The 72,089-nt window shown below is 38.8% G+C and overlaps 4 protein-coding genes across 4 annotated transcripts; 3 read left to right on the top strand and 1 right to left on the bottom strand.

Annotated features, from left to right (window-relative positions):
* Positions 1 to 39,041: 39,041 nt before the first annotated feature.
* LOC104218065 (leucine-rich repeat receptor-like tyrosine-protein kinase PXC3) lies at positions 39,042 to 43,003 on the bottom strand. Its single transcript, XM_070172147.1, has 2 exons — positions 40,225 to 43,003; positions 39,042 to 39,665 (listed from the first exon to the last, which is right to left on the bottom strand). Exons 1-2 carry the CDS (start codon positions 42,773 to 42,775, stop codon positions 39,358 to 39,360), a joined length of 2,859 nt encoding a protein of 952 aa, XP_070028248.1. The 5' UTR covers positions 42,776 to 43,003; the 3' UTR covers positions 39,042 to 39,357.
* Positions 43,004 to 43,360: 357 nt separating this feature from the next.
* On the top strand, positions 43,361 to 43,852 carry LOC138889935 (uncharacterized). Its single transcript, XM_070173282.1, has 2 exons — positions 43,361 to 43,480; positions 43,586 to 43,852. The coding sequence occupies exons 1-2, from the start codon at positions 43,361 to 43,363 to the stop codon at positions 43,850 to 43,852; spliced, it is 387 nt and encodes a 128-aa protein (XP_070029383.1).
* A 6,098-nt stretch (positions 43,853 to 49,950) lies between these two features.
* Positions 49,951 to 50,733, top strand: LOC138889934 (uncharacterized). Its single transcript, XM_070173281.1, has one exon. It carries the CDS (start codon positions 49,951 to 49,953, stop codon positions 50,731 to 50,733), a length of 783 nt encoding a protein of 260 aa, XP_070029382.1.
* A 12,897-nt stretch (positions 50,734 to 63,630) lies between these two features.
* Positions 63,631 to 64,389, top strand: LOC138889933 (leucine-rich repeat receptor-like protein kinase PXC2). Its single transcript, XM_070173280.1, has one exon. It carries the CDS (start codon positions 63,631 to 63,633, stop codon positions 64,387 to 64,389), a length of 759 nt encoding a protein of 252 aa, XP_070029381.1.
* The last annotated feature ends 7,700 nt before the right edge of the window (positions 64,390 to 72,089 follow it).

The following is a 72,089-nucleotide window of genomic DNA, read 5'->3' as shown; positions in this document are numbered from 1 at the left end:
TATGCCAGCAGAACGCTAAGTGGAGCCTAGCTGAACTACACTGTGACTGAAAAGGAGATATTAGCTGTGGTGTTTGCTTTTGACAAGTTCAGATCATACCTGATTGTATCTAAGGTAATTGTATACAATGATCATGCAACTCTCAGGTACTTGATTGAGAAGAAGGAGTCTAAGCCGCGCCTAATTCGTTGGGTGCTACTACTGCAAGAATTCGACCTCGAAATTCATGACCGTAAAGGCACAGAAAACCAAGTCGCTGACCATCTATCACGACTTGAGGGAGCTGAAAACTCAGTTGAGGTTGAGGATATTCTGGAAACCTTTCCAGACGAGCAACTGCTCGCTACTAGTCTTGAGGAAGTGCCATAGTATGCAGACTTTGCAAATTACCTGGCCAGCGGTATAGTCCCCTATGACCTTTCCTCTGTATAAAAGAAAAAAGTTTTATCATGACTGCCGCATGTATTATTGGGATGAACCTTACCTGCTTCGAATATGTGTTGGAAATATGATTTGGAGGTGCATCAACAATATTCTGTTTTGCAGGCATGTCATGCATCGGCGTATGGAGGGCATTTTGGAGGAGTCAGGACAGCTGCGAAAGTGCTAGAAGCCGATTTCTTTTGGCCAACAGTGTTCAAAGATGCGCACCAATGGGTGAAGGGCTGTGTGAGCACGTGATTTTTGCTTCACACGACAATCGCTCCAAAAAGAAATAAAAAAATATATAATTGGCCCCGCTGTACAATTTCGGATTTCTGTGCGGCACCTTGTGGATTTATTTGTGATTTTGGCCCATTCTTATTTATTTACTTTATTAAAATAAAATTCAAAAAATATATATGTGTCCTGCGTAATTCAAACCGTAATTCGGTCGTTAAATAGAAAATCGTGAATAGGCATTTTCGTCCGTGATTTTATTTGGTTTGACTTTACCGGTTTTGAAATATTTTAGTATGTGTGCAAATAATTGTATTTGAGTGTGTATTTAATTTTAATTTGATTTTTTGGCTTAGCTTTGTTTTAAAATAAATAAGAAAAGAAAAAAAATAAAATAATAAAAAAATAATAAAGAAAAGACTCCTTCCGGACTTGGGCCAATTTTAACAAAATTGGCCCAAACAAACAGCCCAAGACCCAGGCCTGCCCAGCCCAGGTCACCTGATGCCCAGGACGTCCAAACGACGTCGTTTGAGTCGTGCCTGATCTGGGCCGTTGATCTCAGAGTGATCAACGGCCAAGATCAATCCCCATAACCCATCAACAAACCCGACCCGTTTACACTTAAGACCATCGGATCCAAACCGTAGATCTAGATTGATCTAATGGTTAAGATCGACCCACCCACTAACTATATAAGCCCAAATCCTTACCCTACCCCCCTATCCAATACCCCGGCCTCGTCGTCTTCACCCAAACCCATCCCCTTCAAACCCTAGCCGCCCCTGCACACTTTCACCAGAAACCCGGCGGCCTGAACGCCGGTGACCTTCCCCTTAACACCCTAGAACCCCCTTGCCATCCTGAACATGGATCTGCTAACCATGTAGTTCGAATCATCCCCTAGGTCCTCGAATCTTCATTTGAAGATTCGAGTTAAAACTCGGCTTACACCAACCAACCCCAGCTTCACACCAGACACTCCCCAGACCCCCCTCGTGACCAAACCATACTTGGTTTGGTCCGAATCTAACCAGGGAAACATGAATCCCGGATCTGAGTTTTGGAACTTTGTAGTTCCTCGTCACTAGTTCATACCCGTTCGAGCCAAAGAAATTAAGGTCCAAGGGACCTTAATCGAAGTGTTTCTCATCTGAGAAACACTTCGATTAAAGTCCGTTCAGCCTTAAGAAAGTCTGTCCAAGTCCGGTTCAAGGTTTCCGATTTTTCAAGATTTGAGGTGAGTCTGCCTTCTTCCCTTATTTGTTTGGTCCATGTGAGGGATTAGATGTCTGTTCATGTTTTGTGTCAATTTGTGTTTTGAATTTTTACCAACTTCCGTTTGTCCACCTTGTTTGAACCACTATGTTTGTTTGAACCCCTCATATTCTGATAAGACATATGTATTGGGTTGTATTCCAAATTTGTACTGATTATTTGACTCCTCGAGGGTATTTCTGTTTAGTCAGTATAATTCAAACCATGTGTCCCATACTTTAAATGTCTGATTTTTGGCTTCGATTGTGTATGTTAATGCTAATATAGTCGAGTCGACATATGTCGTCAATTAGTTTCAGCTACCCGAACAAAGTTAAATCAATTTGCTTCTGATGAACATTTGCCTGAAACAATTAAGAACCAAGTCCAGTTACTTATAGCTGTTAATATGATTTCAGAAACCTAAGGCTTGGTCTGTTAATTGAAATCTGAGTTGATGGCATGTGCACTTGTGCACAGCATGTGCATTGTGCACAGCCTGTTTCCTTCATAAAAGGGGCTTTTAAATTTAAAATGTGTTGACAGCATATGCTGTCAGATAGATTCTACTGCCCATACCTTGCTTTAAGTTTAAAAAAAAAAGTATTAAACCTTTTAAAAGCTAAATCTGCCAGGGAATGTTGATGGAGGTTAATACTTAAATAACTAATGGGAATCTGAAATGGAAATGCACATGGGAGGGGCATGGTGATATTCTGAAAACAGGCTGTTAAAAGGTTGAGTTTGATACCATCGGATAATAGAGGTCAGAGAGAGCATAGATAGAGGAGAGTTGAAGTTCTGGAGATACAGACAGAATTAGAGACAGGATTGAGAGATAGAAATACATACACACACACACAAAAGGATAGACATTGAACCTTAAGAGCTGAATAGGAAAAACACAAACAGAGATAGAGAGAGGTTAAGGGATAGAAGCTATACAACCAACAATCAGAAACCTTCTTCCTCCTATTGTTATTGGGTTTTCAGTTGTTTCAATTTGTTCAAGCCAATTTTGATCCTTTGAAATCTCAGTTGTGTCTATTAGTTGAGTGCTTTCATTGGTCTACTACTATCTGGAGTTTCTGATTCTACTCCACTGGGTGTTGCTGTTATTTGGCTATTGCTTTCTATTGGCTATATTTGCATCTCTGCACTCGAGCTGGGTTCTTGCTGTATTGCTTTGTCTGCTGCTATTTCTGCCCTGCTGCTACTGATAGTGCTGTGATTGCTGCTGCATTTTGTTGTCATTATATTCTGCTGACTCCCCCTTTCCTTCAATTGTCAAATATTTCCAGGTACACAACCTCTGAAACTTTGTATTGTTGAAAGTTTGAAGTTGAAATAAAGAAAAGAACAGCTGTTCATGTTATAACATTGGTGTTAAAAATAGGTCGAATGTTAGTGGGATTGTATTTTACTGCAAACTGCAAACACTTTGTATAAAACTAGCATACATTCTGCTGAGATGGACTGTTAGATAGCGCTGTTCAATAGCAATAACAATATGATAGACAGCATGTTTGATTTGGGATACGTTCAGTTCAGTATAATACTGTTTGGTTTAGTTACGACTGTATAACATAGAGTCAGGGCAAACACTTGTATGTATTTCTGCCTAGACCACTGAATCGACAAATCTGTGGTATCAGGTCTGGGATAGATGTATCCCAAACAAACTCTCATGCAGTCATATTAAAAGTCTGGCTATGAATGCCATTTTCGCTTGTCAGTTTATTTGTTCCAATGCCGGTTTGATATCAGGTTTCGGTACAGATTCTTCGTTTCGAAATGATGTAATGATTGTTGAGAAAAACTAATAATCATTTTTGAGTTCAATTAGTAGTAATTTTTCCTAATAATACAGCCGATTTCTTTATCAATTTCAAATAGGTTAGAGTGTTAAGAATAGAACTTGGAGGTCGTTAAAACATAACTCAATATATGTTGTTAGTTTGTTTGCAATCTCACTTAGCGAATTAATAAGCATATTCACTTGTTGAAGACAAAGAATGCCGTAGCTTTCACCTCATGAACAATCAATCAGGTAATCAAACAAGTTTAGGTTCGGCAAACATAATAAGGATTCAGTCCGTATTTGTCTAAACCAGCAAAATTCGGCATCATCCTTCCCTTTAAAGATAAATGTAGTAAAAATGTAGTCCTTGTAGGGTACCCTTCTAAAATAATGAGACGAGCCTCGCCGAATCAAAAGGCAAATTGCGGGGCCCTCAATAATTGGTCATAATAAATACTTAGAATTTGGGACGGGCTGTTTAGTGAATTCCACTCCCCTCCCCGAAGACAATAACGCGTTAGATTCTTTAGGCGCGACTTAATCAAATTACATTCCTAAATTCGGGTGCGCATTTATGTGACCCAATTTCAAATCTCAATGGAGTCGAAATGTGTTAACAATTACGGGTGCATTGATTGTGACGTGGTTCGAGATACGTTTTCACGACGTTGCAATTCTATAAAAATAAATGATAATAATAAAAGCGGTTAAAACTTAATAAAAGCACATAAGTCACAACATGTATTTAAATCAGATATTTAGCCATTATAACAATTTAAGCGACCGTGCTAGAACCACGGGATTCGAGGGTGCTTAACACCTTCCCTCGGGTCAACAGAATTCCTTACTTAGAATTTCTGGTTCGCAGACTTCATTTGGAAAAGTCGAAAATTTCCTCGATTTGGGATTCAAGATAAACCGGTGACTTGGGACACCAAAAGCCAAACCTTTCCCAAGTGGCGACTCTGAATTAAATAAATAATCCCATTTCGAATATTGTCACTTAAATTGGAAAAACTCCACCCGCGCATCTTACCCCTCGGGGCGGGGCGCGCAAAAAGGAGGTGTGACAGCTCTGGCGACTCTGCTGGGGACAAACCCAGGACCACTGGTTCAGGGTTCAAGAATTCGAGCTTAGAATAATTGTTATATCTGGCTTATTATCTGATCTTTATTACATGTTTTGCATAAAAGTGCTAAATGTTGTCTTTTACCGCTTTTGATATTATCTGAACTGTATATAAACTGTGCCGAAACCCTTCTTTTCTTACCTCCGGGGAGAAGCTCGCTGGTCGAGACTCCCTATTCTGTTAGTGTCAATACCTGAAATAAGAAAGAGGTCGGACAAGTTACAAAGCCGGACGATCTCGCGGGTCCCCGGTACGTAGCCCCCTCCTCGACTCGAGTTGTCCGCTCGGGTACACAGTCTAGAACAAATACCAAGGTTTAAACCTAGTATAACGAAACTTCATGCCGGATCCCTAGTAGGAACGCTTATTTGCATCACATTGCATTTGACTTAGGGGACTCAACACAGGGGTTGGGTCCGTCTAGGACAGGCAACCTGAAATGGAAAAGACCATCATGCTGCATTCCTATCTGTGTTGTGCATTTATTTGCTTCGATTCCGCATGTCGACCGGTTCCTAAAAAAAAAAAAAGGAAAATAGCAGCGTAGGGGAGATAATTACTTAATTTTGGAAAATAAAACCGATGTCCAAGAAGTGTCAAAACCTTGCCGAAATTTTCCTAAAAAAAAAAAAAACTGTCTTGTTTATTGAGAGTCATAAAAAAAAAAAAAAATATAAAATTTTCTTTTATCACTTTCAAAGATAAAAAAGGGGGGGTATTTATTTTAAGAGTAAAAAAAAAAAGAAAAAAAAATCGAAAATTCATAATTCAAAAAAAATGAGTTGTTTCTTTCGTAATACCCCTTTTATGAATTCAGACTAATAGTCCAAATTTTCCTTAAAAAAAATATAATAATAATATATAAAAAAATATAAATATATAGTTTCTTTAATCTTTATCTCTTTTCAAAAAAAAATGCAAAAAAAATACGCATTCCTGATTTCTAGGTTTATTCGATTTTTTTCCTATGTTACGATACCCCGAACTACGCCGGTTTGATTCTCACCGGATGTGAGATACGTAGGCAACCCTCGTCGGGTTCAACCCCCATTTTGCTAAAATAGCCAAAATCAAAAAAATATATGTTTCAAATTTTTAAAGAGTCATAAATAAGTCAGGTGATGCTGTTTTGACATGAATAGCCGAATGTTCCCGAAAGGGACGCCGGAATGCTGACTTTGCATAAATAGCCACTTTTAGGTTTTGGCTTAGCATTTTTAGACCCACACAGCCTTAAAATCTTCGTCCCCGAAGTGCTTAAAGGCCGTGTTCAAAGCTTGGTCCCCTCTGTAAAATATTTTGAGTCAGTCATTTTTGTTAAAATCACCTTAATAAATGTGCAGGATGAGCACGATGCAAAATGAACATTTTTCAATAATGACCAAAATCCCTATCAAGTTACGGCTATGGTGGAATGATCTAGGTGTTGAAGGGCAAAATGAGGTTAAGAAAAATCTGAAAGGTCTTGTGGGTCTGTTGGAAATCCAGCCTCGGGGAGATATCATAAGAGCTTTGGTTACCTATTGGGACCCGGCGCACAATGTTTTCCATTTCCCTGATTTTGAGCTCACCCCAACTTTGGAAGAAATGGCCGGATACATCGGGAATACTGAACTTCCGTTGAGGGAAAAATACTTGGTCGCCCCAAGAGTCGTCACGGTACATCGGTTCCTGGATTCATTGAAAATACCTAGAACAGTCCACAACCCGGATCTAGCAGCCGGATTCTGTACTCCATGCTTCATATATGATAGATACGGTCACGAGGGGGGATTCAATAATCCAATCAACAAACTGTGCAGCAAAGGAGTTCGTCAGAAGTGGGACGAGCACAGACGGGTGGCGTTCATGATAACGTTTCTGGGTCTTCTGGTATTTCCCAGGAAAGATGGAAACATTGATTTGAAGATATCGGGGGTCGTCAGCACTTTACTCACGCAAAGTGACAGTACTCTCGCGCCTATGGTGGTATCCGACATCTTTCGAGCTCTCACAGCTTGTAAAGCTGGGGGAAATTTCTTCGAAGGTTGTAACTTGCTCCTGCAGATATGGATGACCGAGCACCTTTGCCATCATTCCGAGATTTTGAGCCATGGTTCCCCGGAAAAGACCCGCATAGAAGAATCTTACGCGAGAGCCAAAGAGATCAGTTTGCCCGAAGGAGTCCTGGCTTGGACCTCGTTCTTTCAAGCTCTTACTGCCAGCCAAATACAATGGAAGTTGGGATGGTTGCCCGTTGATGAGGTCTTATATATGTCAGCGGCTAAAACTCATTTCTTGCTGATGGGGCTTAAGAGCATTCAACCTTACGCACCCGGCCGAGTTTTAAGACAGTTCGGAAAATGCCAGACAGTACCTCATGAGGAAGATCTAAGCACTCAAGCAATTGAGATAAGTCCTAACGGGCAGTTCCCAGAAGCAAAGATTCGCCAAATCTGGAATGAGGGTCAATATTTGAAATCAGATACTTGCGTGCGGGATCAAGCCAAAGGAGAAACGGCGCCAGGTTACCTTGCATGGTACAGAAGGGAACTCGAGCATGAAAGGCCAGCTAAGAGACCCCACATCCGGAATTTTACCGAATCATCACAAAAGCAGTGGGATTGGTTAGCAAAAGAAAGAGGCTATTGCACCGAAATCAGCAGGTTAAAGCAACAAGTGGAAAAATTGAAATATGAACACAACGTGCAAGTTGCTACCGATCTGGGAGAGCGGAACAGGTTGATTCAAAAAAATGAAATGCTCAGAGCCCAGATCAAACAGATAAGGTTGGATACAGATAGACAACCAAGGCGTCGATCGGACGAGCAGCTGATAAAAGGGCTAAAAGGTGAAATCAGGGAATGGCGAGATGGTTTGGAGAAATCTGAAAACATCATAGCAGAGCTCAAAGCACAGTGGGATACAAGAACGGATAAGCATCGCAGGTACCTGAATCGATTGGAAAGCGACCATGAGAAGACTGTTGCTAAGATAAAGAGAGAGATGGCTGCACTTGAGATCAAAGCAGCTAATCAGGCCAAGGATTTCCAAATTGAGAGCAGATACTGGTATGACTCAATAGCCCAGATGAAGTTGGAAGTACGACGACTGAAGCATCAGCATGTACAAGATGCTCAAGTTTTCAAGATATGCAGCGATCAGACAAAACGCCTGCTCGTAGAGAAGAAGCAAACCAGAGATAGGATCAAGGCCATTGCCCATGCCATCACCAGACGATGCCTACGATGTGAGAACATGTCCAGCGCTACCGTCCTCTCGGCAGTAATGGGTTATGTCAAGCAGACTATGCACGAGCTAGAGCAACTTGAGAGGGATCTCACGCCTAGGACCGCGGCGAGGCCGAACGACGCCCCGCGGAAACCAATTTTTAAAACCATAATGCATTCATAGGTCAAATCTGTATCTTAGCATCTTCTGCCTGTTTTTTCATCAGGGTGATTTTTAGTCTATTTTTGAGTCTAGGTTTATTTTCAAAGTTTGCTTTTTCTTTTGCAAAATGTAGTTTGTAATAGACTGCTTCAATAATAAAGAGTTTGCTTCTTTCACGCTCATTTGTGTTTTCGAACTACGTAATGATCTGATTCACGTAGGCATCGTGATACGTAGGCAATCCTCATCGGATCCGGTCGCATTTCTTTTACTACAAAAATAAAAAATATATATATATATAATAAATAAAATAAAAGGGAAAACAAAAGAGAGAAGGAAAGAAAAAAGAGGGAAAAACTAATAAAGAGAAAAAATGCCGGAATGACGCATGCTCTCGTAGCGGACATATAGCAATCCACTTAACTGTATAGGTGCATCATGCCCAACGTGAGATTAACTATCCGTTATTTGCTGCAAATTAACCGTGCATTTGTCATTGAGCATTTCCAGGGTTTTTGAAAAGACGGTTGGTTTGGTGAAAGTCTGGCCTCGCACTCATACTTCACGAGGTCAAGAAGAGGTGTTCAACTACCTGTTGCTAGGACCAGAAGCAGTACTCACACTTACTTCACCAGGTCAAAAGGAAGTGTGGAAATGTCTTCGGAAATTCCATTGCAAACAGTCCCCGTCTCTGAGGAGAGCTCAATCTCAGCCGTCCTCACGCCTGAATCCGCAACTGCGGAAGAAAATAGAATCCTACGGCTCCGCATGTTGGAAATGCTGGATGACTGGAACAATGGGAAAGAGCCGCCAAGTGTCGTCCCCGGATTCCCTGAATTATTCTCCAGGTCAGGTGGGACTTCTAATGTCCCCATAAATTACCCTGCTACCCCATTCGGGTACCCAGCCAACTCCGCTTTCTCCGCAGGATCACCTTCTGAGCCTCATCCCCGAATGTCGGCCACTGATGCAAGCATGAACATCTTTACTGCATCGCCTTGCCCAGCTACGGCACAGCCTGCCACATACAAGCCAAGCTTTGACTCATCCTCTTTTACATTCCAAGCACCATCGTTCTCAATGGAACCAACCAGGTTCGCTACCAACAATAATCCTCTACCGCCTCAGTGCGAACTCGCACCGGGACAGGATCAGAACCCCAGGATTGCAGAACAAAATGAGATTGCTAAGAGAATGAGAAGCCTTGAACAAAGTTTGAAGAATATGCAAGGTTTGAGCGGGCAAAAGAGCGTCTCTTACGCCGACCTGTGCATGTTCCCTCACGTGCACCTGCCGACGGGTTTTAAGACCCCCAAGTTCGAGAAATACGATGGGCACGGTGACCCCATTGCACATCTTAAAAAATACTGCAACCAATTGCGGGGAGCCGGCGGAAAGGAAGAACTGCTAATGGCGTATTTTGGGGAAAGCTTAGTAGGGATAGCTTCGGAATGGTATATGGATCAGGAAATGTCCCGATGGCATATATGGGATGATCTCGCCAGAGATTTTGTAAAGCAATTCCAGTATAACATCGACATTGCGCCAGACCGAAACTCTCTGTCGAATTTGAAGAAGAAGCCTTCGGAAAGTTTTAGAGAGTATGCTATTAAGTGGCGTGAACAGGCGTCGAGAGTGAAGCCTCCCATGGATGAAGTGGAAATGGTCACTACCTTTCTCCAGGCTCAAGAGTCTGACTATTTCCAAAACATGATGTCGGCCATGGGTAAGCCATTCGCGGAAGCAATCAAGATAGGAGAAATGGTAGAGAATGGGCTGAAAACGGGTCGGATTCTGAGTCAAGCAGCCCTAAGGGCAACCTCTCAGGCCATCCAAAGCGGGTCTGGAGGGACGACAAGGGGGAAGAAGAAGGAAGAAACGGCTATGGCAGCCTCTGAAGCAAGGGAGTATCGTCATCACAGGCCCCATTTTCCGGAAAGGGCCTCACAACACTACTACCCCCACTCAAATGCGGCATATGCTCATCAACCTTATATGGTCATGAATGCCCAACCTTATAACCATTCACCACAACAAGCCAACCGAGGCCCAGCTCCACCTCCCAGAAATCAGCCTCCTTACCGCAACCACTATAACCCACAACCCCCGCAAAATAACTACCGCCCCCAAGAGCCACCTCGACGGCGGACTTTCACGCCCATCGGTGAGCCATACTCGACTTTGTTCCCAAAGTTGGTTCAGTTGGGTTTCCTACAACCCATCCCTCAAACAAGGCAAAACCCGACATCTCCTTCTTACAAAGCCGGAGTCAGATGCGCCTATCATTCAGGGGCCGAGGGGCATGATACAAACGACTGCTGGTCATTGAAAAGAGTGGTCGAAAATTTGATAGAGCAGGGGAAAATAGTGCTAAGGGACGAAGAGATCCCAAATGTAACTAACAATCCATTGCCCGCTCACAATAATGGGCCGCTGATCGGCATGATTTGTGAAGACAAAGAGTTCGACCCTGCTTTGAAAGCCATAATTGCCATTGTCGACACAGCGAAGAGGCCCGAAACAGACCAGAAATCAGAAAGGGGGGAGGAGGCCAAGGCTGCAGAAAGCAAGCCCGAAAAGAAGGTGGAGAAGAAAGTGGTACCGGCAAAGGGTGGAGTTCTTTACATACCGCGAGGTCAAGCCAAGAAGACGCAGAACTTCGGGATCAAAAAGACAAAACCTATGTATGTGCCAAAAGGGGCCTATGTGGTCCGGGGGACGATTCAACCACCTCGGCTGAATGAGCCAGTGGTTATCGGACGCGTGCCACAAAAGCCAATGACCAACCCGTCCACAGTACCGTGGAATTATCAAAAGACTTTGGTAACATACAAAGGTAAGGAGGTCATGGAAGAACTTCCAGAAAATACTTTCGTTGGAGGGTACTCAAATACCCAAGAACTGAACAACGCCACACAAAGGCGCTTCCCTCCAAAGGAGCCTGTGAGTGTTGAAGAAGCGGAAGTGTTCTTCAAGCAGATGAAGATGCCGGATTATGAGGTGATAGACCAGCTGCGCAAGCACCCTGAGCAAGTGTCCATGCTGTCACTATTAATGAAGTCAACCGAGCATCAAAAGATCCTGCTGAAAACCCTGAATGAAGCATACGTACCGGTCGAAACCTCGGTGGAGCAACTAGAGCGGATGACAGAAAGATTCTTCGCCGTCAACCAAATCTCCTTCAGCAAGAACGATCTACCCCCGGAAGGAGCAGCACACAACAAGGCATTGCATTTAACAGTCAAATGTGAGGACTACTATGTCAAGCGGGTGATGCTGGATGGGGGATCAGGTGTTGACATCTGCCCGCTCTCCACGCTGCAAAGAATGGAAATTGAGACCGGAAGAATCCGACCCAACAACGTCTGCGTGAGAGCTTTCGATGGTATCAAGAGAGACACCATGGGAGAAATAGACCTGTTGCTGGTCATAGGGCCAGTCGAATCTCGAGTCACTTTCCAAGTGATCGACATGGACACATCTTACAATTTCCTCCTTGGCAGGCCTTGGATCCATGCGGCAGGAGCCGTGCCTTCTACTCTTCACCAGATGGTGAAGTTCGAGTATGAAGACCAAGAGATCGTGGTCCATGGAGAAGATGAACATGCCATTTATCGGGACCCATCTATCCCGTATCTTGAACCAAGAGAAGGGAGTGAGCATACGGTCTATCAAGCTTTCGAGGTGGTATTGGCAGAGCAGCACGAAGAGGGAGTACCTTGCCCCCAGCCTTTCTTGTCTAACGCTTCGGTTATGGTGGCCAAAGAGATGATCCGACACGGATTTAGGCCAGGGAAGGGGCTTGGACGAAATCTTCAGGGAACGACGGAACCCATTACTTTACCAGTCATCAAGAAACCTTTTGGACTAGGTTTCAAACCTACTCCAGCAGACGAAAAATGGGCAAAGAAAAGGAGAAATGAGGGCTGGAAGTTGCCTCAACCACTGCCGGATTTACATGCGACTTTTGTCAGGCCAGGGTACACTGAAGAAGAAGAAGACGAGGTCTTCACAGTTGAGGAAATCGAGGAAATATGTGGGGCAATGAGGGAAATGCTCTACGAGGTCCACATGGTTCAACCAGGCGAAGGCACGAGCACTGCTGAGATGATATACATGGGGCCAAACGCCAAGCTCCAAAACTGGGAGATCACGCCATTCCCAACTAGACGGAAGTCCGGGTAGACCTGTCCTGCCACCTTTCTTGTATCACAAGTTATCTCCGGGACATAACTTGAACGTTTTCTTCTTTTCATTTGTTGTTCCGAATTCCTAGTTGTAAACGTTGTTGTCTTCCAATTTTCCAAAGAAAATGAAAAAAAATCTTCCTTTCTTTCTTTCGTTCTGATTTTATTACTTTTCCTCTTATCTTCCTTTTCAGTCCTAATAATGCGGCTTTAAATATGACATGCTTGCGGACTTCACGCCCGGATCACAATGAGCTATTTAACTGCGAATTAATGAATCCAGAACCAGAATATGATGCGGAAGAGGCTTTTAGGGAGATAAACCGAGAGTTGGAATATTTCGAGAATAAACCTAAGCCAAATCTGAATGACACTGAACCGGTAAATTTAGGAACCCCGGAAGAAATCCGGGAGACCAAGATAAGCATTCACACGGACAAGAAAACGCGAGAGGCGATAATTCAACTTCTTCTTGAATTTAAAGACGTGTTTGCTTGGTCATATGATGACATGCCGGGACTAGGTGTCGATCTAGTGGTTCACAAATTGCCGATTCATCCTGATTGTCCTCCGGTTCAACAAAAGCAACGAAAGTTCAAAACCGAGGTCAGTGACAAAATTAAAGAGGAGATCACCAAGCAACTGAAAACAGGAGTGATCCGGGTAGTCCAATATACAACATGGTTGGCGAATGTGGTTCCAGTACCGAAAAAGGACGGGAAAACTCGAGTATGTGTAGATTACCGAGATCTGAACAGAGCAAGTCCTAAAGATAATTTCCCGCTGCCCAACATCCACATCCTCGTTGATAATTGCGCCAAGCACGAGATACAGTCTTTTCGTAGATTGTTACGCTGGGTATCATCAGGTATTGATGGATGAAGAGGATGCCGAGAAAACTGCCTTCACCACGCCTTGGGGCACCTACTGTTATCGGGTCATGCCATTTGGTTTAAAGAATGCTGGGGCTACTTACATGAGGGCCATGACCGCCATTTTCCATGACATGATGCATCAGGAAATAGAGGTGTACGTGGACGATGTTATAGTCAAGTCCAGGACGCAGGATAACCACATCCAAGACTTGAGGAAATTCTTCGAGAGGCTAAGGAAGTATGACTTGAAGCTAAATCCAGCCAAATGCGCTTTCGGAGTTCCGTCAGGTAAACTTTTGGGTTTCATCGTAAGCAGGAGAGGTATCGAGCTAGATCCGACTAAGATAAAATCTATCAAAGATCTACCTCCCCCAAGAACGAAGAAAGACGTGATGAGTCTTTTGGGCAGGCTGAACTACATCAGTCGGTTTATTGCCCAGCTGACAAGCACGTGTGAGCCCATATTCAAGTTGTTAAGAAAAGATGCGGCGATTAAGTGGACAACGGAGTGTCAAGAAGCCTTTGATAAAGTCAAAGAGTACCTTTCGAATCCCCCAGTCTTGGTCCCTCCCGAACCAGGGAGGCCACTTTTCTTGTATCTGACAGTCTTGGAGAACTCCTTTGGCTGCGTCCTGGGGCAACACGATGTGACCGGGAAAAGGGAACAGGCGATCTACTACCTGAGCAAGAAATTCACCAGCTACGAGGCCAAATACACTCTGTTGGAGAAGACATGCTGCGCTCTCACATGGGTTGCTCAAAAGCTGAGGCATTATCTCCAAGCCCACACTACATTCCTCATAAGCAGGTTGGATCCCTTGAAATATATATTTCAGAAACCAATGCCTACTGGGAGACTGGCTAAATGGCAAATCTTGCTTACGGAATTCGACATAGTTTATGTCACTCGCACGGCAATGAAAGCCCAGGCGTTAGCAGATCATTTGGCCGAAAACCCGGTCGATGAGGAATACCAGCCATTGGATACCTATTTTCCAGATGAAGAGGTAAACACCGTAGAAGTGATCTCAGAGGAAGCTCATGTTTGGAAGATGTTCTTTGACGGAGCCGTGAATGCCAAGGGTATAGGGATTGGGGCAATTTTGATCTCACCTACCGGTCAGCATTATCCCGCCACAGCTAGACTTCGTTTCTTCTGCACAAATAATACAGCTGAATATGAAGCCTGCATTATGGGCATACATATGGCAATCGATCAGGATGTCAAAGACTTATTGATTATGGGAGATTCTGACCTGATCATCCGGCAAGTTCAAGGCGAATGGGAAACTCGGGATGTCAAACTTATCCCATACCGACAACATGTGGAGGACCTCAGCAAGCGCTTTACCTCAATAGAATTCAGGTATATCCCGAGGTGTCACAATGAACTGGCAGATGCACTTGCTACTCTGGCTTCTATGCTACCCTACCCGGGCGACGCCCACGTCGATCCTTTGGAAATCCAAATCAAGGAAAGACACGGTTACTGCAGTGTAATCGAGGCGGGATCAAATACGCAGCCTTGGTACCATGACATCAAGAAATTCTTGAAGACACAAGAATACCCCGAGCATGCAACTGGAGATCAAAAGAGGACCATTAGGCGACATGCAAGCGGTTTCTTTTTGAGCAGTGAATTGTTATATAAGAGGACTCCGGACCTCAATCTCTTAAGATGTGTCGATATCGAGGAAGCGAGAAAGATCATGCACGAAGTACACGCAGGTGTGTGTGGACCTCACATGAACGGGTATGTCTTAGCGAAGAAGATCCTTAGAGCAGGTTATTACTGGATGACCATGGAAAAGGATTGCTTTAGCTTTGTCCGGAAGTGTCATCAGTGTCAGGTGCACGGTAATTTGATTCATGCACCTCCCACGGAACTGCATCCCATGTCCGCACCTTGGCCATTTGTCGCTTGGGGCATGGACGTCATTGGACCAATTGAACCAAAGGCTTCGAATGGACATAGGTTTATACTGGTTGCCATCGATTACTTCACAAAGTGGGTAGAGGCTGTCACTCTCAAGTCGGTCACCAAGAAAGCTGTAGTGGATTTTGTACACTCAAATCTTATCTGTCGCTTCGGTATTCCTGCAACTATCATTACAGATAATGCAGCAAACTTGAACAGTCACTTGATGGGAGATGTGTGCGAGCAATTCAAGATAACACACAGGAATTCCACTCCTTATCGGCCAAAAGCCAATGGTGCTGTAGAAGCTGCAAATAAAAACATCAAGAAGATTTTGAGGAAAACAATACAAAGTTCCCGACAGTGGCATGAGCAGTTACCTTTTGCGTTATTGGGGTATCGCACTACGGTGCGCACATCGGTGGGAGCGACTCCTTATCTTTTGGTTTATGGAACCGAGGCCGTAATACCGGCAGAGGTAGAGATTCCTTCACTTCGAATCATTGTCGAAGCAGAAATCGAGGACAGCGAGTGGGTTAAGACTCGACTGGAGCAAAAAAACAACAAAACATTGATTGAGGCCTGAACTACGTTTGACTTGATTCCGAAAGGATACGTAGGCAGCCTCTCCCTGAGGTTCAGTCACACCAACAACAAAATCCCATTCACCCTGAAATTGAAAACCGGGGCATGTCAGACACTTGAGAAGTTTAGTATCAGCTACCTCTCTTTCACCAGGTACAAGCCTTCAAATCAATTACCAAAGATGGTGGGAAACCAATAAGCATCACAAAAGGAAACCAGCACACCCTGAGTTGAGAGAAATAAAATGAGAGAGTCTCGGCGGTGAAAACCTTCGGGCACCACGAGGCGACGGGAGAAGAGAAACCAAAATGAGAGAGCTTGTTTAGTAAAAACTCGCAAAGAGTGCTATCAAGCGACGACAGGAAGAGAAATGAGAGAGGTCAGCCAGCGAAAACCCGCAAAGGGCGCTGTTGGCCGAAAAGAATGACGCCACCCCAAGAAAGTCTCGGCAGAGTGCCACCAGTTTGGAATCACAGATCCGTTCTGGTTCAGGAAAACGCAAGCTCTTAGAAGATCAGACGTCCAGTCCAAAAGGCATGTCATGTCATTTAAAGCCAGCGTTATCTTCCTCAGATAAGTCTTTCTCGTCCCGAAAAGGGTATTCCTTTTCTGATTTGTTTTCCCTTGCTTTGTTTCTTTTCGAATCCCTTTTTGCATTTTAACCCAGAGTTCAGGACGAACCGGAAAGAGTAGGTGGCATGGTTTGTTTGCACGGAATCCCGTCTCATGAAGGAAAGCACCTCATCTCGTTGATATGATTACCCAAGCATGATGGATCATGACGTTTGATGGTGTGCCGGAGTAAAGGAAAAAGAGAGAAATCTTGAAATCTTCCCCAGCAAGTCCACCTTCGGACAAATCCCCACAGAGTCTCCCCCGTACAAATCCCAACAGAGTCTTGTACAATCTCCCACAAAATCTCCTCAATATAAAAAAAAAAGAAAAAAAAAGAAAATGGAATCTCCTCAGCACATCCCAGCAAGTCCTTTTGTAAATATTCCCCGCAAAGCTTCCCTTTTGTACAAATCCCCACAAAATACCTCCAATAAAATCCCCGTTGAGAACCTCCAAGCAAAACGGGACACAAAAAAAAGAGCCTTACGAGGCAAATCATCACAGAATCTGGAAATACAAGCCTGAGCGGTCTAAAGGGTTTCGGCATATGAATCAAATCAATGGCGGGACTTCACAACAGAAATGAAGACGCAACAAAGCAACCGGGAACGATCGAGGTCACCAAACCGACCGTCATTTCCGAACTAACAATTGTCCTTTGCTGAAAAGTTGAAACAGGTATGATCCAAGACAACCGTGCAAGGAGCAGGTGTCGCCCAAAGAAGAAGGTACATGGGTACAAGAAATATTTTGGCAATAAGGAATTCACTCGAAAGGTAAGTTTCCACGAAACTCCCTTGTATCTTCTACTAAAACAAGAAAATTCAAAAGGTCAAAAAAAAAAAAAAGAGAGGTCGTTTAGTATTCTCGAACTTTGCCCCTAGCCAATCAGCATTAGGGTTTTAAACCCTAAACTGAATTTTCCTTTAGTCAGCATTAGGGTTTTAAACCCTAAACTGAACTTTTTCCTTTTAGCCAGCATTAGAGTTTTAAACTCTAAACTGAGCTTTTCCATGCAATCAGCATTAGGGTTTTAAACCCTAAACTGAATTTTCCTTTAGTCAGCATTAGGGTTTTAAACCCTAAACTGAACTTTTCCTTTTAGCCAGCATCAGAGTTTTAAACTCTAAACTGAGCTTTTCCATGCAATCAGCATTAGGGTTTTAAACCCTAAACTGAATTTTCCTTTAGTCAGCATTAGGGTTTTAAACCCTAAACTGAACTTTTCCTTTTAGCCAGCATCAGAGTTTTAAACTCTAAACTGAGCTTTTCCATGCAATCAGCATTAGGGTTTTAAACCCTAAACTGAATTTTCCTTTAGTCAGCATTAGGGTTTTAAACCCTAAACTGAACTTTTTCCTTTCAGCCAGCATTAGAGTTCTAAACTCTAAACTGAGCTTTTCCAGCCAATCAGCATTAGGGTTTTAAAACCCTAAACTGAATTTTCCTTTAGTCAGCATTAGGGTTTTAAACCCTAAACTGAACTTTTTCCTTTTAGCCAGCATTAGAGTTTTAAACTCTAAACTGAGCTTTTCCATGCAATCAGCATTAGGGTTTTAAACCCTAAACTGAATTTTCCTTTAGTCAGCATTAGGGTTTTAAACCCTAAACTGAACTTTTTCCTTTTAGCCAGCATTAGAGTTTTAAACTCTAAACTGAGCTTTTCCATGCAATCAGCATTAGGGTTTTAAACCCTAAACTGAATTTTCCTTTAGTCAGCATTAGAGTTTTAAACCCTAAACTGAACTTTTTCCTTTTAGCCAGCATTAGAGTTTTAAACTCTAAACTGAGCTTTTTCCATGCAATCAGCATTAGGGTTTTAAACCCTAAACTGAATTTTCCTTTAGTCAGCATTAGGGTTTTAAACCCTAAACTGAACTTTTTCCTTTTAGCCAGCATCAGAGTTTTAAACTCTAAACTGAGCTTTTCCATGCAATCAGCATTAGGGTTTTAAACCCTAAACTGAATTTTCCTTTAGTCAGCATTAGGGTTTTAAACCCTAAACTGAACTTTTTCCTTTCAGCCAGCATTAGAGTTCTAAACTCTAAACTGAGCTTTTCCAGCCAATCAGCATTAGGGTTTTAAACCCTAAAACTGAATTTTCCTTTTAGTCAGCATTAGGGTTTTAAACCCTAAACTGAACTTTTTTCCTTTTAGGCAGCATTAGGGTTTTAAACCCTAAACTGAATTCTTCCTTTGTTTGGCGTAAGGGTTTTAAACCCTACACTGAACCTTTCCCCAGCTAGTCGATATTAGGGCTCCAACCCTGAACTGAGCACGCATATCCTCTTTCATCAATTTTATGAACTTCCTGGTGAATAAGTAACGAAATTTTCCTAGTGAAACTGGGGCAGAAAATTTCGTTTGTTTGTTTCTTTTCTCCCGCAGGTCTGACCTCGAGCCACATGGATCGAAATGACCCACGAGATAAATCCCAGTTCGGAATCAAAGAAGAAAAAGACAAAAAAGAGATATCCCGAGATATCAGAGTAAAGGGAAAGCAAATCGACTCCAACATTTGACTAAGGTCCTGACCTCTGCCGGTCACATTTTATTCGGTATCCCGGAGATTAAAAAACAAGTCGCCGCAACTCGCAAGCATCAAGATTCAGATCAGAGTCTACAAGCAGAATCAGCTAAGACCCAAGATCAAGTCGTAAAAGAATCATAGATAGGAATCTTGTAACTAGCAGTTGACATGCATAAAAGTAGTTAGTTCAGTTTCCAATTTTCGCTTGGTTGTAATAAGGCGGTCAGTGACGTAGCAGTGACAACAGCAGCAGCAGTAGCGGCAAGCATTGCAGTCCCATGGTAGCCCCAGCTACCAAAACTTCTCGAACTACATTGACCTGATTCCTGTTTAGCCCAGGATATGTAGGAAATCTTTGAAGCAAGATTCGGTCAGATCTTTCAAAAAATGCTTCATACGGAGTGGTCTATAGGCAAAAATCGCTCATACACGCTCACTTGATCTTTGCACGAAAACCCTTCGTGTTTCCGAACAAAGAGGGGCAGCTGTGAGCACGTGATTTTTGCTTCACACGACAATCGCTCCAAAAAGAAATAAAAAAATATATAATTGGCCCCGCTGTACAATTTCGGATTTCTGTGCGGCACCTTGTGGATTTATTTGTGATTTTGGCCCATTCTTATTTATTTACTTTATTAAAATAAAATTCAAAAAATATATATGTGTCCTGCGTAATTCAAACCGTAATTCGGTCGTTAAATAGAAAATCGTGAATAGGCATTTTCGTCCGTGATTTTATTTGGTTTGACTTTACCGGTTTTGAAATATTTTAGTATGTGTGCAAATAATTGTATTTGAGTGTGTATTTAATTTTAATTTGATTTTTTGGCTTAGCTTTGTTTTAAAATAAATAAGAAAAGAAAAAAAATAAAATAAAAAAAAAATAAAGAAAAGACCCCTTCCGGACTTGGGCCAATTTTAACAAAATTGGCCCAAACAAACAGCCCAAGACCCAGGCCTGCCCAGCCCAGGTCACCTGATGCCCAGGACGTCCAAACGACGTCGTTTGAGTCGTGCCTGATCTGGGCCGTTGATCTCAGAGTGATCAACGGCCAAGATCAATCCCCATAACCCATCAACAAACCCGACCCGTTTACACTTAAGACCATCGGATCCAAACCGTAGATCTAGATTGATCTAACGGTTAAGATCGACCCACCCACTAACTATATAAGCCCAAATCCTTACCCTACCCCCCTATCCAATACCCCGGCCTCGTCGTCTTCACCCAAACCCATCCCCTTCAAACCCTAGCCGCCCCTGCACACTTTCACCAGAAACCCGGCGGCCTGAACGCCGGTGACCTTCCCCTTAACACCCTAGAACCCCCTTGCCATCCTGAACATGGATCTGCTAACCATGTAGTTCGAATCATCCCCTAGGTCCTCGAATCTTCATTTGAAGATTCGAGTTAAAACTCGGCTTACACCAACCAACCCCAGCTTCACACCAGACACTCCCCAGACCCCCCTCGTGACCAAACCATACTTGGTTTGGTCCGAATCTAACCAGGGAAACATGAATCCCGGATCTGAGTTTTGGAACTTTGTAGTTCCTCGTCACTAGTTCATACCCGTTCGAGCCAAAGAAATTAAGGTCCAAGGGACCTTAATCGAAGTGTTTCTCATCTGAGAAACACTTCGATTAAAGTCCGTTCAGCCTTAAGAAAGTCTGTCCAAGTCCGGTTCAAGGTTTCCGATTTTTCAAGATTTGAGGTGAGTCTGCCTTCTTCCCTTATTTGTTTGGTCCATGTGAGGGATTAGATGTCTGTTCATGTTTTGTGTCAATTTGTGTTTTGAATTTTTACCAACTTCCGTTTGTCCACCTTGTTTGAACCACTATGTTTGTTTGAACCCCTCATATTCTGATAAGACATATGTATTGGGTTGTATTCCAAATTTGTACTGATTATTTGACTCCTCGAGGGTATTTCTGTTTAGTCAGTATAATTCAAACCATGTGTCCCATACTTTAAATGTCTGATTTTTGGCTTCGATTGTGTATGTTAATGCTAATATAGTCGAGTCGACATATGTCGTCAATTAGTTTCAGCTACCCGAACAAAGTTAAATCAATTTGCTTCTGATGAACATTTGCCTGAAACAATTAAGAACCAAGTCCAGTTACTTATAGCTGTTAATATGATTTCAGAAACCTAAGGCTTGGTCTGTTAATTGAAATCTGAGTTGATGGCATGTGCACTTGTGCACAGCATGTGCATTGTGCACAGCCTGTTTCCTTCATAAAAGGGGCTTTTAAATTTAAAATGTGTTGACAGCATATGCTGTCAGATAGATTCTACTGCCCATACCTTGCTTTAAGTAAAAAAAAAGTATTAAACCTTTTAAAAGCTAAATCTGCCAGGGAATGTTGATGGAGGTTAATACTTAAATAACTAATGGGAATCTGAAATGGAAATGCACATGGGAGGGGCATGGTGATATTCTGAAAACAGGCTGTTAAAAGGTTGAGTTTGATACCATCGGATAATAGAGGTCAGAGAGAGCATAGATAGAGGAGAGTTGAAGTTCTGGAGATACAGACAGAATTAGAGACAGGATTGAGAGATAGAAATACATACACACACACACAAAAGGATAGACATTGAACCTTAAGAGCTGAATAGGAAAAACACAAACAGAGATAGAGAGAGGTTAAGGGATAGAAGCTATACAACCAACAATCAGAAACCTTCTTCCTCCTATTGTTATTGGGTTTTCAGTTGTTTCAATTTGTTCAAGCCAATTTTGATCCTTTGAAATCTCAGTTGTGTCTATTAGTTGAGTGCTTTCATTGGTCTACTACTATCTGGAGTTTCTGATTCTACTCCACTGGGTGTTGCTGTTATTTGGCTATTGCTTTCTATTGGCTATATTTGCATCTCTGCACTCGAGCTGGGTTCTTGCTGTATTGCTTTGTCTGCTGCTATTTCTGCCCTGCTGCTACTGATAGTGCTGTGATTGCTGCTGCATTTTGTTGTCATTATATTCTGCTGACTCCCCCTTTCCTTCAATTGTCAAATATTTCCAGGTACACAACCTCTGAAACTTTGTATTGTTGAAAGTTTGAAGTTGAAATAAAGAAAAGAACAGCTGTTCATGTTATAACATTGGTGTTAAAAATAGGTCGAATGTTAGTGGGATTGTATTTTACTGCAAACTGCAAACACTTTGTATAAAACTAGCATACATTCTGCTGAGATGGACTGTTAGATAGCGCTGTTCAATAGCAATAACAATATGATAGACAGCATGTTTGATTTGGGATACGTTCAGTTCAGTATAATACTGTTTGGTTTAGTTACGATTGTATAACATAGAGTCAGGGCAAACACTTGTATGTATTTCTGCCTAGACCACTGAATCGACAAATCTGTGGTATCAGGTCTGGGATAGATGTATCCCAAACAAACTCTCATGCAGTCATATTAAAAGTCTGGCTATGAATGCCATTTTCGCTTGTCAGTTTATTTGTTCCAATGCCGGTTTGATATCAGGTTTCGGTACAGATTCTTCGTTTCGAAATGATGTAATGATTGTTGAGAAAAACTAATAATCATTTTTGAGTTCAATTAGTAGTAATTTTTCCTAATAATACAGCCGATTTCTTTATCAATTTCAAATAGGTTAGAGTGTTAAGAATAGAACTTGGAGGTCGTTAAAACATAACTCAATATATGTTGTTAGTTTGTTTGCAATCTCACTTAGCGAATTAATAAGCATATTCACTTGTTGAAGACAAAGAATGCCGTAGCTTTCACCTCATGAACAATCAATCAGGTAATCAAACAAGTTTAGGTTCGGCAAACATAATAAGGATTCAGTCCGTATTTGTCTAAACCAGCAAAATTCGGCATCATCCTTCCCTTTAAAGATAAATGTAGTAAAAATGTAGTCCTTGTAGGGTACCCTTCTAAAATAATGAGACGAGCCTCGCCGAATCAAAAGGCAAATTGCGGGGCCCTCAATAATTGGTCATAATAAATACTTAGAATTTGGGACGGGCTGTTTAGTGAATTCCACTCCCCTCCCCGAAGACAATAACGCGTTAGATTCTTTAGGCGCGACTTAATCAAATTACATTCCTAAATTCGGGTGCGCATTTATGTGACCCAATTTCAAATCTCAATGGAGTCGAAATGTGTTAACAATTACGGGTGCATTGATTGTGACGTGGTTCGAGATACGTTTTCACGACGTTGCAATTCTATAAAAATAAATGATAATAATAAAAGCGGTTAAAACTTAATAAAAGCACATAAGTCACAACATGTATTTAAATCAGATATTTAGCCATTATAACAATTTAAGCGACCGTGCTAGAACCACGGGATTCGAGGGTGCTTAACACCTTCCCTCGGGTCAACAGAATTCCTTACTTAGAATTTCTGGTTCGCAGACTTCATTTGGAAAAGTCGAAAATTTCCTCGATTTGGGATTCAAGATAAACCGGTGACTTGGGACACCAAAAGCCAAACCTTTCCCAAGTGGCGACTCTGAATTAAATAAATAATCCCATTTCGAATATTGTCACTTAAATTGGAAAAACTCCACCCGCGCATCTTACCCCTCGGGGCGGGGCGCGCAAAAAGGAGGTGTGACAGGCTGCAATGAATGTCAGCGAACCGGGAACATTTCTCGTCGCCATGAGATGCCCATGAACCCGATTCAAGAGGTGGAAGTGTTTGATGTTTGGGAGATTGACTTCATGGGACCCTTTGTCAGCTCCTTTGGCAATAAGTACATACTTGTTGCTGTAGATTATGTGTCCAAATGGGTAGAAGCTGCAGCATTTCCCACTAATGATGCAAGAGTAGTGGTGGGGTTTTTAAAGAAGAACATATTCACCCGTTTTGGGACACCGAGAGCTATTATCAGTGACGGAGGCACCTACTTCTATAATCGAGCCTTCGAGAAGTTGCTAGCGAAGTATGATGTGCGTCAGAAGGTAGCAACACCGTATCATCCGCAAACAAGTGGACAGGTGGAAGTGTCTAATTGAGAGATAAAGAGTGTATTGACCAAGACAGTGAATGCCACAAGAACTGATTGGGCGAAAAAGCTAGATGATGCACTTTGGGCTTGTAGAACTACTTTTAAAACACCAATTGGTATGTCACCATATAAGTTGGTGTTCGAGAAGGCCTACCACTTGCCAATGGAACTTGAACATAAATCTTGGTGGGCACTGAAACAGCTGCACCTAGACATTGAGGCTGCGAGCACAACTAAAACCACTGAATTGCATGAGTTTGACGAGTTCCGACATCTTGATTTTGAGAGCACAAGGTTGTACAAGGAAAGAATGAAGAGGTTACACGACCAGAACATTGTTGAGCGACATTTCAAACCCGGGAACATGGTACTGCTCTATAATTCGAAATTAAGGCTATTCTCGGGTAAGCTTAAGTCATGATGGTCTGGGCCGTTTCGAGTGGTTGAAGTATTCCCTTCAGGGGCTGTAGAGATTACCTCAGAGAAAGACTCTCACACATTTAGAGTCAAAAGGCAAAGATTGAAGCTATACATAGGCATGAAAGAACCAAAGGAAGTGTTAGAGATCCACCTGACGGAACCTCAGAGGTCGAGCGAGCCTTAAATACGCTTGTCTGTGTTGTACCGCGATGTTAAATTAGGCGCTGCATGAGAGGCAACCCAATGATAGTAGTAATTATTAATTGTGAGTTTTTAGGACGTGCTAACCAATGCAGGTGACAATAAGCGGGTGATAAGGCCATCGAAAGTGGTCAGAATAGGTGAAAACAATTTCGCCCAGGAGCGCGCCCGTGCTACAGGTCACGCTTGTGGCCGCGCATATGGGCAAACATTCTACCTGGGCTCAAAAATATTAGCGTGCCCGCACTAGTGAACGCACTACTGGCCGCGCTACTAGCACGATCGCGCTGGTGGCCGCGCATATTGCATTGTGTTCTGCCTGGGCTAGCACGGTCGTGCTCGTACCGCACTAGCCCCGCCCACATCTGTGCGTTTTGTGTTGTTTTTTTGTTTTTGTTTTTTTTTCATGTTAATTTTTGTATATAGCCTAAACTACCCCCCTTTCTAATAACCCCCCCCCTCTTTAATCCCAAATCCCACCCATTCCACCACATTGAACAAAAATTCCCCAACCCTAACCCCTTCTTCTTCACACACTCCCTTCTTCTTCAACTCAATTCCATCTTGTTCAACTTTCACTAAGTCTCAAGCACACTCCCCTCTCTTCATCTTTGCTTCTCCTAACAATCTCCCACTGCAGGTATAACTCCTAGGTACCATTTTTTTTTGTTTTTTTCTTTTCTTTTCTGATTTTTATTTTTTTTGTATCTGTGTAGTTGTTGTTCGTGCCTCTATTTAGTCAAAATCTATAGCATAAGTTGTAGTGTTTGTAAGTGGTAGGATTGGTGGGGTGTTGCTTCACGTGGTTTGTGATTTTGGAGGATATTGTGGTGGGTTGAGGTTGTAACATGTGTGAAATGGGGTATGAGGGTAGAATGCCCACAAGGTGTTTGTGTAAATGCCTTTGTGAACGTAATTATGTAGTTGTGACCACTTATGTGTGTGAAGTCTGAGTAACCGCAGTACGTCATAACTTTGTGTTGGGCTGTGCTAATGTGCTCTCGTTTTTTAGGTACTATGGCTCCATCTCAGAAACGTTGTGCCACAGGTGCCTCTTCTAGCAGCCAAGCCGGATCGTCCAGGGCACGCGGGGCAACCCCTGCCCGCCCCTTTGATAGTAATAGATTTGTCTCTGCCAAGGCTCAGGACCGCTTTGGGGATAAGGCCTCTAAAAAGCCGATTCTGGAGAGGGGAATTGACATAGGATCAGTCCAGCTATACTGCCATGTGTACACTGAGCTGGTGAGGCGGGGGTTGAAAACTTTCATTGACGATCCAGGTGAGGGCAATGTCATGGTTGTTAGGGAATTCTACGCCAATGTGAGGGAGCATGACAATGGCGTGGTCACGGTATGCCGAAAGGCGGTAAATGCCTCTGTTGAGGATATACGGACGGCGTACCAGCTGCCCCCTCCTGTGGATCATTATGATGACTATTATGAGGGGTATGGCCGAGCACACACACAGTTGGAGCGGTTCTTTAAAATGGTCTGTGTACCTGGGAAAGAGGTGATCTGGATGAAGTATGGTGAGAAATTTCACTCCCCGGCACTAACCTTTGAAGGGAAGTGTTGGTTGTATATTATCAACAATCGTTTGATCCCATCCCTCAACATTATGGAAGCGAATGGCCCCCGAGCGGCCTTGATTTGGTGCTTCATAAATGGTCATAACTTCGACGTGGCCAAAGTGATTCATGAGGAGATGTTCATTAGTTGTCCAGTCAAAAGGTATGGATTCTTTTTCCCTTCTTTGGTCACTAAACTTTGCAGGCAAGCTCGGGTGCCAGAAAATCGGGCGGTGGATGGGCTGGTGCCAAAAGACTGCAAGTTCCAGGCGGATAAGCTAACCACAGGTAAGGAGCCAGCGGCCGCAGGTGGGGAGGATAGTAGTGGCTCTGATGATTTGGAGGAGGAGGAGGACGAGTAGGAGGACGTTGGGGCCGAACCACAGGCCCATGAGCAAAGTGCAGCAGCTGCAGCACCATCTGGGACTGCAACATCTTCTGGAGCTGCTCGGGTGTCCCGTTTCACCACTTTAGAGCAGGAGGTGGCTGGGTTGCGTACCTCAGTCACTGATTTGGGTGCCCGCGTTGACGCGGTGTCTGACCGGCAGGTGAAGTCAGAAAAGAAATTCTTAGGCTGGCTGAGAGCTCTAGGTCGTGCTTGCAATATGAACCCAGACACCGTCTCCGATCAGGAGTGATCTTTCAAGGAAGTTCCTTTACCTCACTGTTCTTTAACTTTTTATGCCATGAGGACATGTCTATATTTTAAGTGTGGGGTGGGGGATACTTCAATATATATATATATATATATATATATATGTATATGTAGCAAGTTGACTGGTTGATGTTTCTTTGTTTCTCTTTGATTGTTTTGGTGTTTTGAGTAATAGTTTCATTAGGTAATTTTAAAGTAGGTAAGTGACTTGTCCAGACGACATATCTCTTTTGGCGGGGTTCTTGAGGGACTAAGTCGAGAAAAAAAATAAACAAAAAAAAGGGAATATGGAGACTCTTCCTGATGATGGATCCAGAGGGAAGTAAGTCTAGAGAAAAGACCAAAAAGATTTTTTTAAGTAGTGTAGTAACTCCCCTTTGGTTTTTCTTTGGGCCACGGTTCTTTTCCAAGGGTTTAGCTTGAACCGGGTGTAGGTAATTTTTGTTTAAACGGATCTTTTTGTTTAGTTAGGATTTATGGGCTACGAGCTGAATTCGAAAAAGAAACCCCTAGCGTTGATACACCTGAACACAATAGACACTAGAGTGTAACGCTTAATCTTAGTAGTTGATTCTTGGTAAAGTGCCTTAAATTGTATGTTTGTCACTAACTTGAATACTCAGAAGAGAGTGTTTTGATAAGCCAATCTGGAGTGAGTCATATGCCATGTATGTGTGAGTTATACTGTATTCCATGATTCATATTTGATGTCTAGAACTTGCCATGTGTATTTGCAAAGCGAAATAGTAGTTTCATTCAGTCTTAGAAGTGATATAAGCATTTCTTTGTTGAGCCAGACATATAAAGTAAACTCACCTAACTGTAACACATCGTAGTCAACCCCGTTGAGCCTATAAGCCTGTTTGTTTGGCAATCACATTGCGAACCTTACCCAATTGTTTGAATGGACATCTGTTTGAACCCCTTTACCTCCCATAAGCACTTGAATGGTATTGAAATTATGCAAAAGCAAAAGTGTGGGGTAGTGGTTGGTTTTTGAGTGGAACCATTGAAATAGAGAAAAGGTGCGGTGTTTGGAAAAGTAAAAGAATAAGCACCACGAAAAAAATGAGTAAATATAGTAATCGATAAGTGGTGGTTGTTACAATTGCACCTAATGGATTGGGATGTTGTAAATAAAAAGTGGTGGAGTATTTTGTTGACATAAGTATGGTTTTGAAGATTAATGTAATTATATTAAAAGTGCCTAGGGAGGTTAGTCACTATATCCAAATATATCTTACCCATCCCTTAGCCTACATTACAACCAAGTGAAGTCCTATTGATCTTAGACTGAGCGGGCTCGATTAGTAGAGTAGTACACTACGGGCAAGCCTATGGTGCATCTTTGTGGCATGTGAATGTCCTTTTTTGAGAGTGAGCGAATTTTATTTATCTAAGTTCCTAATTGTTCTTGAAGTTAATATTTGTGGAACTACTCTCTTGTGTGATGTGAGGGCATGTGATTCATAAAGGAAAGGCAAGTCTTGACTTCTGTGTAGAGTAATATAAGTAAGTATGACTAATGCACGACACGTGAGAGTCTACTTTTGAGGTGAAGATTGTTCACTACTAGGCATAACTTATGTGATTTGTTCTTGGTGTAATGCGTTAGAGAATAATGCTTAGTGAAAGAACCTATATAGAGTGTGGTGGATTGCTCGAGGACTAGCAATGATTTAAGTGTGGGGTGTTGATAATAGGCTAGATTTATATAATATGGCGATTGTTTATGCCCCAACTTGATTATATATCTAAATGATGATAAATTGGCTCTGATTGTGAATTTCACACGTTGCAGGAGTGAGTAGCACGTATGAGGATTTAAAGCTGTGATGGGAGTTAAATTGAAGCAAGAAAAGCCCCTAAGAGCTGAGTATGTGGGAAGACGAGAAAAAGAAAAGACGAAATAAAGACCTGGACTAGCGCGACCGCGCTAGCCTAGATGGTCGAGGCAGAATGATAGGGCATATGCGCGGTCACTAGCGCGTCCATTAGCGCGACTGCACTAGCCCAGTTCCAGAAAAGTAAATTTCAGGGGTAAACTTGGAAGTTCGGGGGTAAATCCACTTAACCTATAGAAGATCCAGCTCGCCCAAGGATTCACTATCAAGGTTTTCATAGCTTAGTTCAAGGCAAGGAGAGGCAAGAGGCAAGGAGGATAATTTAACATCGAGTTTTTCCTTTCTTCCTTTTATTTTTACGATTTGTGATAAATTTGAATATTGTTATGATGAACACTAGTATGAGTAGCTAAATATTTTAGTTTAAGGTTTTGATGGAACCTATTGAAGGATGAACTTTTTGTTATGTTAATATATTTTGCCTAGTTTAATCTCTATTTGTTCAACTATGTGCTTGTTGTAGTTAATTGATAGGATCCCCAATTAGCTATGCCTATTTAGTGTGCATAACTCGGGAGAGAGTGCATATTTAGGTAATTGTTGAACAACACCACTCCCAAAGTATATAAGGGATCAATAACTGAGGGTTTAAAGGCGGGATTAGGGATAACGAAGCCTTGGGTGCAATCTAAAGTGAGTTGTAATAAACAAAGCCGGCTAGCGTATCTCGGGAGAGTGGGTCTAGTAAATTATTGTGATTACTCGGGAGAGATTTAGAGTAATAAAAGTGCTCATGATTGATAGAGATGATTAGGCAATTCTATGTGAAACACAACCGGAAAAGATTCCATCAATTGGGGAAATCATAACCTTAGAATCTTCTATAATTGGTTACAACTTAATCATATTTAGTTTTCAATTGCTTATTTACATTCATTATTAGTTAGTAGAAACATCTTCAATTGTTATTCACAACATTTGGGAAGTTAATTCCGTGGAATTTAGTAAGTCTAACGAGAGTAATTGATAGGTTAATTCCTCGTGTGTTCGACTCTAGGCTAAATATTCAGATTATATTTGCAACGTCCGCGTGTCCTTTTTATAAGGCATAGTTGGGCGTGATCAGTTTCAGATCAATTTAAAATCCTTCAAGGATTTTCATTATACGCATATCAAATATATTGTCAGACCAAAACCTGAAATGGCTGCATCTACCACAAGAGAACATATCTCCATATAATCAATGCAGGATATTTACAAATCTTCTTGTGCCACAAGTCATCTTTATGTCTATCGACTTGATTTTTTTATTTAACCTTTTGCACAAGAACACATTTATATCTCAACTGGCTTTATACTTTCAGGTTTTAGGACTATCCGTCCAACTTCATATTTTTCATGTGAAGTCAATTTTCATTGCGTACTTTTTATTTGGACAATCATTTATTTCCAAATTTCATGACAAATTTGAGCTCAAGATCCTCGTCAATATTAATAAAATTGACCTCTGCGTTATATCAACAATATTGTCGACGATCATTTTAAATCGGTTCCATCATCAATCAATAAAGACATAACTTATCGAGATCTCAATAGTTTCCGGTACCTGAGCCTCTCCTATGAGGTCTTATAAAGTGTTATGTCGTAGTTCTCTTATTGAGCACTTGCCTCCTTAGTATGACCATCTTTATCATTTGCTCCTCTCCTTCTTCAAGGAGTTTTATCTTTGGACCTGATTAGTCTATTACACTTCATGCGTTTCATAGACTATGTCCATCATGGACTTTATTCTATTTGGAGCATTAGCAGCTGAAATATAACATTTAGCTTTTGGGTCAGCAAATGCGTCTGACAATATTTTGCAAATGAATTATCACTTGAACTTCAAGTTCACATTTTCTTGTACGAGGATCTAGGTACACTCATAATAATTCATTCCATGTATTACTTTTTCAGCTGCCCATTTTCTCTCCCTAATTTTGGGATCATCAATATATATCCCCAACCTTCTTTGGGGACCTATCTTTGTGCATTGTAGTGGAAAAATTAAATCGTATAGCACATCCATATCTCTTGATGGAAATTATTTGGTTCCTGACCTTGAACCAATTGTGATAGGGGGAATTTATCATAACTTGTTGGCTAGATGTGTACAAGTGCTGTTGTATATTAAATAATATACCTCATACCAAATTTTGATTTGGGAGTTTTATTCTCATAACGAATGGTTTAACTATAATTGGAGGCATGCAATCTCTGCTAAACCAACTTGGATTTAAGTTAGCATTATCAAGATAAATTTATATTGTAGACTCTGCTCTAATAATTTGAGCAATCAATCTTGCAAAATCCAAACTGCAAGTTGATAAAAAACACACATGTGACCATACAATAGATGCATCTATTAAAATCATATAATAGTAAACGGTCCACATGGCAAGTGACTGGTCTCATATATATATCACCTTCTATTCGTTCCAGAAATCAAGGGATTCAATCCCAACCTTAACGGGTATATCATGAGAATAAACAGCACAAGAGAATTCTTGAAGAACTTTCTATTTCTTCAATATATGCCAATGTGAATTCTCAATCTATTTTTCGCATCATAATTGAACCGGGGTGACCGACCGATCATGCCAACTGATACTTATTTCAGTAAACATATAATTTACCATGACATGTGATTCTATCATCATGCTTATACATGTGTAGTACAAATAGAAGAAAAGTCGGGTAACCTTTCATATTTACCCGGTATGATTATAGTAATATGAAGATATTCAATCTTCCTTTCATTTATTGTCTCAAATGCCAACCACTTTGGCTATTATATTTGAAACTCAAAAAGTTTCTTTTGAGACTTACTACAATATCATTGTCATGAACAATTTTATTTATCCGAGTAGTAACAAACTAGCTTTTTCGGAGCTCTTAATTAATTTTGTACTACAAGATCTTTTACCACACCATCCATATGGTGAATGTCTTCTTCACAGAGAATATTATATCATAATAATTGTCATGGTCAAAATCATTTCTTGCTTTAGTTTGCCTTTAACAACTTTTTATAAAGCATAACAATATATTTTTGGCGTACCTCATATACACAATCAATGACATATTCATATAACCATAATAATGTTCATTCTTTTTATTTCACTCAAACCTCCAGTAGAGGTGAGTTGTGTGGCATTGTTCCAATCATGCATAAGTATGTTATTTTGCATAATCTTTATCACATTAAGTATATATTTTCACATTCAATTTCAGGAATGAGTCTGCAGTTACAATGCTTATCACAAGTCACATTTTCAAGTAATGGACTATAATCATGTGAACGTGCCTCATATTTACAGGCTATATTGATACACATTTCCTTTACCATTGAAGGATTATTTTGAGAACCCTTATTGTTCTCCTTTTTACAATTATCATAATAATGACTATTATTATTTTGATCTTTCGCACGCCCACATTCATTGGTCAATCACTTGTCTTCATTTAGACGTATTATGCACCGCTATCACATTCACTTCAAGAATGGAGTAAATCAAGTGGGACAAGCTTCATGCTTTTTCATGAAAAATACATTATTTTTCTTTTGTCATCACTATATTTTTAATATGGTGCATTGGGACTCAAGCCAATGTCTTACCCCTATAAAGGCATGTTAGGCCATAATGAGTTAGGACTCAAACCCAACTCTTACAATCATGGAGTATCAGGACTCAAAATTCGATGTCTTACCCTCATAGTGCGAGGTGCGTTGGGGCTTAAAACCCACCGTCTTATACTTAACATTTGGCATAATAGGCCATAGTGCATCACCCTTGAGCCTTTAATCATGGGGTTATATAACACTGCAGCGATGGTCACAACAAATATGAATAGCAGCGTAAGTTACTTGCGTTTTATCTACAACAGTCATTTTTTTCTTTTTTTGAAAATCAGATTGTCTAATTTTAATGCCCCGCGTCACTGTATATTTTCCAACAATTTCTAAAAAGTGACTGCCTACAGACACGTACAATACATAGGCAATTCAAAAGATTGGATAGGGTTTTTCTTGATTCAATCAGCTCATTTTCCTGCACAAATAATATTATATTTTGTGTAATATGAACAATACCAAATCTTAAATTCCAAATATTAAAATGAGAATTATAGGAAGAACGAAAAAAATACACTCCCCGGACAATTGAAGCAAATTTATTAAACACATGGACGTATCCGCAACAAATTAATTCCAGTTTCGAATCTGCCAATTCAAACATGCATCTCTTCTATCTTCTTTAATAGAAATTCCAGTTGGATGTCCATAACTTCACATTTTCATTTTTGTGGCCTGATATATGAAGACCATGCAACAATTTCGTTGCAGCGCATCAACTCATGAAATTAAGCTGAAGAAGACCGAAACTCTTTACTTGGAGATGATAGAAATTTGGCTAGAGTTTCGTGCTGATAACGTATTAAGAAACTTAGCTCAATTTAATGATATGAAACACGCAAATAGACAAGAATATAGAAAGCAAGAGAAGAGAGATTCTTATTTCTTTCATGTATTCAAGTGTGTACAATGCGATGCCCAAACCCTCTATTTATAGGATGTCATTGAGGTATACAAAGGGATATCGTAAACATGGTATTAACTATTGAGATCATGGGGAAGATCATGGAGGATGTTATAGAGTTATGGGAGTTACAACCATAACGGTGAAGAATAGTGGGATGTTAATGGAGAAGAGTAGTGGAGAGTAATTTCTTTAGGAGTTATAGACATCCGCTATAAAATATAATATTTCATAATATTGTCCTAACTTTTTATTTTTATTTTCTACTACGATGGTATCCAAATCAGTATATGCACATAGTTATAAAAAGAATGAGATATATGCTATAGAAAATTGAAGATTTATTTCTTATTTATGGATGAAATTGTGAACTAACTAGGTATGTTCCATTGAGCTTACATTGTCTATCCTTATTAATTTGGATTAGTTTGGTTGAAAAATTTGAAGAACATCATTGTTGAATTTTGTTAAGCTTGAAAAAAAAAAAAGCTTTTTTGAGAAAGACAAAGTGAGTCTATTGATTTTTGAATGTTTGAGTTGAATCTATTAACCAATAAAATTTATTGGGATTGGTATTAGAAAATTTGATATCAAATTTGGACAAAAAGTTATAACGGCGTGTCAGGACCTTGTGATCAAATTCTAGTGATATGAGAGGATTTGTGGCCAGATTCAAAATGAATCGTAATTCTTAGCGATGCGTAAGGAATTGTGACAAGGGAAGTTCTTTCCATCAACTTAAAATCTATTAGGAGTTGTGGCCAAATTCTGGCTATCCATCAGATTTGGCTATCCACAAGTTTTGCCCATCAATTTGAAATGTGTTAATACCCTAAAATCTTTCTAAACTATTATATTTTTGTCAGTTTCCTACTTAAACTATTTGATGTTCCAAAAGCCTCTTGAACTATATTGTTCTTTATATTAAAAGAAAACCTCATTGTATGCTTAGAGGTGCGTCTAGTACACGCTCCTACTTATCTAAAAAATGTGCCATGTATAGCACTACACGTGGCTATTTAACTCAGCTTAAAATCCTCCTAAACTATCACTTTTTTGTCAGTTACCTACTTAAACTATATAGTGCACCCAAAATCCCCTAAATTATACCCCCCCCCCAATATTTTCCTAAATATTAAAATACCATGTTGGACTTTTAAAGGTGTGTCTGTCTAACTATATTAACTTATGGTTTGTACAAATTTTTATATAGTTTACTCATGATGCATTACTGATAGAATATAAGGGTCCACCACACTCTATAGAGAACCAGGTTCTCTATCAGTTCCACTAGAACACACGCACACAACAATAAGTAAATGACAAGAGAAAGTTTACGTGGAAAACTCTCAGCTCAACGGGATTAAAAACCACGACCTATACTTGTAGGATTTCAACTTTACTACTAAGCAACGTTTAGATTACAACCTATGCAACTTAGGGATTGACCTCTTAATCCCTTACTAACTTGTAATACTCTATTACAAGTTACTTTGTAATAACTCTATTACAAAGACTTTACAACTCGACTAACTCTAGCCAAGACTCAAACACACAGGTTTAAGATTTACAAAGGGATTTCCTAAACACTGCTTCTATGTAAGCTAAGTAGGAGTTACACTTGAAGAACTATTACAAAGTTACAACTCAACTAAGGATATACAATAACTTGATATGGGAACTGGTCCGTAGTTGTTTTGTTCTTTGTTCTTGAAACACTTGAGACTTGCTTTCTAGATGATCACGTGAGAGATCTTGAGTGAAATCTCTAAATGTTCAAGTGAGTTATTTTACCTTCCTTGATTGTATTAATACATGTGTGACATCACATATAATGATGTAAGCAAGGTAGGTAAAAAGCTTTCCACAGAAAGTTGACTGCTACACTGTTCCAGTACTATAGCGTGTGCAGGCAACAACTTTCAAGCTGGAGAGTTGACTTCGTATAGTCACCTCGGAAATTGGTAGGGACCTGTTCCCCCAGCTATTCCTTCGACTTTGAAGAATTGAGCCATATCCCAACCTGGAACCTTGTGATCTTAAGGTCTTGTGAATGTATAACAGGTTCCTTATCTGGTTATGGATAGTAAGTTTGTGATCATGCCCAACTATGGCTTATAAAAAGAATAAAGCGGTCGCTACAAATATATTCCGGTTAATAAGTCCGGAGTCGAATCTCACAGGGAATTAACCTATCAATCACAGCTATTGGACTCACAAAAATTCACGTATTCAATTTTCAGAGATATTTGATAAAATAATGTAGTATTCTGACTTCTTGGCCTTTGGATGAGATGTGTATTCCTGACTTTCTGGCACGAAGAATTCCAGAATGTAGGCATCTTGTTCCTTACTCCTTGACTCCTCAAGTGGCTTGGATGACTCTATTTTCATATCATCATCCAAACACAATGTGAAAAAAATACTTGGAGTATGGACCAATGCGCTCAACTACATGAACATTGGGACTGTCTATATTCTTAACATTAATAACAATAGAGTCAACTAAATATGTATCCTCAATATCCTTGATTGACTCTAGTATATCTTCTACACGGCATCCTCAAAATCTAGTTCGATTGATTGTTGGTGTTTTACTCTGGTCTTCTCCACTAGCACTTCAATTGATGTATCTAATTCACACTCTTCTTGGATACTATTCACAATATTGGCTTGTTGAGCATTAAAATCTTCAACCAGTTAACTCACTTGAACTTTCACGTTGTGAATAGTTTCCTCTTGACTTTCTATCTGCAGTTGTAATTTACTATGTTGTTCCAAAAGATACTTTAACATATCTTCGATCTTCTTTAGGTCAGCTTCCTTGGGTTCTTTGTTCCTGTTATCCTCACAAGAAAAAGTAGACCCATCAAAGTAAGGGGTTGGGGGAAGGTAAGAAATTTAAGCACAACCGTAAAAGTGACCATCTTGACCACCACACATATCACACACATTCCACACATAAGATTGAGTTGGTGCACAAAACTCGCTCTCGGAAATATTTTGATAATTTTGCCCTGAGTGATTTCCTTCACAATATGCATAAGGAGGATTAAAAGTATAATTACCAACATCAAAATTCTCATAATTCCATGATGCCATGTTTCTCAAATAAACAAATAAAACTAACTAAATAAATAAATACTAAAAAATAAAATAAAAGTTCAAACTTGAAAGCTAGCAATATGTACACCTACACTGTTAGTTCTCCGGCAACGACGCAAAAATTTAATCACGCTCAATTATGCCTTATAAAAAGGACAAAGCGGTCGCTGCAAATATATTCCGGTTAATAAGTCCGGAATCGAATCCCACAGGGAATTAACCTATCAATCACAGCTATTGGACTCACAGAAATTCACGTATTCATTCTTCAGAGATATTCGATTAACAATTTGGGTGTTTATTAACTAAATATTTATGTAATAAAATGCAGTAATTAAGAACTAACTATCAACGGTTTGTAAACAAGAATTGGGAGGATCTAAGGTTCTGATTTTCCCTATTGTCGGAATCCTTTCCGCTATGTTTGCTCTAAATTCGCCTAAGTCTTGTCTCTCGATCATGAGCACTCTGACTGTCGTAACTCTCTCCCAAGTAATTACAACAATATACTAGACATATTCTCCCGAATTACGCTAGCTAGCTTTTAAGTACAGCTCACTTAGATCGCACCCAAGGTTTCGTTATCCCTAATCCCACCTTTAAACCCTTCGTATTGATCCCTCAAATACGTTAGGAGTGATGATATTCAACAACTACCTAAATATGAACTCTCTCCCGAGTAATCCACACTAAATAGGAACAGTTAATTGAGGGCCCTTCAATCAACAACAATAAGCATGTAGTTGAACAAATAGAGATAATACTATGGCAAATTTATATTAACACAACGAGAAAATCATCCTTCAACATATTCAATCAAAATCCTAGATTAGGAATTTAGCTACTCATACTCATAGTAACAATTTTCCAAATAATTTGCATAATTAAATTACAAAGCAAAGATGAAGGAATGAAGAATTCGATGCCAATCTCCTCCGGAAATTGCTCCAAACATTTTCTCCCTTCCGAAATAGTCTCCATAGGTCTAAGATATGTCAAAAATCATCAAAATAGCGTTTTTATATGTATTTATATCAAGTAGGGTCGGGCCCAGACTAAACACCCTTTCCTACAAGAAATAGGACTTGGCTCTATAAAAAACGTACAGCTGCGCCGCACCATGCGGTGCGTTAGTGGACTTTGTCTGAAGCCTCCACTTTTCTTGTCAGGCAGCCATTTACACTGCTGCGACGTGCCTTGCGGCGCCCCATGCGGCGCGGCAGTGCAATTTTCTTAGAGTGAATTTATTTCGTCCTCTTTTAACATCCAGACTTGATGCACGACCTCCGAACACGATCTCGGCTTAATATATTGGGCTTTTACTCAGACCTCAAAGCTCCAGATTGATCGATTTAGCTCCAAATTAACTTTTGAGCTCAGGGTCACTTCCTGCAAGGCATAAAACACGTATTAAGTGTAATTCACTATCATTTGAGCTCAAACACACGTAAAAATGCAGTAATTGGAATATAATACTACGACTAAAACACAGGTTTCTAGCCTAACATCAGTTTGTTAGATCATTAAAACATAAAATAAAGTACTTATGACCTATAGAACAAAGTACTTGTAACCTATCAATTTCTCAATTTTTGATGATGACAAACTCATAGTTGAAAATCTTATATAAAGCCATATAGAACCAGGCAGCGAACCAGAAAGACCTTAAGTCCTTAAGTTTCCCCATGAATCTCTGCATTCCCCCTTCTCTGCATTCCCCCTTAATTAGTGCACATTAAGGAACCTCAAAGAGAGTTCCCCTGAATCTGTATTTCCCCCCACATCATCTTTATTTGATTATGCAAATTATTTAATTCAATTATGCAATGCAATATCTTCCCTCTTTTGGCATCATAAAATCCAAGTTTAGTTTTTACAAGGTGTTGAGTTTAATAAAAAGATTTAAATTAATATTCTTTCAATAATATACGTAAGACATGAAAGAAGACTAAAACAAGAGAGGGAGAAATTTTTCCAGAAGAAACTCATATGGAGAACCGGAAAAAAATGAAGAAGAAGGTGAAAAAAAAAGGTAGAATGGTGAATAAATGAGAAGGAAGATGGATATAACTGAAATACGGAGGATATTTATTAAAAAAATAAATTTGAAAAAGAGTTAGGCTAATTAGCCACTATATTCTGTCAGGTGGCCATTTTGATAATTTTTTTCATGTGCCATGCGCTCGCAAGCGAGTATTTACACACGTTATGTCAGGTCATCAACAAGGGGGTTTTAATATGAAGGGCAATATAGTTCAAAAGGGTTTTGGGGACACCGAATAACTTAAGTAGGAAACTGACAAAAAAGTTCGTTAGGATTTTGCTACCTAATATTTATCGCGAATGTATTTTTGTTCAACCTTTTAAAATGAAGTCAAAATTTAAATGGTTGCATTGAAATATCCTTATTGTACAAATTTCCCCAACTTTTGTTGAGCCAAATGCTAAAATGTGGTTCGAAATTTTTACATAATACAACAGCATTTAAAAATTGTGGACGGTAAATATATACATTTTGTATATTATTGTATACATATATTTTATTCGCTTCTGATATATAATATTTTGTATATTTGGTTAGGGTTTAATTATTTTTAGGGAGTCGGCCAAATGTGTTTAAACCTAAATTATTGTCGTTTTTCCGCACTATATTTGGGTTTAAGTGCTAATTGCGGATATATAACAAGTCTTTGTTTCATTTGGACTTTGTGGCCAGTCAAACACCTCCATATATAAAGACGCGGAACGCAACTGGGTAAAAGAGGTGATCTTTTATATGAAAGAAGTTAAATCGGATCCATTCCCAAAAGACCTTTTATACATATTACACATGAACAAGAAAAATGGACTATGTTACAATGAGAACTAAGATCATATTCAAAGTTATGTAGCTACTATCATATACCTACATGTATATTAATATATATAAACTGGCAAAACTGGCATATTATGCATAGTTCACAACCCATTCACTGCTCGTGGCTCCTCCCCAAAACAGAAAGAAAAGCAAGTTAATAGAAAAACCATCTTCGCGCTCATTACTTTTGTTTAATTTGACACCCGATTACCTTGCATTGAGAAGCATCCGAAGCACGCTCTTCATTTTAGGCCGGCCTTCTGGTGAGATACTAACACAAGCTAGAGCCACTTTGAGGACAGCTAACATCTGGCTCCTAACGTTGAGCGACGTCTTACAAATGCTAGAATCAAGAATGTGATCCCACTTGTTGTGCTGCTCAGAGTCGCTCAACACCGACTTGGCTAACTCAGTTCCCTGACTAACTGCAGGCCTTCCTGTCAACAATTCCAGCAGGACAACTCCAAAGCTATATACATTTCCCGCCATTGCGACTCTCATTGTGTATGCATATTCTGTTACAGAAAAGGAAATGCATGCATCACTAAATATATGCTTAACTTTGAGGCTTCTCATGTTATAGATGTAAAGCTGGGAAAAGACATTTTATTATACCCCTCACTCTCTAATTTACACTGACAGGCTGTTTCATTTCAGATATCGAAAGATAGTTCAACACCGTTTCGAGAATCCAATGAACTAATCATACTTAAGGTTTGAAATAATGTTTTCTCTATTACTTACTTTTTAACTATTCCTTTCGCATTTATTTTCACCTACTACTTATATAATCCACGGTCAACTAATATCTTATGCTTATGCACAATCAAATGGTATCACATAAAATCGTATAGTAGGCGGATATAATGCAGTCTTTGGTCTGAAAACAACAATAACTGTATGAAAATTTCACACGAAACACATTTTTTTAAGCATGGCATGGCTGTTATGACAAAGAATGTATCATATTTTCTTCCGGAACATGTCACATGCAAGAACGTCAGATCATGGAAAATGAGGAATATAAATCAATGTTGAAGGATCTTTAACTTTAACCAAGTAATAGTTCATTACCTGGAGGAATATAACCGACAGAACCAGCAACAGCAGAAAAGCTTCCTGTGCTCTTTGAAGGATCGATCACCTTGTAGAGTTCAATGTCTCCTATCTGAGCCTCATTCTGGGACTTCAAGAGAACGCTCTTGCTGGAAAGATCGAGGAGTAGGATTGGACCGGAGTTGCATCCATGTAGAAAAGCTAAACCCTGAGCCACTCCAATAGCGATGCTGTAACGACTTGCCCAATCCAACGAGTATCCCAAGCTACCACGAAGAACATCATATAAGGTGCCAATAGGGGCAAACTCATAGAAGAGATAAGCACTATCGGCAACCAAAAGATAGCCTAGTGGAATCATGATATTTGAATTATTCAGCTTTCCGAGATTCTTGAGCTCTTCCCCGAATAGTTCATGGCCTCCCAACTGAAATATTTTGTCACTCCAATTAAGCTTCTTGACAAAATAGGTTGTCCCCGACGGCATAACAGCTTTATAGTAGGTCGAGAATCTTGTCTTGAACACAACATTTAAGGGATCAGACACTGCTACCATGGCTTTCGTGAAGTCTATATTAGACTTGTGAATGCTGTTTGCAGTCAAAACCTTTCCCTGGATGACAGGGGATTGAGAACCTTCCTCTCCCGAGTGAAAATGATCATCATTAATCCTGTAATATCTTCTAGATATTGAAATAGCAATCAAGGTGAAAAGGGCAATTACCGCTACGCCTGCTATTGGGACAACAACTGCAATAACTATAGATTTTCTCTTTTTTGCAGCTTCAGGTGGAGTGATCGGGAAAGGATTGATCAGATCCCTATTTCCACTTGTCTCAACAATGACAAAGCTTCCAAACTCCGGACGAACTCCAGAGAGTTGATTGTTTGAAAGCACCAACCTAGTCAGGCCTCCCATTTTAGTCAGAAAGTCGGGAATCTGACCTGAGAACCTGTTGTAAGAGAGATCCAAAACTTCCAATGAAGTCAATCTAGATAGAGTAATTGGTATAGGTCCTTCAAAGAGATTGTGACTGAGATTCAAAGCAATCTGCAAACTTAGCGGCATTGCTGGAATCACCCCACCAAGTTGGTTCCCTCCAAGTTGGAGTTCTAACAACAAATTTAAGTTACTAATGTTAGGCGGAATTTGACCACTTAGCTTATTCCCCTGCAAATTCAAGTTTGTGAGGTTTTTCAAACTGGCTATTGAACTTGGTATGGAGCCATTCAATGAATTCCAGCTCATATTGAGCTTCTGCAATCTATTCAACTGCGAAATTTTACTCGGAATATCCCCAACTAGGTTATTGGACTGAAGACTCAGTACCTGAAGATTAGAAATATCACCCAACTCTACTGGAATAACACCACTCAGCTTATTCTGGGCTAAGTTCAAAAGCGCCAAGTTTTGGCACTTCCCCAATTCAGAAGGAATTGGTCCACTTAGCTGGTTGTTGTCCAGCTCCAAGTAGGTCAAACTCTGAAGGATTCCAAAAGAAACAGATGTAATCGACCCATTCAAAGCATTTTGGCCCAATCTCAACCTGATTGAATTTATCGACAAGTTCGTAGGAACAGGTCCCTCCAACTTATTGGAAGTCAGATCAAGAAACTGCAAGTTCATTGGGGATAACAGGTCCTGAGGTATTATACCAGTTAAACTGTTAAAGCTGAGGTCTAAATTCCTCAGGTTCTTGGTTAAGCCAAGGGGTATATTTCCAATAAAATGATTCTGATTCGCAGCAAAACGTGTCAATGTTTTGATATTCCCAATGGATTGTGGGATTGTTCCACTCAAATTATTGGCTGATAAAATCAAAACTTGCAATTTGGAAAGTTCTCCTAATCTATCAGGAATGACGCCAGATAGAGAGTTAAGAGAAAGGTCAATCAAAGTTAAGTTGCCAAAGTTCACAATTTGAGTGGGGAATTCACCTTGGAAAACATTTGCAGAAAGTTGAAGCTCCTCCAAAAGATTAAATTTTCCAAGACTGGTAGGAACTGAACCAGAAAAATTGTTGAAGCTAAGGTTCAAACTCTTGAGTGAGTTCAATCCATCCAACTGCAAGTCAACTTTCCCATTCAAGTTATTATGAGAAAAGTCCAAAGACTCCAACTTTCCAAAACCAGTGAAATTAGGCAAAGAACCCTCCAATTTATTCCTACTAAAGTTCAATAATTTTAAGCCAGTAACCCCCCCACAACCAATAATAAACCCACTTGGGATTGAGCTCAAATGGTTCTGAGAAATATCAAGAGACTCCAATGTATTAATTTGACAAATAACAGGCAAGACCTCAGAGCTAGAAATTGAAAACAATGAAAATGAAACTTTGGTAATGGAAGAATCATTAGAAGTGCAAGAAATTCCTTTCCAAGAACATGGATTTGAACTTTTATTAATCCTATCCCATATAAAAGAAGTAGCAGTATCATTCTGAAGCATATCATAGACCTTTCTCATGGCATTAATTTGGTCAGTGGGCAATTGGGAAAACACTAGCTGAAGAGGAAAAGACAAGAATATAACTATATAAGCTATATGGGGGGCATACCTTAAGTTCATTTTGGCTTTGTAAAGAAGATGATTTGGAAGCTGAAAACTTCAAGAAAATAAGAAAGGGTATCAAGAAAATCTATGTACGAGTTAAGCTTGCATAGTGTTTCAGTTTCAGATGGTTTTGGGAATTGAAAGAAATGAGGGGAAAGAAAAGGATCAAGTGTTGTAGTATTTCATATGGAAAAAGAGAGAGAATGGGGAAAGGGAAATTTGTTGGGCATTTGTTGTGTGGGGAGGGGGCGTTGACTGGACTTTACTGTTTTTGTATTGGAAAAGGAACAACAACAAACGTAGACTCGGTGGACCGGACTAGTGAAGGAAGTTTGTCAAATTGCCCCTCTATTATTGTTTATTGGTTGTTTGTGTCATCCGTTATACTTTTCGGCCATTTTCATCCATGCTGTTAATGAAGTTTGAAAAAATACCCTTAACCCTAACGTTTTAAAACTGTGACAGCTGACCACATCAATTTTATCCAAGTCGGCTGCCATGTCAGCGGTCCCACAATATTAAAACCCCACAACACCCATTTTATTCTTGTCTCCCACGAATTAGGGCTCAGACGACCACAATCTTTTTCCCGAGTCTTTAATGCCGCAAGGAAGATGTTTTTTCCAAATTAGGTGTCGTTGTGGCATCTATGCAAATCACTTCACTTCAACGACTCCATTAAATCCTGGAAGGCGATTTTTTAAATGTCTGAAGTTTAAGGTTAGTGATTGTGTAACAAAAGCTCTAAATTATTATTTGTTTGCTCTAAATTATATTCTAATAATAACGATCTTAGTTTCTTCTCTCTTTTTTTGTCTTCGACAGAATCATTCTTGTGGTTATTTTAAATGGGAAGATGAAATCTCGTTGAACAGTGTTTTGGTTACAACTAAAGATATAACATCATCTTGGGAAGCAATTAAAAATGATAGGGATAAATTGAAAGAAGAATTAATTGCCATGGAGGCTCTATACAAAGCTGAAGCTATAAAAGTAATGAAATTGGAAGAGAAGGTTTTGAAGACGAGGATGATACTTAAGATCTCATGGGCACTTTTTGTTGGATTCGTTGCGACGTCGATGATGAAGTGAATGTTGGTGAATCTTGTTCATGATGCTAATGAATATGTTTTGTTGTCAATTTTATTCTTGTTTGAAATTGGAAGAGAAGGTGTTATGTATGTTGTTTTGAATCGTTTACATTAAAGCTTGTAATCTTAGTTAATATAATTCCAATATATTAGTTGTCAATTAGTTAATGTAATTCCAATATATGAGCTTGTAATCATTTACATTAGAGCTTATATTAGTTAATGTAATCTTAGAAGGTGTCAGTTCTTTTATGATGAACCTGCTATATTATTAGTTGATGTTATGGGTTGATGAACATAGTAGTTATGTAAAAAAAATTATGGAAAGTTTCACAACACCATTTTGATCCGAAATTTGGACAATTTCATAATACCATTTGGGTCCAAAATATGGACGGTTTCACAACACCAGTTAGTTCAAAATCTGGATAGTTTCACAACACCAATTATGTCAAAATCTGGATAGTTTCACAAAATAATTTTTAAACAAAATCTGGATAGTTTCACAAATTATATGTGTTTAAGGGGTTGGACAACATCTATAACTCATAAACGAACACTTAAACCATTTATTATCCTAATAGTTGGATAATGAATAACAATGAAAGGGACATTTAAATTCATAAACTCCCATTTCATTCATCACAAGGGGATGCCACATTATCACCCCAAAACTTACACAAATAAGTGACAATATGACATCAAGTTTTCCCAACTAAACATTCAAACTACATTAAACCACAACAAGGGGATGTCACATTATCACCCCAAAAACTTACACAACTAGGTGATAACATGACATCCGAGTGAACAGGTCACTAACTAAACAGCCACACAAGTTTAACAAGTTTACTTGGTTAATAGTAATTACATCACAACCAAAAATATACAACCATAGTAGAGTTTAGTAGATCCACATTCTAGAACATCAGATTTCTTTAAGTCTGGTTCTTCCCATTACCCTTCTTTACTTTCAACTTGGCCAATCTTTGCTTGCTAAGTTGGTTACCAATAATAGCATTTTTTCCCTTCCATTGCGGCTTCTTTGGTGAGAATGGTAGGTTTGATAGCTCACTCACACTAGTGGCATCACCAAAAAATTCGATTGCCCTTGTTCCAATTGTTGTACTTTGTAGTTGCCTCAATTGTAGCCTAGTCTTTGCCTCAGAGATACTTCTTGGCCTTATAGCTATTTCAGGCTTAGGGTCAGGGTCAAAGTCTGGGTAGTGGAAGTCTGGAAAGGCACTGCAGCTTGGTTCTTTCCTCTGTACTGAAGGGGTTGGCATGAACAACAAGTTTCTAGATTGACTTGTTTGAGTAAGCTGGCTTGGATGAGGGGCTGACAGAGGAATTTCCTCATCAGTGGCTTCTTATGGAACTGGTGAAAGAGAGGGAGATCTGGGTTGTTCATCATCATCTTCATCAAGTAAAGTTCTCTTCCTCTTTGTCTGTTTTCCCTTCTTCTTTCCTCTAATGGGCTGCTTTCCTTTAGAATGTTGTTAGTAAGACAGAAAGTTTTGATTAGATATTGAAACAAAAAGAATGATAGAAAAAGTTATGGTATTAATTACCTTTACACACCCTCTAGCATTGTGTGTAGGTTCACCATAATTGTTACATGTCATTACCCTCACTTTCCTTGACTGAGATCATTGTCCTTTACTATTAATTTCCTTATTTTTTCTCTCTCGTTCTCTTAACCTTTGATTTCCCAGTCATCTTTACCAAAGGAGGTGGAGCCATGTATTGTGAAGGGTCAATTTTTCAGAACTTTTCTCCTCTTACTGGTGGTAACTTATGTAAATAAGTTTGGAGATAAGTCTCTTTGGCAAGGTACCAATGAATCTGACTTAGAAAGTCTACTTTCTTGTGCAATAATGCACAGATTGCATGAGGACATGGAATGCCACAAAGATCCCATGACATGCAGGTACATTTCTTTAACCTCAGATTCACAATGTGTCTGTCACTACTTTCAGTCACCTCATATCCATTGTCTGCACTGCCATTAACATGACACTTCAATGCAATCCTCGTGAATTGGTTGTACAATTCTATGCTTTTAGGATTGTACTCATTTCCCCATGTCATCACCTCAGCTTCACGTTCATTAATCATATTCATCACCTTGATTCTAATATCATCAAGCATCTTAATGATTGGCTTGCGCTTTGCTTGCAAGATCAATTCGTTAAATGACTCAGTCAAGTTGTTGTCTACAGACTGATTCTTGCAAACAGTATCAAAGAATGCCCTACTCCGATATTTTGGTGGATACTTCAACAAATCCTCAACAGCTTCCTTTCCATCATCATCTACTTGACTCATATTCTTTATCTAATCTTTGAAGTCCTCTTCATAAGTACTCCATGCAGCCTACCAAAGAAATTTTTTGAACTTACCAGAACCTCATCTCTTACACCAATTTGCTTCTATATATCTTACACAAAATCTGAAGTGTGACTCTGGAAGAATAGTTTGGATTGAGTCAATCAACCCCTACAAATATCAGTAAATATCATCAGATAACAGTACAAAGAAACTAACAAAACAACTGAAAATAATAGTACAAATAAACAGTATATACCTTCTGCATATCTGATATAAATGTGATCGCTTCGCCCATTTTGAGGTCTAGTGAAGTCTGTAGGTAACCTAAGAACCACTTCCAAGTAAGTTTTGTTTTTTTGTCAACAATAGCCCAAGCTAATGGATAAATATGATTGGCAGAATCTTGACCAATAGCCACCAACAGTTGACCTTTAGCCTTCCCTTTAAAAAATGTTCCATCCAATCCAATGAAAGGTCTCAAACCACTCTTAAACCCAGACTTCATTGCTTGAAAATAAATATACATCCTTAAAAACCTCATTTTGCCTTATTCAAGAGCATCTTTTGATAAGTTAATTATCACATCACTCCCAAAATTGCTAAGTTTTAATTTATTGACATAGACAATAAGCTTATTATATTAATCTAAACTACCTTTAAGTTTCTCCAAAATCATTTTCTTTGCCCTTTTCCACTTAGATTCACTAACATTTACATTAAATGCAGCTTTCAAGCTTGCCCTCATCTCTCCAACCTTAACTTTGGGGTTATCTTGCAAGCCTTTTTTTAAAGTAAGCAGCTATTGTATTTGCATCAACTCTTTGATTTTCAAATACAGGTTCATATGTGTGCTCAGGCTCTAAAGTCTTGAATTTAACCCCACCCCCTGAAAAATCCTTAGATATATGGAAAACAAAGGGGCAGTCACCAACACAGATGTACCTAAACCTTGTTGAGTCACTTTTAACTTGCTGCAAGTCACATCCATTTGCAAAAGAATACATGTTGACATTTTCCTAGCTTCAGGTATATCTTTAAATGTCATTGACCTATCTAACTCTTTTTAGTTAGTTAAATTATCATTGATGTTCCTCCTCTTTTGTAAAAAAAAGTTGCTCCAATTCATCAGAACTTAATTTAGGAGAATCAGAATTAATCCTCACTATTATTATCACTACAATTAGTAGTAGCTTCAACTTATACCGTGTGAGACTATATTAGGTACATCAATTGCTGGTTCACACTCTTCTACAACAAACAAACTAATAACATTACATTGTTCACTAATAAAGTCTAATAGAGTCCTAATCCCAACATCCCCATCTATTTCATCAACTAAATCAGCATAAGAGAACAAGTCAGAGTCAAAATCTTTATTTCTGTGAGTCAAAACCTTTTTTGATGTGCACATACTTCTTTTTATACATCGGGCATGGCTTACTAGTCCATTCCCCACCATGATGAAAAACTAACTCAACTAGTACCATCTATAAAAGGTTGCATAGTAACCATGAATAAATTTATTACAGCCTACCATAATAAATGCATAAAGAAGTAACAAAGACAAGAAGTACAGAAATAATAAATAAACATATAAGGGAAAGCTTGAATAAACAAAACAGTTTTATAAATAAAAGGAATAAGGAAAAGGTACAGAGGTAGATAAATAAAGAAACAAAATTAAATGAGGTACTATGATAAAGAAACGGGCACAAACATGCATACGAGGGACCACATAATAAAGTATCAAACTTAGAGTCCCACCTCAATAACAACAACAACAACAACAACCCAGTATAATCCTACTTAGTGGGGTCTGGGGAGGGTAGTGTGTACGTAGACCTTACCCCCACCATGGGGTAGAGAGACTGTTTCCAAATAGACCTCTGACATCCTTCCCTCCAAGAACTTCCCACCTTGCTCTTGGGGAGACTCGAACTCACAACCTCTTGGTTGAAAGTGGAGGTTGCTTACCATCAAAGCAAACTCTCTTGTCAGAGTCCCGCCTCAATAAAATAAGGACAAAACATATATGTAAGAGACCCACATGAGCATCATCTTCAAAGTAAATGCAGGTAAAACAGGGTACCAAATAAGAACGAGTCAGCTATTAACAAATAGCTCAAATCCGTTTTCAGTTAAAAAACCCTAATCGACCCTTCTTTAAAAAACAAAAGGGACCACACATACTTGAAACCATAAACAAGAGAAAGTTCTTCTAAAATAAGTACCAAATATCATCAATTCCACCAATATACCCTAACCGACCAATAGAATCAGACAAATAATTAGGGTATAAAGGTGAAAGTCACATGCAAACACAAACAACGAAAAAAAATACAGTCAAAGAAAAACCTTAAACCACGAAGCATAGTCTAAAAACCCTAACTTTAACATAAAAGAAATGCGAACCCTAAGACAAAAATGCTTCATTTATAAACAACAAGCATATGAAACTAGTAGAAAAGTTCAGATTTTGGGGGAAAATCTTACCTTGGACAGTATTAAACACTGAAAAAAGAGGATTTTCTTTTGAATCTTCCACACTCTTCTCTCTCGTTTCTATCAAATGGATGCATACCAAATGACCCTCATTGTTAATTTGGACGTGTCTATCTTATTTATTTAGTGGGAAAATGGGTCACGGATCACGAGTGGGAGACGGGAATGAAATGGGTATTATGGGGTTTTAATTTAGTGGGACCACTGACATGGCAACTGATTTGGATAAAATTGATGTGGTCAGCTGCCACAGTGTCAAAACGTTAGGGTTAGGGGTATTTTTTCAAACTTCATTAACGGCAGGGAGGAGAATGGTCGAAAAGTATAACGGGTGGCACAAGCAACCGATAAGCAATAGTAAAGGAGCAATTTTGACCATTTTCCCTAATTGTAACTATTGGTATATGGGAACAAAGTTTAGCATTAACAAAGTTCGTGCGTTTGATCCAAATAAGACCATATCACTAAATATATTTTTGAATTAGTTTAACTCAATAGTAACCCTAAGGAAAAAGATTTGGACGGAAAATAGGTGCACAAAGATAAAAGTAATTTCTTTTTTCTTTTGTATAGGAAGATAAAAATAATATTATGTGTAGAATAGTATAGTCTCTCTCACTCGACTCATTCCGTAGAAGTAAATAGTACTGGCTTATAAGTTTACGAGAAATTTGTAAAGGAACTAGATAGATGTACTACGATGCACTAATATTGAGCTGGACACTAGCAGGGGCCAATTGTACATTATAGTTAGTTGGTTGGTTAATTTAGTTGGTTAGAAAGTTGTATATATTGTTAGCTGCAATAACTATTTAGAATAAAGCTTCATTCTGTAATTGCATGTTGATTGTATCAATCTAGAATCCACTGATTTCTCATTGCTTTGTTTTTATTTTTCTTCTACTCTTAATCTCTTCGATCATGGCTAAGATCAGCCAAGATAAGATGGTATTAAAGCCAGGCCTATCCCAGTTATTATTACAGATGTTGGCCCCCCATTTATGTGCTCCAATTTGCAGGCCTGGGCATGAGGGGGTGTTGATCTTTCCCAAATTGTTGGGATTTGAGGTTCTTGGTTTTCTTATATGGTCTTGGGCAATCCTCACCTCATAAGCTAGTTTCTGAGGTTAAGTTAGGCCCAAAGTCCATTTATCATGGTATTAGAGCTAACTAGCTATTGAATTGAGGGATTTTTCACAGAATTGACAGTGAAAAATGAGGAGTTCAGAGATAGTGTAGCAAGCAAAACCTAATTTTTTGAATTCAATGGAGATTGAGGACACATTTACTGCAAATATGAGTGATACTTCAAGTGTAGTCACCGATGGTAGCTCAGTGGTGATTGACCACAATTATCCTTTATTCCTTGGTGCCGGCGAAACTCCTGGAACCGTTCAGATTGGAATTCAACTGGTCGGGATTGAGAACTACTTGTTGTGGAGTCGAGCCTTGAAAGTAACTTTGCTAGTGAAGAATAAGCTAGGTTTCATAGATGGATCAGTGCGACGTGAAGATTACAGAGGAGATCTGGTGAAACAGTGGGATCGTTGTAATGCAATGGTGATTTCATGGCTTACCAGCAATGTAAGTGCAAATTTACATAGTAGAATTCTCTGTAGTTCAAATGCATTTCGTGTTTGGAATGATCTTCGGGGGAGATTTGACAAAGTTAACCTGACGAGAATCTATCATTTGCTTCGAGGAATTTGTACACTAACACAAGGTGTTTCACCTACTTCTGTTTACTACTCAAAAATAAAAGGCCTTTGGGATGAAATGGATTCAATTGTTGTTTTTTCTTCTTGTAATTGTGATGAATCTAAGGAGTATGTGGTTCATCTGCGCAATCATAGGTTACTGCAGTTTCTAATGGGACTTAATGACTCATATAGTCAATCACGGAGTCAAATCCTAATGATGATACCAACTCCTAGTGTAAATCAAGCATATGCTATGCTAGTGCAAGATGAGAGTCAGAGAGCTATTCCTGGAATGCTAAATTTGGGAGGAAAAGGCACTGAACCAACAACCTTATTTATAGCAAAATGAGGCATACGAGTGGGATAGAGGAATAGGAAAAATTACAATATGTACTATGACTATTGTAACATGAAAAGACACAATAGGGAAAATTGCTTCCAACTGATGAAATGTGAGGTTTGTTAGATCAAAGGCCATACGAAAGAAAATTGCTATAAGGTGATAAGTTATCCAGCTGATTTCAAAGGGAAAAGGAAGGTCAACTTGGGGGAGATTATGGTCAACAGTCAGCTGGTCACATGAATATACCAGTAGCACCATTCTTCACTAAGGAACAATATAGTCAAATCTTAACCTTATTAAAGAAGGCAAACATGTATGATGCAAGTGTAAATTTGACATGTAAACCTTTATCTTTGCATTAACTAACTTGAAATGGATTGTGGATTCTAGGGCAAATAACCACATGGTTGGTAATAAATCCATGTTGAACACCGGTGTATCAGTTACAAATCCTACAGTTGCAAATTCTAGACAGGTGTAACTTCCAACTGGTGATTCAACAGGTGTCTCTCAGATTGGAAATTTCTCATTGACAGGATGTGAAGTCCTCAAAGAGGTGTTGTGTGTCCAATTTTTAAGTTCAATCGCATGTCTGTATCAAAAGTAACAAGAGATTTGAACTATTACCTCACTTTATTTCCTGGTTTTGTGTGTTTTATGATCTCTTCACTGGGAGAGTGGAGGAGATTGATAGAAAGGAAGATGGGCTGTGTGTTCCGTGTTCACGAAATAAGACAGTTTAGTTTGAAGATATGAAGTTTATGGGAGAAATAAGTAGTATACATGTAGAATTTTGGCATAAGAGAATGGGCCACGTTCCCATATCTGTTCTTAGGAAATTCACTACTTTTGAGAATAGTGATAAATTTTGTATTACCCATTGTGAAGTATGTCCTTTAGCAATACAAACAAGAGTTCCATTTCCAAATAGTATTAGCAAGGGAGATAGTATATTTGCTCTCTTACATATGGATGTATGGGGCCCTTATAAGGTGCCAACACATAATATAATGAGGTATTTTCTGACATTGATTGATGACTATGGGTTTATTTTCGGCATCTTAAACCTGATGTAGTAGTTTTATTGAGGGATTTTACTGTGATGGTGGCTACTCAATTTGGTCAGAAAATTAAGGTATTCAGATCTGACAATGGCTCAGAATTCTTCAACTCTAATTGTAGTGATTTGTTCAAAACTAATGGAATTGTTCATCAAAGCTCTTGCCCTTACACTCCACAAAAATTGAGTGGTTGAGAAAAGGAACATACATATATTAGAGACAGCTAGAGTAATAAGAATTCAGGGACACTTACCTATTAGATCTTGGGGTGAATGCATCATTGGGGTTGTATATATTATTAATAGGTTGCCATCTGTAGTACTGGAAAATAATTCTCTTTATGAGCTTGGCTATAGGAAAGCACCTTCTTTGTTGCACATAAGGGTTATAGGATGTTTTTGTTATGCCACAGATGTCAGAAAGAAGGATAAATTTGCCCCAAAGGCAGTCAAATCTATTTTACTAAGATATGCTGCAAATCAAAAGGGGTATAAGCTGTATGATGTAACTAACATATCTATTTTTGTTAGTAGTGATGTCACATTTCATGAGGACATCTTCCATTTTCAACATATCAGTCCTATTAGTTTGCCTAATAGTTCCATGCATCACATTCATACGCCAACACCTACACAAATTGTCTCTTCCAACCTAGACTACTTGTTATTTCATTCAGGCTAGCAATCACCTGTGTTGAGGGAACCTGAGATAGAGGTAGACAGGTTTATCATTGATCCCATTGAACAACAAGTACAACATCAAGAAGTATTGCCCATTGTAGACTCTCTTTCACCAGCTCAGGATGTACATGTTCCGTCTTTAGCTCCCATTTTTTAGGAGCCACTTGTTGATATTAAGCCCATACATAATACAATCAAGCAATCAGAGAGAGTCAGAAAGCCTCCTATCTTGCTCAAAGACTATGTAACTTAAGGCAAGGGACATACAGTGGTAAAACATGCCTTTATCTTATTTCAACAGTGGTCAACTATGATCATCTGGTCAACCCCACCTGAAATTTGTGGTGCATGCCTCTAGCATCCATGAGCCCAGATCATATTAGAGGATGCCAAAGATAGTAAGTGAATAGAAGCAATAAAATTTGAGATACAAGCATTGGAAGAAAATAAGACCTAGGAGGTTGTATCACTACCTAAGGGGAAGAAGGCCATATGGTGTAAATGGATTTACAAGATCAAGTAAATAGTGAAGTGGAAAGATTTAAAGCAAGGTTAGTGGCCAAGGGTTACAATTAAAAGGAGGAAATTTGTCACGATCCAATTCCCGAATCCGGTCGTGATGGTGCCTCTTGTGAAGACAAGGCCAACCAGACCAAAACAGAACACCTATTTTAAATAGTTACTCATCATAAACAGTAATAACATATAATATAATACTCATAAATTGTGAAATTTAACGAAAACAACAGTAAAAACCATCCCGACACAGCCCAAACCGGGGTGTCACAAGTCATGAGCTACTACAGAATATGCTATAGGTCTACAAAGTACGGAATCCGATACAACAGTCTGAAGAAAACATAAATGATAGAGGATAAGAGAGACAAGGAGCTGCGGACGTCAACAGCTACCTCGTAACTCCAAATCACCGCCTAGCCTGGAAGGAATCAGCGCTCAAGTGCAGACTCTGCTATACCTGAATCTGCACACACGGTGCAAGGAGTAATGTGAGTACTCTGACTCAGTGAGTAATAATTATAAATAATGGCTGAAAATATGAAAACACGTAAAGGCACAAAGCAATTCCATATCAAGCAGTAAAATCACTTAAAACAGTAAATCGGTGAAGAAATCAAATGATATTTTTTTTTAAAACAAGTAAAACAGGTAATTTAACAGGTAAATAACAAGTAGAAATCTGCCCCTCGGGCACAGTATCAATCGCTCAGCATAGTATCAGCCCCTCGGGCTCACTCTTAGTACAGTATCAGCCCCTCGGGCTTAGTATCAATCACTCATAACAGTATCAGCCCCTGGGCTCACTCTCAGAATAGTATCAGCCCCTCGGGCTACCTCACAATCACTCATATCAGCCCCTCGGTCATATCATCAATCACTCAGAACAATGGGTACCCGCGCTCACTATGGGTGTGCAGACTCCGGAGGGGCCCCTTACGGCCCAAGCGCTATATCAAGCCACCTCGTGGCATCATCACTCGGCACTCGGCCTCATATCACTCGAGCCACCTCATGGCATATAAAGTATCTCAGGCCCTCTGCCTCATATCACTCAGCATATTCTCACATATGGCCCTCGGCCTCACTCAGTCCAAAAATCATCACAAGCCCCTTGCCATTAGTAAAACAGTAGTTCTCAGCCCAAAACATGATGTAGAAATATCATTTAAGTTTCAAATCTGAGTAAAAGTGGCTGAGGTTGTAAAACAGTAGATATCAATAGGACTGAGTTCAAATAATAAGTCAAGCAGTGAGGAAACAGTGATAAAAATCCCCGAAGGGTTCAAATAGTTGGCACGAAGTCCAAATCATGATGATAACAAATGAATTTCAGTCAGATATTCGGTAAAATCATCAATCAGGACAGACCAAGTAACAATCCCCAGTAGTAAAAGACCCCACACTCATCATCCAGCGCGTATCTTGCCTCAATATAGCACTACGATGTGCAATCCGGGATTTCAAACTCTCAGGACATCATTTACAACCATTACTCACCTCAAACTGGCTAATTCTCTAGCTCGCGACACCTTTGCCCCTTGAATTGGTCTCCACACGCGTCGAATCTATCCAAAATCAGAACGAATACCTCACAATATGCTAAGGGAACAAAGCCCAAGCGAGAACATTTGAAAAATATCAAAAATCCCGAAATTAGCAAAACCCGAGCCCCAGGCCCACGTCTCGGAATCGGGTAAAATTTACATTTTGAGAATCCTCATACCCTCACGAGTCTTTCCATACCAAAATTATCCAATTCCAATACCATTTGGTCCTTAAAATCATCATTATGTATTTTTGAAAGGTTTCACCATTTTCTTCCCAAATTCCATCCCAAATCACGAATTAAATGATGAATTCAGTGATAGATTCATGTATTCTAGAGAAATATGAGTTAAAATCATTTACCCCGATGAATTTCTTGAAAAACCTTCGAAAAATCGCCAAAATCCGAGCTCTCTAGGTCAAAATATTAAATTAAACCCAAAACCTCATATTTATAGGCTTTGGTATTTTGGCCATAGCTATTTATACATATGTCTAAATTGCAATATGTTTATCTTTCTAGAAACTAGACACGAAGGGCTACAACTTTCGTTTTTGAATCACCTCAAATTTCCTTGTAGATCAAAAGATATGAGCTTCCGAACTTGGTCCAGCGGGAAGGTTCTTCACCGCGGCCGTGCCCACTTTTGTGCGGTCTGCGCGACGCCTACCGCGCCCGCGCCCGCTTTTGTGCGGTCCACACTGCACTCACCGCGGGTGCACTCATTTTTGTGCGGACCGCGTGGGTGAGTTCCGGGGCCTGCAACCCTCCTAGACCTGCTACAGCTATGATTTTCGGCCTAAAACATCCCGGGACCCCCAAAACTCCAAACTAATTGTACCAACACATCCCATGACATCGTTCAAACTTGTTCAACACTTCGGAACGCTTACAACAACATCAAATCACCAATTTAACATAGGATTCAAGCCTAAGAACTCCAAGAACTCTTAAATTATGCTTTCGATCAAAAGGTCTATCAAATCTCGTCCGAATGACCTGAAATTTTGCACACACATCCAAATGACATAACGAAGCTACTGCAACTCTCAGAATTCCATTCCGGCCCCTATATCAAAATCTCGCCTATCAACCGGAATTTGCCAAAATATCAATTACACCAATTCAAGCCTAAATCTTCTCTACAACTCCAAAACCCATTTCGATCGCGCTCCTAAGTCACAAATCACCTCCCAAAGCTAACCAAACTATCGGAACTAACTCCCGAGCCTTCTAACACATAAGTCAATATCCAGTTGACTTTTCCAACTTAAGCCTTCTTAAAAGAGACTAAGTGTCTCATTTCTTACCAAATCCTCTCCGAACTCGAACTAATCAACCCGACCACATAAAACACGGATAACGAAGCGTAAAGAAGATGAAATGTGGGAAACGGAGCGGTAACTCATGAGACGACTAGTCGGGTCGTCACAGAATTGACTACCAAGAAACATTCTCTCCTATTTTCAAAATGGTCACTATTAGAGTAATTGTTCCTTTAGCTGCAGCTGAAGGTTGAATGGACGTCTACAATGACTTCTTGCAAGGTGATTTACATGAGGAGGTATACATGGACCTTTCTCAAGATTTCAGTTCTGAAGCTGGCAAACATCAAGTATGCAGGTTACACAAGTCCCTCTATTGACTTAAACAAGCATCCATGCAATGGAACATTAACTTGATCTCAACATTGATTGATTATGGTTATACACAGAGTCATTTAAACTATTATTTGCTCACCAAAAAATCAGGCAACAAACTAGTGGTGATTCTGGTTTATGTGGATGATCTCTTAATCACTGGACATGATCTTGAGCTCATTAATGTCCCAAAGGTTGTTCTGCAGAACAATTTCAAGATCAAGAATTTAGGTGAGCTCTGATATTTTTTGGGGATAGAATTTACTAGAAGTAATGGAGGTATATTGATGCATCAGCGCAAATATTCTCTGGAATTAATCTTAGACATGGGACTTGTAAGTGCTCGACCACTTGGTACACCGGTGTAGTTGAATCAGAAGCTTACCAGTAGTGAATTTGATGCTCATGTTGGCTCATCCTCTGATCGATCGCTAGAGGATCCTAGTAGCTACCAAAGACTTATAGGCAGACTGTTTTACTTGACCATCACTAAGCCAGACATTGTTTTTGCTATGCAATTTTGAGCCAATTTATGCATGCTCCTAAAGCCTCTCACATGGAAGCAGCCATCAGGGTAGTGAGATATGTCAAACAGGCACCCGACCTTGGTATCCTTATTTCATCTCACAACTCTCCTACACTTCAGGCCTTTTGTGATGTAGACAGGGCCCCAACACCAGAAATTTAGTTATAGGATGCTTGATCAAATTTGGAGACTCTCTCATATCTTGGAGATCCAAGAAGTAGGCAACCATTTCTAGAAGCTCAGATGAAGTTGAATACACGAGTCTTGCAACTACTGTGGTAGAGATTGTTTGGCTCATAGGTCTATACAAAGAATTGTGAGTTTTCTTACATTTGCCTATTCTTATGCACAGTGACAGCAAGCTTGCCATACAGATTTCTGTCAATCTTGTGTTCCACGAGCGGACTAAACATATAGACATTAAGTGTCACTTCATTTGGGAGAAGATTCATTAAGGTCTAGTGGACACCCTTTATGTGCCATCATCAGAGCAACATGCTGACATCTTGACTAAGGGCCTTCATATTGCTCAACAGTGTTATCTACTATCCAAGCTAGGAATGAAGAATATCTTCATCTCTCCTAGCTTGGGGGAGGGGGGGGAGGGGGAGGGGAGGGGGAAAGTGTAAAGGAACTAGATAGATAAACTACAATGTACTAATGTTGAGCTGGACACTAGCTGTACATTGTAGTTAGTTGGTTGGTTAATTTAGTCGGTTTGAAAGTTGTATATATTATTAGCTACAATAGCTTTTTAGAATAGAGCTTCATTGTTAATTAGATCAATCTAGAAGCCATCGATTTCTCCTTGCCCTGTTTTCATTCTTCTTCTACTCTTAATCTCTTCGATCATGAATGAGAATCAACCTACTCAACAAAATTATAGTCACAAGTAGGAGTATTCACTTGCTCCTTAATTTTCTTTCATTTTGATTCAGGTTTTACAAAATTAACTGGAATATGTCATTATTTTAATTTCAGTTTTTTTTCGACTTTTTTCAAATGAAATAGAAAATAAATAATTCAATCTATTGGAAACAAATTCTAAATTCCATTCATAATAGTCTTGCTTTCATTTGCATTGCTATTAGAAAAATCCAATATTTTTCAAAAAAAAAAAGATTAACTAAAATTTTATTATATTTAGCCAAATAAAAAAGTTTAGCCTAAATAATGTAGTTCTATCCGAGTTTTATTATAAATTATATTCGAAAATAATTATCTAAAAAAGTAACATTCTTAAAAAGATAAAAATATATTTTAGTTTTCAAAAAAATCCCACATATACAGAAAAATTCACGTGGCAGGCGAGTGCACCCACATTTTTTGCCACGTCAGCGTCCAGAGGGGTAATGGCTCTCAATATGCCAAGTTGAGGGGAGTAATTAAGATTACCAATAATTTAAAGTTGTAACTAATAATTTGTGTCAAATTTAGGAGGGATTTAAGGTATTTTACCTTTTTGTACAAACAGATTCTCTCGAGTCGTGGGGAAGACGGTGTGGAAATTTCTCATGTTGTCTTTATTTTCTTCTTATTCTTAGGTTGACTGACACAGGAATAGACACAAACACTGCCTTACTTCATCAACTGCGAAAAAGCTTATGCTATTTCCACAAGGTGTAGACCCCACTTTTGACTAATCGGAAACGAGAAAATACTTAATAAAAGATGGAAATTTTGGAAAACGCGTATGTCTGCATTATTATTGAAAATAGTAGGAAGAATTGAACTGGTCAGCCTTTGTCATACGTTAAAACTCACACGAACGAATAATGGTAACGTGGGAAGTAGACATGAGTTAGAAATAAAGGCATATAATGAACCACACGTGTGTGACAGGAACTAGAAATTCATATATACTCACTCTTAGTTGTTCACTTTGAACTTTTCACGTCATTTAAAAAATAATAAATAAAGTGCATAATTTACCATAATATTCATATATATTAGTCTGTCTATAGTTTTAATAGATTTGGAATGAGTAATTAATGCGAAGGGCAAAATAAGAAAAATAAATTATTTTTCTCTTGATATGCGAAAAATGATAAAGTAAAAATGAACGGAGAGAGTAATGGATTAAGAAAATACTAGAATATCGTACCTATCGTTCTTGAGCTGAGTGATCTTGTTTCATATTAGTTGGAAGTGATCATTTTATTCGTCAATCTAATGATCAAACAAATTCTGGTTCATGCAATTTTTGAAGATTCAGCTTATTTTTTTAATGGAAAATTAAGAAAATATAACATTGTTGATCCATCATAGGAGTATTCTTTATTAGAGCAGTTGACAATTAGATCTACCTTTGTCCATTATTCTCATATCTCTGATTGCACAACAACAACGTTTAGCTTGAAGATTGAATTGTTTCTCCAATTTCATCGATCGAACTTTTATTTCATAGAAAAAAATCACTCTTTTCAACATTTGCTCATATGAAGGTGAGATATAGGGTATACAAACACTAAAAGAGCGAATTTTCTCTTAAAGAAATGCTAAATTAACATAAACGAGCTTTACTTCGTCGAAAAACGTTAAAAATATCACGTGCCTTGCACAAACACATTACCTTTAAGAAAATATACCAAGACGAGACGAGTTTCGAAGAAGTTTCAGTTTTGCATCATGACTAATTTATGTACAACTATATTATCACATATAAAAAAACAAATATATCCTCCCATAAATTAAGTAATGGAGAAATATAATTAGCACAAAAATTACAACCTTTAGAAGAGTTAACAAATAAAAGTCTTATTATTTTGACAAGCATCTAATGAAGCTTAATTATCGAATTTCAATTAACTGATTATTCTATTAAAGAAAACATAATGCTCTTATAATAATTGTGAACATATTCTTACCATGTTTGTGGTATACATATTGCTGCATGTACTCATTTCATATATTTGCCTTAAATTTTCTATAGTGGAAGAATCCTCAAAAGCACGACTTAGAACCAGTCAAAGTCTAGTAAGTATTTTGGAATAATTAAGAAAAAACATTTATTAAACACGACTCCCAACCCCGTCAAACACGATATAGGAATAGGAGGACTAATTGCAAGAAATGTCTAGACGTTCTTTTGTTCTTTTCTATGTCATGTCTATTTCCTTCGACAGTGACTCACCCCGCAAAACTAGCTTTAATTTGGACTTGAACCAATTCTAAATTCGTTGATTCAATTATGTAAATCTTTAATTTGTATTTCGTCCATCTATATTTCTTGTGGGATTATACTGGGGCGTTGTTGTTGTTGTTGTCCATCTATATTTTGTTTCATTTTAATACTACAGAATGTTATCATATTTATTGTTAGATTATGTTACGATCCGGATTTTCCATCGTGGGGATCGTGATGACGCCTAACTCTTAAATGCTAGGCAAACCAACAATTACGGTTTTAACACATTAACAATTAACCTAAACATAAATAAATAATAACAAAAACTAAACAGATTTAAAGTGCGGAAGTGTTATATAATTCAAAATACTCCAATACATGTTTACCCCAATGATCTGGTGTCACAATTCACAAATGTCTAAGAAGTTCTATAAATACCGGCTTAAAGAATTACAACTGTTCTCGAAAGGGAAAGAGACAGATAATCCGAAATAGGGAAAAAGGGGGACTCCAGGGTTTGCAGACGCCGACAGATGTACCTTGGGTCTCCCGTGGACCGAAGGCAGCAACCTCAACACTACTCACAAGGTCCGGTACCGAAATCTGCACAGAAAGTGCAGAGTGCAGTATCAGTACAACCGACACCATGTACTGGTAAGTGTCGAGCCTAAATTCGCCGAAGTAGTGACGAGGCTAGGACACGACAACAAAATAACCCGTACAATTAAATCATATACGAGAAACAATAATAACAGGAATTTAACAGATAAAGACGGGAAGGAAAATATGCTGAGGGGAATATCATATCATAACAGTAATAAAGTAAAGAAGTAAGGTAAATATCAAACTTGAACCATCAGAAATGATAACACAGTAACACGTGCGCGACATTAACCTTCGTGATTTTACTCTCGTCCTCACCATAAAATCAACAGAAACGACGCAACATCATCCTTCGTGCATTAACTCTCTCATAATCATGGCACGATATCACCCTTCATGCATTAACACTCACTGAATATGGCACGGTATCACCTTTCGTGCATTTAACACTCTCTCACAATATCGTGCACGACATCATCCTTCGTGCATTACACTCCTCCTCACCCAAACAATAAAAACAATAATATCCCGGCAAGGGAATCAGCTATAACCAATCTCGTTTCAACAGTTAATTTCACAATGTAAGCCTCAACACGAGTCAATACTTAACAATTATCCAATGCCAAGAAAATTATCAAAAGACTTGTTCAACATGGAGAATTATCAGTTTAGGCATGAATAGTACATAGTAAGAATCACAACGGTCACAATTTAAGACTCACTTGCATGCTCAACATCAACGTATAGATACTCGTCACCACACCTATACGTCGTACTCAATATTAACACATAGCAAATAAGATAACAATACCTAATCCCTCAAGTTAAGGTTAGACCAAACACTTACCTCGATTCTACAGCCAAAAATCAAGCCTCAATTACCGCTTTTTCTTTGATTTCCACTTCCAAACCGTCCGAATCTATGCATAACTAACTAATTAACATCAATTGACGCTAAATAAACCAATTCTAGATGCATGAGTATAGATTTCCCAATGTTTTTCCCAAAAAGTCAAAAACTGACCCCGGGCCCACTTGGTCAAAACTCGAAGTTCGAACCAAAACCTGATTACCCATTCACCCATTCACCAAAATATGCAATTGGTTTTGAAATCCAACCTCAATTTGAGGTCTAAATCCCCAAATTTCGGAATTCCTAAATTCTACTCAAGAACACCCAATTTCCCATGAAAAACCATAGATTTTGAGATGAAATCATGTAAAAAGATGAAAAATATTAAAGAAAATGAGTTAGAAATCGTTTACCTATGATTTGGGGAAGAACTCTCCTTTGGAAAATCGCCTATGAGAGCTTAGAGTTTAAAATTTGAGAAATGAGTTCAAAATCCCGTCCAAGTGATGTTTTGATCAGTTGCAGATGTCGCATTTGTGACAAGAGCTTCGTAATTGCGAAGATTGCAAATGCGAGACAGGCTTCGCAAATGCGAACCTGCTGCATGTCTGCTACTCTCGCAATTACGAATAATTTGTCGCAATTGCGAAGGTTGACCCTCCCTGTTGACTTCACAAATGCGAAGGAAGCGAACATGCTAGCCCATCCTTTTGGTCGCATTTGCGATGAAAGGCTCGCAATTGCCAAGCCCGTGAAGCTCGCAATTGCCAAGCCTGATCTCGCAATTGCGAGATGTAATAGCTGAAGCATACTAGCAATATTTCCTAAGTTCCAAAACACCCCGTGGCCTATCCAAAACTCACACGAGCCCTCGGGGCTCCAAACCAAACATGCACACAGTCTAAAAATATCATACGGACTTGCTCATGCGATCAAATCGCCAAAATAACATCTTAAACAACAAAATTAGCACCAAAACTCATGAAATTCTCAAGATAGTTCAAAATTTCTATTTTCTCAACCAAGGGTTCGAATTATATCAAATTTCTTCCATTTTTCACCAAATTTCCCAGATACGACTTAAATACTATATCAAACCTGTATGGGGATCCGGAACCAAAATACGGGCTCGATACCAACGAGATTACACACTATACCATTTCTAAAAATTCTTATATTTTCCAACAAACAATTTTCTTCAAAAATCCATTTCTCGGGCTAGGGACCTCGGAATTCGGTTCCTGGCATACGCCCAAGTCCCATAGTTTACTATGGATCCTACGGGATCGTCAAACACGGGTCCGTTTACCAAAAACGTTGACCAAAGTCTACTTTAATCAATTTTAAAGGTAAATTTCAATATTTTTCTTAAATTTCACATAAAGGCTTTCCGGAAACGCGCCCGGATTGAACACGCAAATCGAGGAGAAAGAAAATGAGGTTTTTTAGGCCTCGAAACCCGAATTCGGATTCTAAAACACAAGATAACCCTTTGGGTCATCACATTATATTTACGCTTAACGTCAATGTTATGCCATCGGGGCTTGGGATAACTAGCTATACCTTCTGAAACTCATGTGTATATATATGATTGCTTTTTGATTTACGTTATGTCCAAAATCAAGATATTGACAATATAAATAAAAAAAGGCGGCAAGTTTAAAATTTTTATTTAGAATTGAGTATAGATTACTTGCATGGCGGATCCAGGCTAGGATTTGAGACTTATGGGTTCCTACCGTAATTTTAGATTAATATGCAATTATAATTGGATTTACAATTAGATATTTACAAATATTTAGTGAATTTCTTAATATAAATACGGGGTCTATGTAAAAGTAATTACTGGGTTCCCGGGAACCCGTATTCTAGGCTCTAGGTCCGCTCCTGCAGTTGCATATGGTTCACAGAATTAGATAAATCATGAATAGGAGCTCCTCCAATGCCGGACGGATATCTGAATATAGAGTACAAATGGCAACTGATGAATGTTGAGTATCATGCCAATGTAGCTTTGTGTAAACAAATTTTACACTATCAGTACAACTTAATCCATGTATTGCTCTATAACCTAAAAAATCTTTTAACTGTCGATACACATGCAGAAGATAAACATACATAAGTCAAGGTCTTTCACGACTGATGTTGATTGATCTTTCTCGTTTTTTTATGGCTTCTTCTGCATGAAAATTGCCTACTAATGTTTGTAACTTCAATTCTTGGAACCATAAAATTAATCAATCCAAGCCACAATGATCATAAACTATGTCTATCTCATTTCTGTTCTATACTTGTCTTTCTTTTTTCATTTGGTGCGTTCCCAATTGCACACTGACCAAATTAATACCATGAGAAAGATTTATGATATGCTTCAGAATGATACTGCTACTTCTTTTGTATGGGATGGGATTAATAAAAGTTCAAACCCATGTTCTTGGAAAGGAATTTCTTGCAATTCTAATGATAATTCTTCCATAACAAACATCTCCTTTTCATTGTTTTCAATTTCTAGCTCTGACTTCTTGCCTGTTATTTGTCAAACTAATACTTTGGAGTCCCTTGATGTTTCCCAGAACAATTTAAGCTCACTCCCAGATGGGTTCATCACTGGTTGTGGGGGGCTTATAGGGTTGAACTTTAGTAGGAACAGATTGGAGGATTCTTTGCCTAATTTCACTGGTTTTGGAAATTTGGAGTCTTTGGACTTTTCTCATAGTAACTTGAATGGGAAAGTTGACTTGCAGTTGGATGGATTGAACTCACTCAAGAGTTTGAACCTTAGCTTCAACAATTTTTCTGGTTCAGTTCCTACCAGTCTTGGAAAATTTAATCTTTTGGAGGAGCTTCAACTTTCTGCAAATGTTTTTCAAGGTGAATTCCCCACTCAAATTGTGAACTTTGGCAACTTAACTTTGATTGACCTTTCTCTTAACTCTCTATCTGGTGTCATTCCTGATAGATTAGGAGAACTTTCCAAATTGCAAGTTTTGATTTTATCAGCCAATAATTTGAGTGGAACAATCCCACAATCCATTGGGAATATCAAAACATTGACGCGTTTTGCTGCGAATCAGAATCGTTTTGTTGGAAATATATGTTGGGAATAAACCCCTTACCAAAATAATATTCACGGTAATAAAGCGGAATAATAATGTAGCACCGAGATACGGTAATTAACAAGAATAAAAGAGTAACAATGACACCAAAATTTTTACGTGGAAAACCCTTCTGAATAAGGGAAAAAACCACGACCCCGAGAGGAGCAACTGATATCACTATAGTAAGGAATTTTACACTTTGTAGGTCGGAGGTAAATACTCCAAAGACCACTACAACACTCAAAAGAAATAACCCTCTTTTGATATTCTCACCTCACTACAATATCGCTCACTCTCTATTTTCCTCACAGACTATTTTCTTATACCTTGTCTGTGAAACCTCACTCTTTCTTTCTCTCTTTGTTGGTGTGAAGAAATGAGAGTTGAAGCTCTCCTTTTATAGCCAAAGCTTCACCCTCTAAAGCCTACAATATTTGACAATTTACACACATTTTTCACAATTCAACAAAGTTGGCTACCAAACCAAAGAAATTCAACAAGGTTGGCTACCAAACCAAACTAATTCAACAAGGTTGGCTACCAACCAAACCAAGTCAACAAGGTTGGCTACCAAACCAAAGAAAACTCTTATTAGGCACATGCCTAATACTTCTTCAATGAGATGGACATCATCAATCTCCCCCTCCAGTCTCATTCATCTAGAGGAGGTAGCACTGTCTTCTAGTTTGAGTGCATGCCGACAAGTTCTTTGCATAGCTCGAACTTGTTCCTTGGTACCACCTTGGTCAGCATATCTGCGGGATTCTCACTTGTAGAAATCTTCAAGACTTTTAGAGATTCATTATCTACCATTTCTCGAATCCAATGATATCTCACATCAATGTGTTTGGTCCTTGCATGGTACATAGAGTTCTTGCTAAGGTCTATTGCACTTTGACTGTCACAATAGACGACATACTCCTTCTGATGCAATCCAAGCTCTTGAAGGAACCGTTTGAGCCATACCATCTCCTTGCCAGTTTCTGTAGCGGCAATGTACTCTGCTTCAGTTGTTGAAAGTGCAACACACTTCTGCAACTTAGACTGCCATGATATAGCTCCCCCTGAAAATGTAAACAAATATCCAGTAGTGGATTTTCTGTTGTCAATGTCACCCGCCATATCAGCATCTGTATAGCCCTTCAAGATTGGATCAGATCCTCCAAAGCACAAACAATCTCCCGTGGTACCTCTCAGGTACCTGAGTATCCACTTGACTGTTTCCCAATGTTCCTTTCCAGGATTTTCAAGAAACCTGCTGACAACACCAACTGCGTGAGCAATATCAGGTCTAGTACATACCATTGCATACATCAAGCTTCCGACTGCTGAAGAATAAGGAACTTTAGCCATGTTTCCTTTCTCCTCCACTGTTGTAGGACACATCTTCTTACTCAACTTTAGATGACCAGCAAGAGGTGTGCTGACTGGCTTAGCATTCTTCATGTTGAAGCGTTCTAGTACACGTTCAATGTACTTCTCCTGAGATAGCCACAACTTTCTACTTGTTCTCTCTCGAACTATCTTCATCCCTAGAATTTGTTGTGCTGGGCCCAAGTCCTTCATATCAAATGACTTGGACAGATCTCCTTTCAACTTTGCTATCAACCCCTTGTCTTTTCCTACAATTAACATGTCATCCACATACAACAACAATATAATAAAGTTATTCTCAGAAAATCTTTTGAAGTATACACATGGATCAGAATAGGTCTTTAGGTATGTTTGACTTTTCATGAATGAGTCAAACTTCATGTACCACTGCCTTGGTGCCTGCTTCAATCCATAAAGACTCTTATTCAATTTGCACACCATGTGTTTCTTTCCAGCTACTTCAAATCCTTCTGGCTGCTCCATATAAATCTCCTCTTCCAAATCTCCATGAAGAAATGCAGTTTTCACATCCAACTGCTCCACTTCAAGATCTAGGCTAGCTGCTAAGCTCAAAATTGTTCGAATAGAAGTCATTTTAACAACGGGGGAGAAAATTTCGTCAAAATCAATACCTTTCTTCTGTTCGAAGCCTTTAACCACCAATCGAGCTTTGTATCTGACCAGCTTGCCATCTCCATCTTTCTTGAGTTTAAAGACCCATTTGCATTTGAGTGGTCTTTTACCCTTTGGAAGTTCAACCAGCTTGTATGTGCCATTTTTCTGTAGAGATTCCATCTCTTCTTGCATAGCTTTCATCCACTGGTTCTTTTCTGGATGGGACAGCACCTCCTTAAGACTTTCTGGCTCCCCCTCATCACTGATGAGGACATACTCTGTGGAAGGGTACCTGCATGACTCTACCCTTGGCCTCTGTGATCTCCTCAGAGGTTGAGGTTGTTCTTCTCCCTGAGTGGGGTGCTCCACTTCCTCGACACCTTTATCAAGTTGCTCCCCCTGCTCAATAACCTCACCAGGTTGCTCCACCTGCTCGGCAACCTCGTCGGTTGTACTTTCTGCACTTGTGGGATTGTTAGAAGTAGAAGGAATAGTAACAAAGTTAGGAATTATACCATTCTTCGCCTTTTCTAACATATCAGCAGCAGTTCCAACTTCACTTTCTCGGAAGACTACATCTCTGCTTCTTGTAAGCACGTGATTTTTGCCCTATATGAGAATTACTCCCAAAAAATCCAAAAATAAAATGATTTTTCTTTGGTGTGCAATTTTGTGATATTTTGAATAATTATTTGTATTTGTCTGTGCGTGTTTATTTGATAAATTAATAAAAAATACAAAAATATGTCGCATTTTGCATGTAGGATTTAATTCTATAGTTGTTAGTAATTAAATTTGTTTTATAAAAATTAAAAAATTACAAAAATAGGCATCGTTTGCATTTTTAGCATTTAATGTCCAAATATACAATTTTACGCTTAATTAATACTTAATTGTGCGTTAATTGTTATTGGGAGTTAATTTGCGCTTTTATAACTTAATTTAATTCTTAATAATAGTTTAAGTATTTTTATAATTTAGTTTTAGAGAAATAAAAGAAGAAAAAAGAGCGAAAATATAAAGAAAGTCGGAATTGGGCCTCTTCTTCAATTTCAAGCCATAGGCCCAAAAAATGGCCCAATCTTCCCTACGACCCAGTCCATTTCGAACTGGGTCGACCCAGTCCATAACCCAACACCCCTATTATCTTACAAACAACACAAAACAAAAGAAAAAAAGGAGAAAAAACCCTAAAAATTCCTAACTAATCCGCCACCCCCCCCTTTCCTATCTTCTTCTTCTTCCTCAAGCTTCAAGCAAGCACCCATGGCAGCTACCCTTTCCCCCTCTGCCTCACCCTCATCCCCACGAACACCTCCTCATGTCGTCACCACCCTAGCTTCAACCACCAACGACCTTCCCCTTCCGCCATTGAAGCCCAACGTACAAACAACCATAGTTGCCATCACCATCGTCCCAAACGACCATGGTTGCTTTTCAGCTCGCGCTGCTGCTCCGTTCTCTTCTCCGACCAGCCCGACATGCTGCTGCTTCACCACTGCTTCAGCTGCGTTGCTGCTGCCTCAGTTTTGACTGCCATGTCCATGACGTTGCTGCGCCGCTGCTGCTGCCGTTCCGCCGCTGCTGGTGCTGTCGTTCCGTCGCTGTTGCTGCTGCCGTTCCGCCGCTGCTGTTGCTGCCTACTGCTGCCAGCTGCTGCCTGCGTTGACTACTACATCTTCGCTGCTGCTCGACGTTGTTGCTTCTCCATCAAGTTTAATCCGTCGAAGTTGTTGTGTGATGTTTTGAGTTCGTCAAAGAAAGGTGAGTTTATCGTTGAAGGCAAGATTTGTTAGGGCGTTGGTAGTTTTGATGCGATATTTGTTTCCGGGCAGATTTGTTTCCGTTCAAGTTCGTCATTATTTCGATCCGGTTAGTGTTTTTTTTTTTTTAGTTTTATTTTTGTCCATATTTTTGTTTGATATTTTCTGGATCCAAAATCGTTAAAGAATTCAATTTTTGTTTTGTTTGTCCGTAGTTGAAATAATTTTAGTTTGTTCATATGTTTCGTTAAATTAATTTTCAGATTTCCAAATAGAAGTTTAATTAGTTGTTTTCATGTTTATTTCATGTTTGTATTATTGTTTAAGTAAGTATTTGTTAGTTTGTTGTTTGTTAGATTCAAATTGAAATTTAATCAACTATTTCTTCAATTTGTTTCATGTGTTTATGTATTGTTAGAAATTGTTAATATTGTTAAGTTCAAGTTTAAGTTCATAATTGTTTCTTCGTCGATCTTGTTATTTGTTTAAAGAATTTAGTTGTATTAAAGGAATATATTGTTTTAATCGTTTAATCCGTCATGTTTGTTGTCTTAAAATAGATTCATTCATGTTCATACTTTGTTTGGATGATCTTGAATCCGAATTTTGTATAGTTTGATTTCTTGTTTACCATTTATGATTATTGCTTGAATTGTTCTCATAATCTTGTTTAAAGTTTAATATAAGAATTGTTTGTTGTAATGTTGTTAGAGTTGATTTTAAGTTCAATATGATTGAATTTAGAAATCTTCATACTTTGTTTGTTGTTGTTGTTGAATCCGAAAATAGGATTGTTTGTTGCTATAATATTGTTCAATCAAATTTTAGTTGTTCTTGGTTGTTCAATTTGTGTTCATGTGATTTATTGTTGAAATGTTGTTAAAATCATGTTCATGTGATATTGTTGTTATGATGTTCATCCGTGTTCATATTGTTGTTTGAACATTGTTAGAAATTGATCATATTGTCTATATTTTGGTTAAGTTTGATTAATTGATGTGTTATAGCTGATGGGTAGTTTGGTAAATTTGTAATACGTTCAGGGGTAGTTTGGTAATTTCAGTAAGGTCAGAAGGGGTAGTTTAGGAATTGTACATTTTGTAATTGTTTATTTGAAGCATGGGGGACAAAATGAAATGGGGTGGGTTGTGATATGATTATTTAATATAAAGGGGGGACAAGATTTAATTTAAAGGGGAATCTTGCATTATTTTAAATAAAGCATGGAGGACAAAATGAAATGGGGTGGTGTGATATGTTATTTAATGTAATGGGAATGAGTGGGAATATAATGGGTTTGGTAGAGAAAATGGGTTGATTTTAATTAATGGAAAGATTTTATGAGAGGGGTTATAAGAAGTCTTGAAATCAGAATAAAAAAGGGGAGATAGAGAAAAATACACAGATACGAGAGAGAGAAACAAATCTGAAAATAAGAGAGAGAAAAAGGCTGAACATTTAAGAGATAGAAAATTCCGAAAAATATTTAAGCTTTCAAATAAAAAACTAAAAAAATATTCTGCTTTCTTTTGTTGTTTGAAATCAGAATTAATTGTTGTTTCATCAAAGCTGGAAGCTTTTGTTTTTTTGGATTACTACTCCACCGGTCCGTTACTGGGTTGTTACTGTTGCTGGGCTATTGTTGCTGTGTTGTACTGATTTTACTGCTGCTGCTGATTCTCATATTCATTTTCTTTTGCTTCCAATATCAGGTACACAACTGAAAAGCTGGTTATTGTAATCCGAAATATGAAGCGTGAATACATATGAAGAATGAAAATTTGAAGTTTTAATTTCGTTTTTTTTCTTTGTTCCTTTTGTTGATTGTATTTAAGCTATTTCATGAATTACTAAATAATAATTGGAATAAGAAAATAATATCATAAGTTAGTCTGTAATAAATCGGTTCGGCAAAATAAGTTAATTCACTAGTTATGAAGGCTTCAAGATTATAGGTTGATCATGAACAAGTAGCTAAATTTAGCTAAGACACGAATTTAAATTAAACATCGTAAATTAGGCATTAAGGCATGACTTGAGCTTAAGCAAGATTAGAAGAACGTTTAAGTCTAATAAACTTTCTAATAAGCTTTAGTAATTATGGTTAAATTTAGTTTCAAATGATTGTGAATAATTAATCTCAATAATATTTTTTTAAAAAAATAACAATGCTAAGTTTTAATCTAGCTATATTTGTTTATTTTGAATATTAGTTGTTGAATTTTTATTTAATTTATAATTTTCGAAATTAAGAATAAAATCCCTTTTTCATCAATATTTGTATGAATCAAGCAATTAGCGTGTCATGTTTTCTTAAATAATAATAATAAAAAAACGTAATTAATTAGGATTTTCTTTATTCATTTTAGAGACTAATTTTAAATAGCAAAATGTAGTCGCTTTAAGATTTATCCATTTAGGAAAATAAATGAGATGAGCCTCGCTTAATAAAATGTATAGATTGCGGGGCCCTCAATAAATGTACATTTAATTGCTTAGAATTAAGGAGGAGTCGTTTTAGCAAATTTCACGGCCCTACCCCAAAGTAATAAATCGCTAATTGCTTTAGGCGCGATATAATAATAATACATTCTTAAACACGGGTATGCATTTATGCGACCCAAATCCAAATCCCAAAACATTGAATAAAAATACGTTCCGGATCGTGGATGCATTTTATGTGACCCAATCCAAAGACATGTTTTTTTAAACGATGTTCACATTCTTTAAAAAATATAATAATGAAAGCGGTAAAAAGATAAAACTTGCACATGAGTCCATATTTGTATAAAATCAGATAATCAAGCCAAATATAACAGTTGAGCGACCGTGCTAGAACCACGGAACTCGGGAATGCCTAACACCTTCTCCCGGGTTAACAGAATTCCTTATCCGGATTTCTGGTTCGCGGACTGTAATACAGAGTCATTTTTCCTCGGTTCGGGATTAAAATAGGTGACTTGGGACACCCTAAATCTCCCAAGTGGCGACTCTGAAATAAAGAAATAAATCCCGTTTCGACTGTCCTTTAATTGGAAAAAACTCCCTACGCCCTTCGCGGGGTCGGAAAAAGGAGGTATGACAGCTCTGGCGACTCTGCTGGGGACTAGCCCAGAACCAGTGGTTCAGGGTTAGAAATTCGAGCTCATATAAATTGTTATATTTGGTTTTATCTGATTTTTACATGTTTGAGCCTAATGTGCTAAATGCTGCTTTTACCGCTTTGATATTACGTGAACTGTGTATAAACTGTGCCGAAACCCATCTCCTCTCTGAGTCTTCTAAATCATGAAGAAGGGTGTACTTCGTACGACTTCTTTTCTGTATAGTGTCAAATCCCAATTTAGAACGAGGTTCGGACAAGTTGCTAAGCCGGTGAAGCTTCTGTATTCCCGGTACGCTACCCCCCTCGGCTCGAGCTGTCCGCTCGGGTAAGCCAGGTCTAGAACAAACACCCAGGTTCTGAACCTAGTATAACAAAGCCACATGCCGGATCCCTAGTAGGAACGTTTGTTTGCATCACGTGCATCTGACTTTGGAGGCTCAACACAGGGGTTGGGTCTGTCTAGGACAGGTGCACCAAAAATGAAAATGACCATCCTGATGCATCTTACTTGTTACTACTTGCGCATTAATTTGATTCGGACTTGTGTGTTGACTGACTTGTGAATATCAGGAATAATATTTTGAAATTGAAAAAAAAGAAATAGCGGTTAGGGAATTGATTGTTTATTTTGAAAAGAAAACAAATGCCCAAATACTGTCAAAACTCTGCCGAAATTTTGAGAAAATTAAAAAAAATGTCTTATTAGTTTGTTTTATTAAAAGCTAAGAAAAGAAAAAAAAGTCGTTGTTCTGTTGTGTTTTTCAAAAAAAAAAAATAGAAAAAATATATAGTTTGTCTTGCCATGAAAATGAAAATGAAAAGAGTCTTATTTTCAAAATATTTTTTTTTAT

The sequence above is a fragment of the Nicotiana sylvestris genome, chromosome 4 (genome assembly GCF_000393655.2).
Source record: "Nicotiana sylvestris chromosome 4, ASM39365v2, whole genome shotgun sequence".
Classification (NCBI taxonomy): Eukaryota; Viridiplantae; Streptophyta; class Magnoliopsida; order Solanales; family Solanaceae; genus Nicotiana; species Nicotiana sylvestris.
The sequence above is the reverse complement of the archived record's forward strand: the minus strand, read 5'-3'. Positions and strand labels throughout refer to the sequence as shown.

Excerpts from the sequence above, each read along its gene's own strand:
- LOC104218065 (XM_070172147.1), bottom strand. The coding sequence starts at position 42,775 with ATGAACTTAAGGTATGCCCCCCATATAGCTTATATAGTTATATTCTTG. Across the intron at positions 39,666-40,224 it reads TGTCGGTTATATTCCTCCAG|AATATGCATACACAATGAGA; the intron begins GTAATGAACTAT and ends TTTCTGTAACAG.
- LOC138889933 (XM_070173280.1), top strand. The coding sequence starts at position 63,631 with ATGAGAAAGATTTATGATATGCTTCAGAATGATACTGCTACTTCTTTT.
- LOC138889934 (XM_070173281.1), top strand. The coding sequence starts at position 49,951 with ATGGAGATTGAGGACACATTTACTGCAAATATGAGTGATACTTCAAGT.
- LOC138889935 (XM_070173282.1), top strand. The coding sequence starts at position 43,361 with ATGCCGCAAGGAAGATGTTTTTTCCAAATTAGGTGTCGTTGTGGCATC. Across the intron at positions 43,481-43,585 it reads TTAAATGTCTGAAGTTTAAG|AATCATTCTTGTGGTTATTT; the intron begins GTTAGTGATTGT and ends TGTCTTCGACAG.